General features: G+C 39.3%; 3 protein-coding genes across 5 annotated transcripts; all 3 read right to left on the reverse strand.

Moving 5' to 3' along the window:
• Nucleotides 1-1,643: 1,643 nt before the first annotated feature.
• On the reverse strand, nucleotides 1,644-2,474 carry LOC119246626 (probable ribosome biogenesis protein RLP24). Its single transcript, XM_037512991.2, has one exon. It carries the CDS (start codon nucleotides 2,204-2,206, stop codon nucleotides 1,700-1,702), a length of 507 nt encoding a protein of 168 aa, XP_037368888.1. The 5' UTR covers nucleotides 2,207-2,474; the 3' UTR covers nucleotides 1,644-1,699.
• A 463-nt stretch (nucleotides 2,475-2,937) lies between these two features.
• On the reverse strand, nucleotides 2,938-41,260 carry CENPI (centromere protein I). 3 transcript variants are annotated; one of them, XM_037512205.2, is made up of 21 exons: nucleotides 41,182-41,260; nucleotides 38,745-38,975; nucleotides 37,813-37,950; nucleotides 34,094-34,212; nucleotides 33,712-33,819; nucleotides 29,310-29,358; nucleotides 28,988-29,034; nucleotides 26,316-26,405; nucleotides 25,304-25,396; nucleotides 24,877-25,044; nucleotides 24,583-24,703; nucleotides 23,404-23,495; nucleotides 21,773-21,890; nucleotides 21,624-21,688; nucleotides 17,895-17,989; nucleotides 14,375-14,510; nucleotides 13,458-13,582; nucleotides 12,195-12,243; nucleotides 11,852-12,070; nucleotides 6,772-6,813; nucleotides 2,938-5,580 (listed from the first exon to the last, which is right to left on the reverse strand). In XM_037512205.2, the coding sequence occupies exons 2-21, from the start codon at nucleotides 38,965-38,967 to the stop codon at nucleotides 5,479-5,481; spliced, it is 2,199 nt and encodes a 732-aa protein (XP_037368102.1). In that variant the 5' UTR covers nucleotides 38,968-38,975; nucleotides 41,182-41,260; the 3' UTR covers nucleotides 2,938-5,478. The 3 variants fall into 3 exon arrangements, with proteins under 3 accessions (XP_037368102.1, XP_054551621.1, XP_054551622.1); XM_054695646.1 differs by lacking the exon at nucleotides 41,182-41,260 and adding an exon at nucleotides 41,097-41,175; XM_054695647.1 differs by lacking the exon at nucleotides 41,182-41,260 and adding an exon at nucleotides 39,284-39,380.
• Nucleotides 41,261-42,894: 1,634 nt separating this feature from the next.
• On the reverse strand, nucleotides 42,895-54,329 carry TMEM35A (transmembrane protein 35A). The gene is made up of 2 exons (XM_037512992.2): nucleotides 54,077-54,329; nucleotides 42,895-44,559 (listed from the first exon to the last, which is right to left on the reverse strand). Exons 1-2 carry the CDS (start codon nucleotides 54,194-54,196, stop codon nucleotides 44,158-44,160), a joined length of 522 nt encoding a protein of 173 aa, XP_037368889.1. The 5' UTR covers nucleotides 54,197-54,329; the 3' UTR covers nucleotides 42,895-44,157.
• Between the last annotated feature and the right edge of the window lie 17,760 nt (nucleotides 54,330-72,089).

Below are 72,089 nucleotides of genomic sequence, written 5' to 3' on the forward strand. Positions count from 1 at the left end.
ATCCTTTTCCAAAACAGGATTTGAAATAGTCCTGACAAGTTTTTTTAAACAGCTGTCAAAAGTTCAGAAATAGTCTAAGTAAAACCAATGAATCATTGAAGAAGTAATTAGTAAAAGTTTATTGTGCATACACCAAAAATATAGTTTGCAAACTGGAAGATTCAACCTAAAACATGGAATGAGGTTCAGAGGTGTATTGTTATAAAGCAGTTTATATAGTGAGAAGGCAGTGACTATTTCTTCTTCACTGTGTTTGGTTATAATATTGGAATTTTCTTAAATGACAGGGGATTGGCCAGTGGTTATCCCATATAAACCTTGGGAAACAGTTTGTTTTGCTTATGATTTCCAGAAGCATAAATAAGATGACCCAGGACAAGCTAGCCTCATAAAATAAATTAAGTTTTGTTTGTATGACTAACCAGATTCTGTCTGCTCAGGGAATTTTCAAGCCTGATTGAAATTATTGCCCTACTTTTCCTTTATTTTTTATTTTAAGATAGCTTCTTGATAATTTACATAAAATGCATCTACAGAACACATAACATTCCGTGGTTTTTCTTGTATTTAAAGAGTTAGAGCACTTGTATTTCAAAGAAGAAACCTTACACCCATTAACAATCACTCCCTGCCCTGTCTTTGTTTTTTTGGGGGCTGTTATGATACCATAGACTGGGTGGCTTACAAACAGCAGAAATTTATCTCAGTTTTGGAGGCTGGTAGTGCAAGATTAAGGGGCTGGAAGATTCAGTGCCTGGTGAGAGTCAGTTCCTTGATTCACGGACATCTTGTATAATCTCACCTGATGAAAGAGACAAGAGAGATCTTTGGGATCTTTTATAAGGGCACAAATCCTGTTCATAAGGGCTCCAATCTTATCACTTAATCACCCTCCCTCCTCTGAATACCATCACATTGGTATTTATTTTGAGGGACACAAAATTTCAGTCTCTACTATTCCCCCGTATCTGCCACCCGAGCTCCATTAGCCCTAGACAACCATTTCACTACTTTTTTTTTTTTTTTTACTGCCAAGAAAATTTTATTTTTGCACATCACTAGCCATGAAATTTTTGTCATCAATTATTACACAAATGCTGCTAGTGCTGTTATACAAATGGCATGTCCATCCACAATTCACTTCTGTAATCTCAAAATGAATTTTCATGATTACATGAGAATATTTATCAGAGAAGGATTAACAGTGAGATGAGTATAGAATTCATAACTGATGTTTTCCAGATAGCAATGTAGGTGTATTTTTAATCACCTTTCATTTGAGTGACCATAAAAAATAAATCAATAATTTATAAATTTTAAGTCTCCAAAGGAGGTTTTCAAATGCACTTTTTTTTTTTTTTAATAGAGACATGTTTATTTATTTATTTATTTATTATATTTGTTTGTTTTGTTTATACATGCACTGGGTACAGTCAGAAGCGCGGGAGGGTGAGAGAATTCACTAGAGCCAGAGCGGGGAGCAGAGCAGGCAGAAGGGCTGAAGTACACTGCTGAGGGGAGCAGCGGGTGGCAGGAGGGGTCTGCGCACCATGTGGGATCTTCCTCCGGTGGCCGGGGAGCAGCCGGGGATCGAACCAGCGCCGCAGAGGCCGCGGGCAGCTTCGCAACCCAGCGCTCAACCGCTGCGCCACCGGGGAGGCCCTCAAATGCACTTTTGAAAAATGCTTCAGTAAGGTTTTTAAGAAGCATCTTCCATGTCCACATCTTCTTGTAATTTCTGCACCATTTTTTCTTCCAGCTGCTTTCCTTTACCTGCAAGAGGGGCTCGGATAAGATGGATGTTTTGCTTGACTTCTTTGATGTCCTGAACTTTCTGTAGTTTTTTATTTTTCTTTAACCTGTTCATTATAAATTTAGCTTGGCATTTCTGTTTGATCTCTTCAACTCTCTTCATTGCATCAATAGTTTCATTCCACAGCTCTCGCTGGTATTTGACAGGTTCATTTCTACGTTTTTCAAATTCAAATGAATTATCCACTGTAAGCTCTTTACCAGCTGCTTTCCGGAATACTTTCCTCCACCTAACTTCCCTAGGATTGCTCTTCTTTTTAAAGTTTTTATGACACTTGGGTTTACAGAATCTGAATACCTTGCAGTCGTTGCGGACGAACATCATGCCGTGGCTGGGGTAGATAGGCTCTGACAGAAATATTACTTCTCGGAAATAATACTTCTCGATACGCATGTTGAACCCCGCGTGGGTACCACCAACCCAAACGCCGAGCGAACTTGAGAGCTATTTTCTATCTTTGTATTAATAGAGTTGCCTGTTGTGGATATTTCAAACAAAGAGAACCATACCGTCATATTGGGAGTTAGGACTTCAAACATAGAAATTTGCGATAACACAAACATTCAGTCCGTAGCATCCACCTTTATTAGAAATAGAATTTTTATGTGATAAAATATAGGCCAACAACATTAAAAAATCTAATAATTTAAATGAAGTGAAAAGTAGTATCAATCAAAAGTAGTATCAATTCAAATATACCAATTTCAGGATTTTTTTTTCTTTCCAGTAAAACATTTTGTGACATAAAAAGCATCTGATATAAAGAGAGAAATTTCTACATTAAAAACCATGTGAAACACAATAAACTTACCTATATTTCTTTCCAGATTGCCCTTAAGACCAAAAGGAGCAGTTGAGATTAAAAAAGGAAAAACTGAATGTTAGAAATCTAATAATTCAATTTTACTATTGAACACTAAATCAATATTTAGAAAATCAACAATTTTTCACAAATACTTAGTAAATATTTTTTGTACAAATGGGATAATAAAACAAATTTTCTATTTTTTTCAAACATCTTTTGCACTAAAGCAAAAAAGCTATTCTTATTTAAATACTGTTTTTCTTTTAAAAAGAACCTTTTTTAAAAAAGATATTCCAAATAACTAGATTTGGCTTATTTGCATAGCCATATATCTAATCTTAATTGAATTACAAACTGATTAATAAGAAAATAGGCAAAAAGGTATCCAGGGAATCATTATTGAGCGAAAAGACAAACGTAAGGGGATAATTTGTTTTCTCCTGGAAGCTCAACTTAAATATAGAAAAGCTTCTTCAATGACCTGAAGATTGTTAGGGGTCAAATTTCATGAAAAATTGCATGAGAAACTATCAAATCCCTTCTCACAATTGAAAGTTCCACATGAACTTAAGGATCAAAATATCACATTCTGAAAAATAAGCAGAGTTATCTGGCGTACAAATGTGAAAACAAGAGAGAGCTCTTATGAGAATGGTCACCTACTGAGGAAGCTATTATAATTACTTCAAAACAGCTAAAGCTTCTTTCTCCAGATATATGCAGGCAATATTCCACACCATGAGACACCCTCCTTTTTGAATCACTTTATTCACTTGACTTGCAGCACACCAGTCTCCCAATTTTGCTTCTAGCTCAGTTGGTGGGTTCTTCTGGATCCCTTGCTGGCTCCTCCCCATATCTTCTACTTTTTAACCTTGGCATACCCCCAGGCTGCCTTTTGCCATCTTTCCTTAGCTGCACTAAGTGATCTCATCCAACGTTATAGCTATTCACTAATGACTCCCAAATTAATTTGTCCAGTTCCAATTTGTACCTTGATCCCTAGACTTGAATATCTACCTGCCTGTTCAGCATCTCCATCTAATGTGGCAAAAACACCCCTCCTGATATCACATTCCTCTAAATCTGCTCCTCCTCCACTACACCTCATCTCTGCATCCCAGAATTTACCCAGTTGCTCAAAAACCTGGGAATCATCCTTTACTCCTCTCCTTTACTTCTAACGCAAACTAATGGCAGATCCCACCTTCTCTATCTTTAAAACAGAGCCTGAATGCACCACTATCTAACCACTTCCCTATCATCCATCACACTGTAGTCTAAGACTCTTGGCTAGAACACTGTAATAACCTAACTGGTCCCTCTGCTTTCACTCTCCATCTTCTTCTGTCTAAACTTCACACTGCAGCTCCAAACATGTAAGCCCAATTATGTCATTCCTCTGTTCCCAATGCTTCCTATTACAGAGCCATATCAGGAATAGGATCTTTATGAACTACTCTTTCTTTGACTTTTCCCCCATTTTAATTCTTACCATTCTTCTCCCTTAATCACTATCTTGTAAACTTACTGGCTGTCTATTACTCAAACTTGTCAAATAAGTTAACTTTTTTAAAGCCTTTTCACTTGCTTTACCTCTGCCCAATACATTCTTTCCCTAAATATTCAAATGACTGGTACATTCATTTCAGTAGGGCCTCTGCACATGTCAGTCACATAGCTTTCCTTAACCACTTTATCTAAAGAAGCAACCCTCTCAACATTTTGTCCCTAGTCCTTGCCTTTTCTTTGTAACACCTGATATATATTTGTTTACACTTTTGCTGTCTGTATTCGCTAATGCAGTGTAGTAAATTCCACAAAAGAAGTACACTGTATTGGTCACAGCTATATAACCAGCACATAAAATACCTGGCACATAGTAAGCTCAATAAACATGATTTGAATAAATAGATGGAATTTCTAGTCTGAATACTATCAAACAATTTAGTTTAGGGTCTTGTTTTGTTTCAAAAGAAAAAAGGCTCAAGAATGTGACCTTCAAAATAAAATTAAGCTTGATTTCTCTCAAATGATATGAATTTTATTTAAAAGGGGAAGAGTCATTCAGTAGTGCTGAAGCAAAATTTAGAGGAAATTCTCAGCAAGCTATTCTAGCTATCATAATTTTTTTTTAATCTTCTGAATTACCCCTGAAAGAAAAGTTGTAGTTAATTTGGGCCTGAACACTTAAAAATGGGATACACACACACACAATAGAGCAGTTTCATGAAATTGAAATGAAATAAATATTTTGACTATCCCACAATCCTCTCCCCTTTGTTCTTTCACAAATTGTACTAGCGAAGGTTCCAGGGAGCCACCAACTACTCAGAACCAGCTTTTAGAGTCAGAAGTGCATGCTGTTAACTTGGTGCTGGTGCTGTTATTCAGAAAGAAAAATGGCACTATCCATAGAGATTTCATGGAGGCAGCAGAGCATTTTGAATGAGTATGTCTAAGGCTTAAGTGCTGCTGTATGTTACCTGCCTGCTTGCGTCAATGCAGCTTAGAGACCATACAATGAGAGAAATCCTAGAACAGATGTCTCTTTATATATAATTTGATGGAAAGTAGAGCCTGATGATGAAGTCCACTAGTCGGTTAAAAAATGTCGGTCCTGAAAAATAAAATTAGCCACACCAAAGATCTCTGGAAGCCATAGATAGAAGGCCATCTAAGTACTCCCTGAGGAGAGTAGTCCATTGTATAAAAAAAAAAAAAAAAAAAAAAAACAACGGAAACTGAAGTGGAACCATTTGGCTTCTCCAGCAATGAGGAAGGAATTTAGTCCTGTATGCTCAGTTTGTTTGTCATTTGTCATTCATATACTGTTGGTCACATGGCTGATGCACTCTGATCAGGGGGCAGAAGAACGATGAATACTACTTTTTATGAAAAGTTTTAAGCCTTGAAATCCCTCTGAAAATAAATAGTCCAAATACCAGTTCCATTTCTTTCCCTGTAGGCACAAAAAAGGGGAAATTACTTATTGAATATTTACTATGTTTATTCTCTACTTCCTCTTCTTTATCTAGGAGAAGGGTCCAGTGACCTGGAGACACACATCAAGAGTTAGCTTAGAGGGGCCAGGTGCAAAACTGGGACTCAGTCATTAAGTAACATTTAAACCAGAAAGGAGCCAATATTCAAGGGCTGAACATTCCTTTTATTATATTGGCAAAAATATTAACTCTTCATTGTGTTTTGTACTATTATTATTTTTTACACTGATGTCTTATTTGGTTCCACTATATTCCTGCTATAAGGGAAACCATCCAATATTTTTCTTTATCCTTCTGGCTTATTTCACTGAGCATAATTCCTTCTAGCCCATCCACGTTGCTGCAAATGGCATGAGTTTATCTTTTTTGATTGCTGAATAATATTTCACTGTGTATATATACCAGACAATTATAAATCACAGACATACTGCAGGGGAGGAGGAGGGAGAGGGATCAGAGGGAGGGAGGGAGGGAGGAGAACAGGGGACTGAGGTGATGGTGCACGGGTTCATTGGGGAAGGAAGTTCTATGGGGATTTCACCTGAGGGGGTGGGGGTAAGCAAATATTGTTTAAAAATGAGCAATGATGTAAAAAATAAAAAAAATTTAAAAATTTGGCCTTTAAGTAAAGCTTTGAAAGACAAAAAAAAAAAAAAAATTAACTCTTCACTGAACAAAGCACTATGAGACAGAAGTGGGCCATCATTCCCACACTAGGAATTTAACATCTAAGATAGATAAGAGAACAGCAGACATTGCTATATTACTGCTTATATTAAATATGCACATAGCATGGATTTTTTAATTATAATGGTACAATTGTGCTGAGTTTTGTTAAGTCAGTCTCATTACAGTCACATGTTGTATACAGGCACCTGTACTATAAAACAAGACAATGCAAAACAAATAAAAGGAGATGATGCATGATCAAAACATCAAGAGTGAAACTATGAATAGTATTCCTTAGAGAATACTGTAAAGGATGTGTGCCAATAAATTCACATATCAGTCACTGGAATGAATTCAAAATATAAATACTTCACTTTGAGGTTGGAAAGGCAACAAACTTAAGATATGGGTAAAAGTAAAGGTATCAATTCTTTTGATGAGATACCATCTCTGAACATGGTAAAAGTAAGTTTACTTACCTGAATAGAGCTCATGTTTATTGTCCTTTTATCTGGCCATTCCTTAGGGAAAAGAAAAGGAATTGGGGAGATAGAGGATGGAAATATTTGGTTAGTAGAAATGACCAGAAAATTAAGATGGTTTTATACTGTCTGATTCATCTAATATATTCTATTCCTACCATCATTCTTGGATTCTTTATGAATAAACACTTACTATAGCCTTCCATATTCCTCCCTAGAAGCACTAACAGAAGGAAAATAAAATTACAGTGGCTAAAGTGAGTACCATTTAGCGAATCTATGCCCTATTTTCTTTTATTCTGTACTCAGTCGCTGGAGCGGAGTTGGAGGGTGTTAGAAAAGGCTTTTTCTGAGGAACATGATACCCACATTGACTCTGGAAGGATGAAGAGGAAGTCTGGTGAGGCAGTCTGCATTCATAGCAAATTCCATGAAAATCTTTATTCTTTATAAAAACTCCTACCTAGACCCTATTTATTCCCTAGATTTAAGTAATCACCTAATTGTACTTCATTGGAAAGCCACAAGTTTTAAGAACTAATAATTTTATATATCCTAAGAGAAAACTCTACCCATTAAACTACATATAACACAATGCCTTTTTAACACTTAGAATTTTTATTTTATAATGACTGAGTTTTACCTACATGTATGTATACATGTAATACACGTTTATTATGTATCATTTTTATAAATGTGTAAGTGGTAAATGTAAACAAAACTAATTTGTGATAGCCAAATATCACAAATATGTACACAGAATACTACTCAGTTATAAAGAAAGAAATGAAATCTTGCCATTTGCTACAACATGGATGGGCCTAGAGCATTTTATGTTAAGTGAAGTAAGTCAGAGAATGACAATTACCGTATGATTTTACTCATATGTGGAAGATAAGGAAACAAAGCAAAAAAGCAAAACAAAACAAAACAAACTCTTAGATTCTGAGAACAGAATGGTGGTCACCAGAGGGGCAGGGGGATGGTAGGTGAGCAAAATGAGTAAAGGGGATCATTTGTGTGGTGATAGATGGGAACTAGACTTTCAGTGGTAATCATAATGTACTATATATAGATGTCAAACATAATGCTATACACCTGAAACATAATGTTACAAACAAATGTTATTTCAACAAAATTTTTAAACATTGGTGAAGGGATTTTTAAAACTTCACATGCGGGATCCAGCTCTTCTAAATTGCTTTTCTACTCAAGGGTTGTTATCTATTTTTCACCCAGTATCATCCTCTGTGCCAGAGTGTTGATGATACTGGATTCCTTAAAAGAACTAAAAGCTACTGGTGCTGCGGTCGCACATACATAAAGCACCCTCTCTTTGGTTCCTATTTCATTCAAGGAAAGTTCATAATGTGTGTGGTTCAATGTCCCAACATTGTTTCAAATTCCCCCACCCCTAAGCTGCTGGCATCTATTCTGCAAGGCCTCCGCACACTCAAATGGCAAATGACAGCTCCATCATGACTGCTACCCAGCTGACATTGATCACAGATGGATCTTGATCTATGACAACTTAAGTGAAAAATTTGTGCCTCTGGAGCTGATACAATATAATACATGCTGATGGATTCCACATTTATTTCTCTAGTTTCAACCGCTCTCCTCAGCTGTAAGTACCTATTTCAAACTGCCTAGCTACATTTCTTCTTGGATGTCAACAGGCATCTCAGATTTAAATATTGCTCTCCCAATGCAGCATGAGTTCGATCCCCGGCCAGGGAGGTGACCCACATGTGCACAGCAGACCTCTCCTGACTTGCTTGCTGCTCCCCTCAGCAGTGTATTTCAGTCAATCCACCTGTTCTGTTCCCTGCTCTGTCTCTGGTGAATCCTCTCACCTCCCACACCTCTGGCCTGTACTCCAGTTCTTGTATGCATAAATTAAAAAAAATAAATAAATATTGCTCTCCCAAAATGCCCCAGAAACCTCTCCTATTCTTTTATCAGTACTCCTCTTAAAAATGACTAAGCCACTATCAACCCAGTTGCTCAATTCAAAAAACCCCAGGTGTCCCTATTTTCTATTATTCCTCCTTCTAATCAAGCCATCAAGTCCAGTCTGTTCTACTTCTGCAATGTATCTCAAATCAGTCCACTTCTTCTCCACTATTGCCACTTGTATACAAATCACTTTCAATCTCTCTCTCGTTGAGACTATAACAATAGCTTCCTATTGGTGCTCCTGCCTCCATTCGGGCCTCCACTTTTAACTATATCCTCCACAAAAAAAAACCTAAAATAACTTTATTAAGCATCAACTCAAACCATACTACAACTCGACTTAAAAATCTTTCAATTGTTTATCACTGCACTCCTAAGAGACCTGTAAGCTAGATGGCCATGTTTGTCTAACATTTCATTTCATTCTCTCTTAGGTTTCTTATGTTCTACGCAACTGCTTTTTTTGTTGTTGTTGCTGTTCCTTTGAACCCCTGAGCTGTTACACTATTCCCACACCCTGGAATGTTATTCCAACTGTTCCTAGGCTGGATTATTCTCGTTAGAAAAACATCTCAGATCAAATGTCACTTCCTCAGAAATGCTTTCCTTATCATTCACCCAGACAAGTACCCACTCTCTCCCACCTCACCCTTTTTGTCCTTCATAGTTCTCAAAATTTTAAATTATCATGTCTATTTATTAACTTATTTATTGTTTCCTCTTATTAGAATAAAATCCATTTGGACAGAGATGGTATCTATCTTCTTAAACACTGTTTTATTCCCAGTGCCAAAAGCAGAGTATACACCAAATATTTGTTGAAAGAATAAGCCAAGACATAACTAGTTATTAATTCAAAGGTAATTTATGAAAGAAAACATAGTTTCTGAATTCCCTGAATTGTAGGCTCTAAGAATGTTCAACATATTTCAACTCAGTAAGTTTAGCTCTTTGATACTTGATATGCCTAGTTAAATTTACCAAATTTTCTCTAAAATTTTGGCTAATATGAAATATTGATGTGAATTCAGTTTAATTAAATTAAATCATGCAACCATGGTTTCAAAGTCTATAGCATTTATTTTTACTACCTCAACGGTAAGATTCTTAGAGAGTGAGAAGTTAGTAGGTGACAAGGGTTCAAAAGGCATTCTTTTAAAGCAAAGATTGACATTAACGCCTATGTATTTTCAGAACCATATAGGGACACCATCAATTATAAAAATGCTAGCCTCACAGTTTCCAAATGTGTTCTATGCTCTTAGAATTTAACCTTTCAGAGTCAACTTTCCTCAAACATTTAAAAAACCATTTTCTGATTCAAAAGAATATATCAATGCCTGATCCTCCAAAACAGGTTTGCTTACCTATGTCCAAATTGTAACATTCACTAGACTCTTAAAATATTCTCTTTCTGAGACAAAAAAAAGAATTGACTTATAAAAATCAATTCTATCAGTGAGTCACTGCATACTTTCTAAATAAGAATTGGATGCAGCTGTCTTGACAGAATATGGAAAAATGGACACCTATTTATTGTTAGTGGGAATGTAAATTTGTCTAACTTCTACTGAAAGCAGTATGACAATACCTAACAAAATTAAAAAGCTATACTCCTTGAAAGCAATTCTACTTTGAGCAGTATTATCCAACAGACATACTTGCTTATGTATGAAATTATATAGTTGAGAACATTCATTAGAATATAATTTAATAACATGATTAGAAACAACTTAATGCTCTCAACCTATGTTAAATGCTGAACTTATATTAGATCCATACAATGGAATGCTATAGACATCAAAAAAGAAAAAGGCTATCTTTTAAATACAAGGATGAAATAAAAGCCAAGATGTTAAAGAAATCAAGAGGCTTAAATGTGTGTATAGTGTAAAGCGTTGAAAAAGATTATTTACACAGTATGTCTCTGGAAGGATATTTAAGAAATTCTAAAGTGGTTGCTTTGGGGTAGGGGAAATGAATAACCAGAGAACACAGTTGGGCAGGTTATTTTAAACAGCTTTTTAAAAATGAAAATTACAAACACACACAAAAGAGGGAATAGTATAGCGAACCTCTGAATCTTCGAGAGCCAACAATTATCAACTCCAGCTAACCACGTTTCTCCTACTTGCCATACACTAGTATCTACCACCAGATAATTTTTAAAAATCTTTTTCTATTGAGGTGAAATTAATGTGAAATAAAATTAACCATCTTATGTATTAAAGACTTGGGTATATGACCTGAAATCATAAAGTACATAGAAGAAGACATAGTCAAAACAATCTACGGCATTGGCTTCAGTGATATTTTGGGGAACCAGACTACAATGGTAAGGGAAACAAAAGACTAAACTGGAAGCTCCAGATGTGTCTTGTTCATCACAGTGCCTGGTTTACTGCATACATATATGGAACATTTGCTCAGTGAATATCGCTGCCATTCTGTATGTCTTTTTTCATTTTGTTAGATTTCTTGATGTTCTGGCTTATTAAGGGAACCTGAATGTGGGTTCTACCAGTGTATTTGTAACTCCATTCTGCTGTGTTATTCACACACCTGATAAGCATGCCATTTGAGATCTTTCCCAAGTCGCTGATAAGGTAGAAAATAATAGGGCTGAAGATAAAGCCCTGAGAAGAACATAACCCCACCCTTACTCCTGCGCTTGCTTATTGATATCAATCCATTAAACCAGCAGTCTTCAACTCAAATTATAGTATCATCTACCTTACATTTCCCATCGTGTCAAGATTTTATGAGTGTCCACTCTGCAGCCTTTTTTTTAACCTGGCACCATCTCTACCCAAGCAGAACTGACCTAACAGTTACTCTCCCAACTCTCACAACTGTACCTTTTCTCATTTCTCCACACTGGACTATTTTCATTTGTTCACAAGTGTGTCTCTGCTACAAGTCCAAGTTTGGGGAAGAGTGGAGACTTACTTAACTTTGTATCCCCAGAGTCTAGCACAGTGCCCAAAATTTAGTAGATACTCCAAAAGAAATGACTGCATGCATCACATAATTCTGACATGCTAAATTTATGATATTTTCTGTTTCTGCTGTCACAGTACTCTTATATAAAATCTAAAAATCCTTTAAATACTCTTACCTGTAGCAGAAAGGAAACAGCATAACTCAGTAGAGCAGGATGATAGACTAAATTCAAACTGTTGTTATACTCTGCTACTCCAGCTTTTTCTAAGATTTCGGGGTCGATATATATTCCTTTCTGGAAGGGTCTGGATGTCCATAGGCAACCAACCATAGCTGTCAAATACTGATTAAATTCTTGATAGGTCTTGCTGCTGAAATTGAACTCTGATTTTGTCTATTAGAAAGAAAAAAATTGTAATTATTGCCTATTCTCCCTTTCCTTTCTATTCCCAATAGGTCATCTATATCTATACTCAATTTTTAAACAAGGTGATTTAACACAGTTTTATCATCCGTACCTTTGGCACCAACTCATTTTTCTTTGCAGCGGTCAAATTTTCACGATACCTAATGGGGAGAACAAACAGAATCAAACTTTTAACTTTAAATGCTTTTTTAAATGTAAACATAAACAAAAATGTATATATTTTAAATGTAAATATATGTAGATGTGTACATATACAAATATCCAGCTGTCTAGTTAAGGATTTTATTCTTTCATGGTATATTGCCCTCAAAGAATAAAAATTAATAAAGGCTCAAAACTGAGTTATACATTTAAGATATGCATTTGACTACAAGTAAATTATACTTCAATTAAAAAAAGCAATAAAGGAAATGCTTTTAATGTTTCAATATTAAAAATTTAACAGCATCTCAAAAGCAGTCAGTCACTGATACAGAGCCTATTTTCCTAATGTGGAAAAAAGATGCAGTAGAAAGGAGGAAGAAAAATTTTATAAATATAATTTTTTTCATCTGAGGACTATTAACTAATTTGTTTTGGTGTAGTCTTACGAGTTATGCCTAAAGAGTTTATATTTGGGCCTCTCTGGTGTCACAGAGGTTAAATTATCAGCACTATCAAGCTATGGCCAGCCACTGTGGCATGAGCTGACCCACATGGCACAGCAGACCTCTCCTGTCTCGCCCGCTGCTTCCCTCAGCAGTGTATTACAGTACATTCGCCTGTTCTGCTCCCCACTCTGTGTCCTCTCACACACATACCCACACCTCTGGCCTACACCCCAGTTTTTATATGCATAAATAAAAAGTTTTTATTTTTATGGACTGAAAATAGCAATTCAGTCCATAAGTGAAAAAACTAGAGGGGATCAGAAATGATATTTACAGCTTCTTATAATTGGCAATAGCCTCTATTATCTCCCAGAAAATGTTCTCTTTTTACCAGAGAAGTTACATAGACCTAAGCCAGTTGTTAGCAATGGGTAGTTTTTCCTTAAGACACCGCAATGAGAATTAATAATGCTGAGCTGTGCAGTACCACTGCACAAAATATCCTTAACTGTGAATTTTTTTAAAACTATATTCTCCACAGTGACATATTAAAAATAACTGTGAATTTTTTTAAATCTATATTCTCCACAGTGACATTAAAAATAACAGGTGAAATAGTCCATTACTGGAAGGTCTTCCCCAAAGGAAAGTCTTATTTCCTGTTTCCATAGGCTGTGGCAGAAAATGAAAAATTATTTTATTATAGTTAAAAATGAAGCTAGACTTATGAGGTACTAATTCACAAGACAGTAAAAGAGCTGTACCTGTGCATAATATAACAGAGTTGGTTCAGGATACTAGAATCCAGGCTGAGCAGTGCAGGATAGAAGATCCCAGGAGGAAACAACACCACTAATGGAAGGTTATAATTTACATATATGTCACATACCTTTTGGGAAGAATGATAACATCAGTATATAAATTATACCCAGAGCCCCTCAACCATATTTATCCAAAGAATCATCAGCATAGAATAAGCAATACTATGACATTAGGTATGGACCTGCCTGATTCATAATAGAATAGGCAGCCACACGCCTGCTAAAGTACACTACACCAAATATCAACCTTACCACAGATGATTAGTTTCAGAAGACCACTATTAAAATCTTTTGTTTTTTTCTGGGGAGGGATCTAAGAGTTGGGGAGAAAGGGAGTTTGTAACTCCCCTAAGTATACTGATTTTTTCATAAATGTTAGACTGTCAACCTAGAAAATGACAGAAAACACATCTAAGCAAATATAAGGAAATAGGTACTACTGAAGGGAGGAATCCAGGAAAGCTAAGATTAGTTCATAAAACTATAAAATACTATAAAACAAAAGGGCTAGAATCATAGGTACTGGGAGAAATAAGGCATTTGAAAAGTGGGAGTGGAAAGCTGATGAAATAAGAAGGCATTTCTAGATTTTTTTGCCAGGGATGAGCATTATGCAGGGGAATGTCTATTAAAGTGGAACCTGGACCAAAAAGAGTGTTTGATGAAAGTTAATCCTCTATTTCTGTAAGTCAGTAATTCAGGTGAGAATACAATCATTAACTTCAAAATGTGTAGCTTATTTCAATTATGCTAATAAGGTCACCGCCCAACTTAGTGATTGTAAAAATATTTAAACAATAAGCCAGTAAAATGGACAGTCATCACTAAAAGCCAAGTAGGGAAAATGGAATGTGCACTACCTTCTCATAGAAATCCAAAATAAAGTGTAGCAAGAAAGTACTGTTGCTTTCCAAGCGCATTGCAATCGCGGACAGCCACCCCACATAGTGAATCAGTTCAGACACGGAATTCATTGAGCCACCTAAAGTTGTTTCTCTGCAATAAGAAACCATGATGTTTAGAACCATATTAACAAAAGTCTTCACAATTTCCAAGCTAAAGCTGGATAATATGTTAGGAAAACACTGTTAGGAATTTCAGAAAACTATCAGTGCTCCAACATGTAAGTCACTTTTTCAAACCACAATGTTTAATCATAAAACCACACTTAGCCCTTTAGGGAACCATTAGTTCCATTCACAGAACATCCTCAGCAAACGGACTTTACTAATAAATATCAGAGAAACAAAGGATTAAGTTCCAGACAGGCTAAAGATTTTGCCAATGTCCAGAGACCAAAACAGTCAGCAAGTTAAGTTTCTAGTAATGGATAAATGTTGAACTCTAACACTCCTCAATAATGGGAATCCTTGCGTGAAAGACATTAAAAAAAAAAAAACACTTGGGCCTCCCTGGTGGCGCAGCGGTTGAGCGTGGGATTGCCAAGCTGCCCGCAGCCTTGCACCGCCGGCTCGATCCCCGGCTGCTCCCCGGCCACCGGAGGAGGGTCCCACATGGCGCGCAGACCTCTCCTGCCGCCCGCTGCTCCCCTCAGCAGTGTACTTCGGTCGTTCTGCCTGCTCTGCTCCCCGCTCTGGCTCTGGTGGATTCTCTCACCCTCCCGCGCTTCTGACTGTACCCAGTGCTTGTATAAATAAATAAATAAATCTTTAAAAAAAAAAAAAAAAAAAAAAAAAACACTAGAAAAATGTGTATTCCATTAACAAGTTAACAGGATCAAAGCGTTTGTGGCAAGTGACATGAAAACTTCAGAATAAAATCTGAAAATGGACAAAATGACAACATAAACTAGAAAAATTGAGAATTTAATCCCAAACAATTCACACAGTGGCTTAAAGGATAAATATTAAAATGACTTTGGGAAATGCCTCCTGATCAAAGTAGTCAGTAGTAATGAACAAGGATGAGGAATAGTATGCAGCCTTAAAGCTTGAGGGATGATAGTGACTCTACCATTAGCCACCACCACACTGGTTCAGTGCAAGGTCAGGCAGGGAAGAATTAAACCATTCAAATAGGTGGGCATCTGTAGAGAACACCAGCTATGTGCAAAACTGTATTTTAACTATGAATTTTGGCAGCACTTGGCAAATACATGCAAAATATTTTGAAATAATGTGATTGCTCAGAAGTCTCTTTTGAAGTGTTTCTCCACAGGACACTACTAGCATTGTGGATGAAATAATTTGCTGTTCAGGATTGCCTCTCTCTCACCCCATCCCACCCCACCCCTGAAGCACATGTAGCATCCCTGGCTCCTACCTACTAAATGATGGTAGTACCCCCTGCCTAGTCACCATGCAACTAAAAATGCCCCACTACTAAGAATGGTTTCCTGCCTTTCCCTCTGTGTGATCTACAACACCTACAATTTACTCACTCCTTGACAGTCATAGGGCATATGGTCATATGATGGAGACATGGCATTACACTCACATTTCTAAAACAGGAGTTATTGAGAACTTAAGAACTGTATTATACAATGCCATTATTATATAATGCCAAGTAGTATTGTGACAAGCATTTTCCTACTACTACTACAGCCATTTAAGATTTTAGAAAGAAATGCTCTCCTCAAAACTTATGGCACTAATAAAAAAAAGGAGAAGGATTTGGGAGAAGAAAATATAGAAATTGTAAGATACCTAAATCAGGAGTGTCTTTAAGACATTGTAAGTTGGCTGGCAATTATACTATCATCTGCAAAGATACTATTATTAATAGAATTGAGGTGCATGAGGTTAAGCATTTACATGGACTTTCTTTATAACAGTGGTTCTCAAACTTTAATTTGCACCAAAATTATGGAAGCATTTGTTAAAACATAGATTACTGGGTGCCCCCTCCAGAGCTTACTTCAGTCATTGTAGGGCAGGGCATGAGAATTTGCATCTGTTACAAGTTCCCAGGCTATGCTAATGCTGCTGGTCCAAGGCCCACACTTGGGACTAGCATATAGCTTTACAAGATGTTCCATTTCCTTCTAAACATGATCAGATATACAGGATACATGGAAGCATTGCAATAATGAATATGAAAAATTAATAACAACCTTCTAGGCTACTATTCCCCAAAACCTTCTATATTCCATCCTCCCCTATTAAAGCAGGAGATCACCATAGGGATAAGAACATAGAGAAAAAGAGGTCTGAGCTAATCTTTTAACCAAACTAATCACCAGCTATATGCAATTGAAGCTAAGGGATACTTATACTTACAAAGTAAGGATGTGGTTGATAATAGAGGGAATTTGAATATTGATGAAATATTTGGAGATTTAAGAACTATCCATTTTGTTATGCTGGTATTGTGTTTAACAGATGAAATGATGCCTTGGTTTTACATAAAAATAATCTAGTACAGGGGCCTCCTTGGTGGCGCAGGGGTTAAAGACACAGTGCTATCAAGCTATCACCAGCCACAGCAGCTCCCTCCAGGGAGCTAACACGCATGGCACAGCAGACATCTCCTGTTGCTTCCATTGCTCCCCTCAGCAGTATATTTCAGTAGATCTGCCTGTTCTGCTCCCCACTCTGTCTCTGGTGAATCCTCTCACCCCCTGCACCTCTGGCTTATACCCCAGTTCATGTATGCATAAATAAATCTTAAAAAAATATATAGTACAAAGAAGGAAAGCAAGGAATGTTACATATGGGAAAAAAAGGTAACCATGAGTGGCTAACTGCTGAAGTTGGATGATGAGTTCATGGTAGTAAGGTCCCACTATTTTCTCTACTTTTGATTATTTTTGCAATTTTCTATGCCACAGAGCAAATAACATGATAGATAGAATATAAAAAAGTCAAAGATTTAAGTAGAAAGAGTCAAAACAACCCAATTAGGCAGTTCCTTGAAATTCAGTCTTTCACTTTCACTTGAGAGTAAATCACACATTTAACAATAATCAACATGATGGAAATATAGTTTTTAGTTCAAAGTGAAAATAAATTAATGTATATAACCAAAATATATCAAAGAAACATAAGAAAACTACAGCAAAATTACAAACTTACCTAGTCATCATAAGAATTGGTTTCATATATAAGAATACATTTTATAAAGTGAGCTGAACTAAATAGAAGCCATAGCTGCAAGTTCTAATATCACCTTTCCAATGTTTTGCTATATTTAACACTCGCAAGTCACTTCGAGACTTAAGGGATGTTTTCTGAATTATAAAATAGAACTTTAAGAAATAACCTTCCTCACAAAAATTGTGGGGAAGAAAAGTGAAAAGTAACAAGAAAATCTTTCCAGAAAAGTATACATCTAAGCATTTACAAGAAACTATTAGGTCTCACACCACACTATTAAACTCGACATGCAAACATTTTTGTATAGGATTGGAAGATAACTCACAGGGGACTGCTCATCATGGGCTTCATGTTGGTGTCCATAGAAAGCCACAACAACCAATTCTGCAGTAGCTCCTTCAGACTCTGAAGAACACTACACTAAGGGAGAAAGAACAAAAAATTATTTGTAAAATCATTCAGACATATCATAGTGTTGAAAACTAACAGACTAAGCCAGAGGCTTAGAGGTGGAAGGGGCCTTCGAAATGACCTCGGGTTCCAATCGAAAACTGAAAAGCTGCTGCTCCAACCTCACCAGTCTCCAAGAGACAAATGAATTCAAGTACAAGTTTATTTTGCCATTTTCTCTATAAGAAATACACCTCTACATGACTGGCTGCCCCCAGCTTATCATCCAGGAAAAGACTCTTGTTGCTCCAAATTAGGTTCATTTACAACATATATTACATCATAATACAGCATCACCCTCCCAACTGTCTCCGCTCATGAAATTGCTAGATAAAAGGGTTTCCCATCCTTTTTACTTTGTGTCTACAACTACAATTTATTCCTTTTTTTCGTGGTTATCTTATCTTCTGTGACTGTGGAAAACAACTCTAGTCTTTCTCAGAACTTGAGTTTTCACACACAAAAAAATAGTCTGGACAAAAGTGTGCTCAGGGCATTTATGAGGATAAATCACATCTAATAATTTGAAAGCAACTCATGTGATGCCAAAACCTAATATAAAAAAGCTTTCTTACACATCCTTAATAAATAATGGCCTACATACAATTTGAGTGCCTCCACTGATAAGGTTCTCACTGCTACTTCACAGAACAGTTCAATTAATGTTTTAGAAATTCACACCTTGTGCATTTGGGTTATAAATATGCTTGAGTTGGCAGTAATTCCGGAGTCATCTAAAACAATTTTCCATTTTGATGTCAATTGGGGAATTTAACATTTGAAAAGTTATTCAGTACTAGGTCATATCTTGAAAGCAAAAATCCTTAATCCCTCATCCACCTACTCTACCCCCACCCTATCCTCATATGAAGAGAAGACATGAAATTTTTATGTTTATGAGAAGGGGACATGGGTTTTAAAAAAGGTTGAGAAACACCTATTGTACATATGAACCTTCTATTATACATATGAACCTTCTCCACATAAGTATCCCTGGTAGACAGTTAACTAAACCTACATCTAACTGACTCTGTTGGGAAATGTACTCCCTTTTAAGGTCCTTTATCCCATTTTGAGTTACTCTACCTGTAATTAAGACATTGCCCTATATCTAATCCTGCCTCCTGCAGCCAGAGGTCTGTTCTTTCCATGGGATATAGCAACAGAATACAAGCCTTTTCGTTGAAAAGGTAAATATAAAATCAATAATGAATTCCCTTTAAGAAGGGAATCAGCTTTAAAGATATTATAAAGAAATCAAATAGATCTTCTATTTAATCAGGTGCCAGAGGAAAAAACTGCCTTGTTTTAGAACATTACAAATATTTTGTGAGTCACAAAGTCTCATTAGCTTAATTATTACTAACATTCGATGAATTTGCTTGTAAGATCAAAGAGCCCATTTCAGATTGTACTTTGCTATAGTCAGTTTTTCTCATGAATTTGTCTCTCTTCGTTTTCTGAACACAACACAAAAGCTACCTATCTTCAACCCTATTTCCAAACCATTACTCCTCCTTCCTTGTGTAAAATATCCCTTTCCCCTTTGATGTTTACACTGTGCAACTACCCTCCCCTTATTTTTTATCTTTCCTCATCTCTGCTATTCACCTCCTGAAAACCAATTTCAATGAGGACCTTACCACACTGTCTGTCATCAACCCTCAGTTTTTCGCGTCCAAGTAGATAATCCACCCAACACTTCAACTTCACAGTTCCTTGCTCTCAAATAAAATACCCATCTTCACTCTACCTTAGTTCCCATTCCCCCAGCCACACACTAGACTTTGTCATAACTTGAAATGAGCCACCATTGAAATCTACTATTTTCCTTTCTTTGTTAAGACTTCCCATTCTTCCAATTTTCTCGCGTCTTCAACTACAACTAATTATTTTTGCTCCTCAGCTTGAGAGACATTCAATCCCTTGATTCTTTCATTTTGAACCTCAATTTTCAGGCTTGTAAGCTTTCTCCTGGTCTTACCGTCCAATCTAGACTATTGTCAGCCATGCACAGCTTCCTTGCATTCCATTCAATCAGTAAAACCCTGACTGATTCAATTTCATAGCTCACTTTCTGGTCCCTACATCTGAGCTGAAAACACACACAAATATACCGACTGGGCCTCCTCTGGTGGCGCAGCGGTTGCGTGCTGGGCTGCGAAGCTGCCCGTAGCCTCTACAGTGCCGGTTCGATCCCTGGCCACTGGGTGAGGGTCCCACATTGCGCTCAGACCTCTCCTACCACCCGCTGCTCCCCTCAGCAGTGTACTTCATCAGTCTGCCTGTTCTGTTTCCTGCTCTGGCTCTGGTGAATTCTCTCACCCTCCCGCGCTTCTGACTGTACCCAGTGATTGTATAAATAAATAAATCAATCTTTAAAAAAAAAAAAACAAATATACCGACTGACACCACTCTAAATTTATGGTCTTCCACTTCATCCAGGTCCTTAACAAAAATCGATAATCCTTTTACTTGTTTTCCATCAGCTAGCTGTGCTCCCCTTTCTCCCTCTCTCTCTCCCACAATCCCTCCTTCTCTCCCCTCGCTCCTTCCCATTTTCCTCAGTGGTTGTCAAAGCCCCCTGCCCAATTCTATCCTCTACAGCATGCTTCCTATTTTGAGAAATTTAACATTTTTAGACATGAGGTATTTTAATTTCTTGCCCTTTCTTCCAACTCCACAAATATCTACATATCAACCTATCTATAACCCTTTTCACACAGTCTTAGATGTAAGTGGTGCCTCCCCATCCATTCTTCTGCCTAATCTTAAGCCTTCATGTACCTTCATGTTTCTTCTGAAACCCTGTACCATCAATTATCCCCCATCTTTCCTCCATTTTAACCTCTTCCTCTTCTCAACTGGTTCCTTCCAGTCTACCCCCCCTCCCAAATACAACCTTCCCTTGGTTCAAAGTCCCACTAATCTCTCTACCACTTCTTTTTAGCCAAACTTTTGGAAATGTAAGTCTATATTCATTGTCTTAACTCACTTCTCATTAACGCCTTAATTTCCATAACTGGCTTCTACCTCGACACTCCAATGAAATGGCTCATAAAATAAAGGTAACCAAAACCTCTGTCTTATCAATTCCAAAAGGAACTTTTTGATCCTTATCTTTCTGGACCTTCTTGAGATTTCTGGCAACATCATTCTGTCACTCCTTCTTGATATGCTGTATTCTGTTTCCTTGGCACTATTCTCCTGGTTCTTTCTAGACCTATTAAAAAATTTTTCTTGTAGACTCTCCTGCTTTTCATCTGAGTATTAAATACTGAATATTACACTGAGTTCTGTTCATGGTCTACTTTCTGTTTCCCTTTTTCTCTCCCTTTCCCTTCCAACTCCCCACTCTTAGAAATAAATATATATGTGTACATATAAATGCATATATACATATTATGTTGGACTATGTGAAATTGCCAATTGTCAAACCTCTATGCGTGGACTTTGATTTGAGTACTGCAGTACCTCAAAGTCTAGGTTCAAGAGAATCTGGTTAGAAAACTACCACTGTAACATGACTTTGGAACCCTGTACCACTGATCATAGACTAAAATTTCCTACTGTATCTAAGAAAAACAGTTGTTTTTATATTCACCTTGAAATAAATGGTTGATGTAAAGAACAGCTGTGCTAGGTGGTCAAAGAGAAGTGGTTTCAGTTCTAGGAATTAAGAAAAAAAGATTAGTCAAACTCCATTTAGTTAATACTTCATTGAATTAAATTGCTCCAAATTTTCATACTTACCAGAGAAGCTACTGAAAGGAGTCCAGCTCACAAGTTGAAGTAACTGTGACCGACAACACAAGCCATCCCAGAGAGGAAGGCTCTTATACAGGAAAGCTTCACAGGAATAAAATCCCTCCTGTAAGACAATTCAATAACAAAACTTTACAGGAAACTCTTCAGTCATTATTGCTCTCTAAACAACGAGTCAATTTCATGCTATGATTGTTTTATTCTTAAGCTAATTTTTTACAATCAATATAATTTTTTATCATCAATATAATAAAGCTTTGATGTTAGGTGCCAGGCTTCCTCATAAAAAGTATCAGATGATTTTGGATACAATACCATGTTTATCAATAGAGTTTTCAAATACCATAAAACTTGGAAAGAAGGTAAAAAAAAACTAGGCTATGGAATATTTTTATAAGATAAATGACAATTGTTTTATTTTGGAGTGTGAGCAGTGAACAAAATGTATGGAACATTAAATAACAACTCTGGGATATCATTAGAGGTCAAGACTAAATCCAATCTATGGGCAGCTCCACCTTAAGAGGCCTGAATGTCTAGGGTGTTTATATTTCCATCAAAGTAAGGATCCAGGCCATTCTTTTTTCCCTTTGTTGCCTTGAGCCTTAAATAGTGGAGTGCACCAGGACTCCATTCTAGACCTTTTTATGACATGGATTCTCTGGACAATCTCATCCAGAACCTAGCTAAAACTACCACCCATCATCAAGAGGAACACTAAATGTTCATCTCTACCCAAGATCTCATTGATAAGCTCTGGACTCATTACCTAACTGGATACTAGATATTGCCACTTACATGTCCCACAGGCATCTTTTAAATCAAATTTATCTTTCTTTCATACCTGTTCCTCCTATACTCCCTTTCTTACTGAATGCCATCATTATCCTCTGTAGCAAGAAACCTATAAGTCAACCTAAATTTGTCCCTTTAGCCTAACCACCATCATCCATAACCAATTTCCAATTCAGTGGCTTCACACTAAATCCTTAAGATTTGTCAAAGATTTATTGAACATTCCTTCTACAACAGGTGCCAAGCTGAACACCTGGACATGAACAAAAGTTAGACAAGGCTCCTGCCCAATGGGAGCTCACAATGTATGGAAAACAGATGCTGAAAATGCCATGATATAGGCAAACACAGAATCTTAAAAGAGCACAGATAACAAATATCTAACCAACACTGGGGTGAGGAGCAAAGGCTTCTTAATGGTTCTCATACCCGAGTACAACACAGGGTTACCTAGGCCAAGTCATTAATTGGCTGAAACATATTCTACATTCAAAAACAGGCTTGTTGATTATAAGCACATAAGTAGTGAACCTATGAGCTTTATTTTATTGGCTAATTCAATTAATTAAAGGCATTCAAATACATTGTCAGTTTACTCTCTTAAATTACAGGCCTCTCCCTCTTATTTGCATAATTTAACAAATTATTTCTTCAGTTCCAACAATACAAAGGTAAACATCAGTTTAACTCAGTTTAACTCAACTTACAACGAGCTTCAAAATGAGCAATTATTGTTTACTAAAGATATCAAACACCAAAGAAAAGGATATTGCAATAAACTTTAGAAAGAAGTGATGGAATGTGTAGGAAAAGTGGAATCTTACTTGTAAGAAACATTCTGCCCTGATGATAGTGTCCAGGAAGTCAGCAAATTCTTTTCCATGTTTATAATTATTCACCTTGTACCAAATACATTCTGGAGCAGAAATATTAAACAAAAGCATCTGGTTGTACAATAAAAACTACACAAAACATAATTACCACTTCTTTAAAGTGGCAAATGACAAAAACAAACAAGCCATTAGCTTCATACATCCTAGCCAACTCACACTATGGATTATAACTTATATGTGGAGGTGTCAGTGATATGTTTCTTGAGAACTTGGGAATGTAGGGCAAAGCTTCTGGTGGAAAAAAATAGACAGGTAAAATTCATATATGATGAATAAGATTAGCTTTATGTCACACACAGTAATCCAACAGGCTATATAAATTGTATCATATCCTAAAAGAAAGGCCAAATAAGGAAGAAGAGTTTAGACGGAAGTAACTAAAACTGACTTTAAACACTTGAAGAGTGAGGAGTGACAAATATGGGAAAGAAACAATCTGGTCAACAGAAACATTATCTTTAGAGAAATAAACCCTCTGTGAGTACCAAAATGATCAGGTTTATTGAGGCCTGGATGAAAGACTCCCTCATATTTGCTCTTTCCTTCAATTCTATAATTCAGATGATTTTGATGACTAATTTGGCTCCCATATATACTAATAACAAATAGGGGATATTTTAGTTGACAGACATGAACATTTTGGTCAACAGAAAAAATTACAGTTAACCCTTGAAGAATGAGTGGGTCAAAAATCTGTGTATCATTTTGGTTCCCCCAAAACTTAACTACAACTGTTCCTTATAATCCTCAGGGATTGATTGAAGGACCCTATCCACTTGAATACCAAAATCCAAGGATGTTCAGATCCCTTACAGTTGGTGCTCCATATCCATGGGTTCTACATGTGTAGTTGACTGAATCTGTGAACATGGGCTCCATGGACATGGAGGGTCAACTGTATTAACAGAATAAAGAATCACGTGTAAGAGGTTACTCTTCCTTAAAGCTACAAAGGAAGCATTCAGGGTTTGAAGATATGATGATCAGAGAAATAATTACAGCATAGGACGGATCCTCCTGTCTAAAATTTGGCATCCTTTTAAAAGAAACCCATTTGAAAATTATGTTGCTCCTTCTTCATTCATCCAATACTAAAGTATCAATCTTTACCTTCTTGTAATGTTTGACTCAACCAGTAATACAACCTCAGTAAGACTGACTCATCTCTGACACAGTTAATATAGTGAAGCAGCAGAGAGTTGTTCAGCACTGCACCCATCTGAGAAGGCAGCTGCAAAGACAGAACAATCAGCCAACTGTAAGAATATGAAAAGGTCAGAGCAACAAGGAAATCATCAGATAGGAAATACATAATAATTAAATATGTAATAAATAAAATACATAATAAAAAGACCACGAAGACCAAATGGCAAATGTAAATAAACACATGATCCGGTCACAAACCTCTAAGCAGTGGATGTTCTGTAAGAATTGAGGGAAGCTTTTTAGCTGTTCTGGTGAAAATGATGCATTGTTACTGAGATAATCAGAAAGACTCATCCCTTTTTTCCCACATTCTTTACTGCAGCTACTGGAACTCAGCCTTGGTATAACTGAGTGAGAATTCCATTTCTAAAGAATAAAGACAATACAAAAATTTATCAAAGGATGAAACAAACTATAAATGTACAAGCAGTTGTTAAGGTGGTTTAATGAGTGGAGTCTGAATGTGATTTGCAAAGAAGCCTGGGTGATTACAATGTATTTAAATATCTATAATCTCTTCCAACATTTGAATGATTATTGTTTGAATAACAGAAGGCTTCATAGTCTATCTCAGGTTTTAGATTCTTACTCTTTTTACTGGATGGAAATTAGCTAGACTTAGTACCAGTTGTAGAGGTTCCAGGGAAGGTCTTTGGTTCCTTTGCCTCACACCAAGTAAAGCTGTCTTCCACAGATTCTCTGAATTCTTAAAATAGATCTATAAATTGGATATAAAGTACAGGAGAGAAGGTACCCATGTCAGTAACGTCTGTAAAGTCTAAATCTCTTTATTAATTGAAACATTAATTATGAAATAATTTGTACCCTTTTAAATCCATTTGAGTTTTTTTCTAATCAGGAATCTATTAACAAAATCAAATGGAATCAAACCAAAATGCTAATTCCTAAAAAAAAAAAAAAAAAAAACTTTCCAGGAAAAATTCCATAATACTAAATCTTAAAGCAGTATGCTATAAACATTTTAGTCCAAGAGAGCCTCCCTGGTGGCCTGGGGGTTGGGTCTCAGTGTTATCACTTTTTTTTTTTTGAGATTTATTAATTTATACAAGCACTGGGTATAGTCAGAAGATCGGGAGGGTGAGAAAATTCACCAGAGCCAGAGCGGGGAACAGAACAGGCAGACTGACGAAATATGCTGCTGAGGGAGCAGCGGGCACGGCAGGAGAGGTCTGTGCACCATGTGGGACCCTCGCCCAGTGGCCGGGGATTGAACCGGCACTGCAGAGGCTGCGGGCAGCTTTGTAAGCCCAGCGCTCAACCACTGCGCCACCAGGGGAGGCCCACAGTGCTATCACTTTTTAAGGCCTGAGTTTGATCCCCAGCCAGGAAGCTAACCCACATATGGTGCAGCGGACCTCTCCTGTCTGGCCTCTCCGCTGCTCCCCTCAGCAGTGTATTTCAGTAAATCTACCTGTTGTGTGTCTGTTCCCCACTCTGTTTCTGGTGAGTCCTCTCACCCTTTCCCCCCTTCCCTGCAACTCTGGCCTACACCCCAGTTCTTCCACACAAAACTTAAAAAAAAAGAACACACACACATTTTAGTCGAAGTCTGTAAATTAACTTGATCAAAATAACATTACAATCTTAATATGACTCATCACTCCTTAATTGCTTACCTTCTTCCTTATAGGCAAAGATACAGAAATCAAAGTAGGAGCAAAGAACTTATACAGTGACAACAAAGCCTGGAGATGTGGCTGCATTCCCTGAAATAAAATAAGACTTTTCAATTTCTGATTCTGTGGCCAGTAATAATAAAAAAGGAACAATAAAATACACATTAAACATATACTCAGATCCTAATTTTACTGTGTGATAATTATAGGAAGATGCTATAGAAAACAAAAGAATGAATAACCAGACATGTAAATCAACTATCATAAAACAACCCTCCCCAAACTGTGGTCTTCTCTTTAATGACCTTTTCCCCTATTTCACCTCTTCCTTATATTTTCTCTCTTCTTCTCTTCCTATTTTATCTTCTTTGCCCATGCCTTAGGGTTTATCAGTCATATCTGCTGGCATAGCTTATTCTCACTGGTAGCATAAAAATTTACTCATTCTTGATATAGACAACAAGGTAGGAGGATAAAAAGGGAAGCCGTGGAAACAGAGTAAAGGAAATATTAATACTTTACTGTCATAATTCCTGGGAAATTAACTAGGCAATTTAACAACTGGTAAGCTTGATAAAACTGAAACAATTCTTAATTCATTAATTCATAATCAAAGAAGTCATTGCTGCTGGATACCTGTATTTGACTATCTCAGCAATTCAAAGAAGCATATCACTAAAATGAATTCTAAGGAAATAACCAAGTTGTTTTGTTATGTTATAATTTTGTTGAATCAAACACCATACAAAATGTGGAAGGCAGAAAACAGGACTTAGAAATACAATACTCCTATCTTATAACAGCACCTTGAAATTAAATTCATTATAACAAAACCAAAACGACCCAGTTTATCTGTGTTGAAATATTTTCTGATCTCTGTACTTAATTTCAATAAATATCAGAATGTCTGTTATGGGTTGGGGTTTTCTTTGACAGAGCAAATATTTAGTAGTGGAGAGACCTCTAAAAGGTATTGTCTAGTTAACATCATTCTTCCTTTTTTTTTTTTTTAAAGGGAAGACTTTCAGTTAAACATGGCATATTGAGCATAATGTGCTTAACTCTGGGTATCCCCAGAGCCACACTAAAAAGTAAAGAAATGTAAAAGGCGTAAAACACAAATTCAAAGAGAACAAATAAGAAAGGAGACAACACGAAATGAGAGATCTCAAAATGATTTTGGAACCTAGAATGAAGATAGGCAGATAGTCCCTAACTTAGCAGAACAGAGAAAAGGAAACCTAAGAGAACAGAGGGGAAAAAAATCAGTTAAGTTACACAGGATAATCCTCACCAACCTTTAAGATAAGACTTAATGCCCCCTTCCTTTTTCGAAGTTTGTTCCCAACAGGGCCCAGTACATGTAGCTTAACAACACACTTCCTCTTCCTACCATTAATGCCTGCCACTAGAAAGACAATTTCTGTTTCATTTCCTTCATGGATGGGGAATTACAGGGCATGGTGTATAGAAGGAAAACATGTCTCTGCAGGTATCAGAAATTCATGTATCCAATGTTTTCTTACATGTGAGCCTTTGCTTATTATGATATTTGTTTGTTTACATATGAGCGTGGCTGTATCCTCTTAGTTTGATATTGCTGGACTTGACTAAATTCACCAAAATCCAGCTAATCAAAACAATGTTATGAATGCATCTTTATAACATGGTGTGAACTGATAACGGAATAACTTAGTAATGTACTACATAGGATGTTAAGAATGAAACCATACATTTATTGACTGGGTTTAAAATTTTTAAGCAATCATCATGTATTAAAAATCATTTTTTAAAACTGAACATACACTGTTGTTTCAGCTAGTAGAAATCAGCAAAGTCTTATTTAAGGTTAGAATTTTCTTACTCTGTTGAAATGTTTTGCTGCAAGATGGAAATGTACATTTCCTATTAATGTGAAATAAAATTCAATTTGGACAAAAACATTGTCATTAATATCCTCAGAGAGCTAAGAGAAAATATTATACCCAGAGAACCAAAACAGGAAACTACAAAACAAGAATAACCAATTGTACTAACAGGAAGCCTTGGTGGAGAAGCACAAATGTGCATGTATATTTCTGTTTTTCATTAATTTAAATGCCTTTAGGTAGGTCATGCAGGCTTCAGCAGTTAGGCAGGGGCACTATAACTTGCTATTGCTTTATACCCAAAGCTTCGCAGATTTGTTACCTGGCAGGTATAGTGGCAATAGCAATGCAAGAGTTGGAAGGACAAGAGAAACAGGCCAGGGAATACACTGAAGTTTAAGTATCCAGAAAAGAATGCTTTCCTACATCATATCCATATACAGACAAAAAGAGAAATTCATTTTGACTATTCCCTGACACTTATCCTCCAGCCTTACCTCCCCAGTTCCCTGAACAGCTCCTGCTATTTGATATCTACGCGTCTTTGTTCACGCTGTTCCCTCTGCCGGGAGTGTCCTCTTCTCCTTCCTAGCTTAGTTAAACCCTATTCATCCCTGAAAATTCCTCTCAAGCACCACCATCGCTCCTCCTTGATCCCAAGCCTGATTCTCATTTTTTTATTTTGTTGACTGAGCTCCCCAGAAATAAATTCCTTTAAGATAATGATTCATTCAATTTTATATCCCCAAAGCCTAGCTCAGTACCTAGCACATAATATACTGTTTTAGTCTTTTTAGTACTCACCATTTTGGCTTGAAGATCAAGCAGTTTTCTCACACGAAATGGTTTAACTAAAAATAGTAACAAAAAAAGAAAGAAATACCATGCATCTGGTTCACAATAAAAAGAAACCATGTAATTCATATAGCTTCATCTTACAACACATCAAGAATATAAACACCTTTTCAGTTAAGCCATTAAGCAAAATGTCCTCAGGTAAAAATACTAAAAAGCAATTCCCACAAAATCCTGTCAAGAACTAACGCTAATAGTTAACCTTATAAAAGCCAATACAAATGCTAACTGCAGAGAGTAAGTACAAGACAACCAAAGTGAAAATACTCACCATTATCTTTTTTGGTAAGTAAATACAACAAATGGCAGACATAAGGGCACTGTTAAAACATAAAATTTTGAGAAATGACAATGTATTTTGAACACATCAGATTTCCTCAAATGTCAATCATACTGATTAAGAAAAAGGCATCAGGACATCATTGAAAAAGAGTTTTACAAAGCTTACGCTTTACATACTACATGGTAGTGACTTAAAATGTAGTTTACATTGGCATGCCATTTTGAAGTTATTTCTAGAGTATTAAAACAAGGCAATTTGAAAGACAGGAAAAGAACTGCCAAGCACTCTACTTAACAAAAATCCATGTGTTCCTTCTAGTAGACCATATTCATTAAGATACAAACTTGAAACTTTTATCCAGATTTCTCACTTAAAACAGGCTCAAGGTCACTTGCAATTAGGGAAATGCAAATCAAAACTACAAAGAGATACCACCTCACACCAGTGAGAATGGCACATATTAAAAAAACTAGCAACAACAAATGTTGGCGAGGATGTGGAGAGAAAGGCACTCTCCTGCACTGCTGGTGGGAGTGCAAACTGGTCCAACCACTATGGAAAGCTGTGTGGAGATTCCTCAACCTACTAAAGATAGAGCTTCCATATGATCCAGCAATTCCACTCCAAGGTATTTACCCAAAGGACACAGAAACATTAATTCCAAAGAGCACCAGCACCCCTATGTTTATAGCAGCACAATTTACAACAGCTAAGCTTTGGAAGCAACCCAAATGCCCAAAAATATATGACTGGATCAACAAGATGTGGTACATATACACCATGGAATATTACTCAGCAATCAAAAAAGATAAACACATGCAATTTGCAGCAACATGGATGGAGCTGGAAGGGATCAAGCTCAGCAAAACAAGCCAGAAAGAAAAAGAAAAATACCGGATGGTCTCACTCATAACAGGAATCTAGAAAACCTAAATAAGGGCCCAGGAAAAAGAATAACTATAAGAAAGAAAAAAATCAAAATCAACAAACAACTATGAACCAGAGACACACTTTGGGGGGTTGGGGGGTGGAGGGATTGGAGTCAAAATCCGGGGATTGCAATTGTATGGTGAATATAAAAAAAAAATTAAAAAATAATTTAAAAAAGCAAATAAATGCAACATGTAAGTGTTATTGATATAAGATCCTCAAAAAAAAATCTGCCTGTTCTGTTCCCCACTCTGTCTCTGGCGAATCTCACTACCCCTACACACCTCTGACCTGTACCCTAGTTCTTGTATGCATAAATAAATAAATCTTTTTTTAAAAATAAAGCTTATCCCCAGGTTGTTTGGTCTTCACAATTATCATTTTCCATGATCATAATATTCAGGGGAATGTACATACCAAATTTAACATTTGCATTTCTAGTAGTAGTGCAATAGCTGACATGAAATGGAGTTAGTAAGTATCTTTCTGAGTAAATTTCTTCAGGATACCTTATAACCTCAAACCTTGCACATAAAAATCCAAATATATTCATTCCAAAAGTATCTCCTCACAAGTTTTTTTTACTGTCAAAGGTATCATCATTCTCAGTCATGCAGCCTTAGAAACTCAAATCTTTATCTCCTAACTCTTCCCTAAATTCAGCTGAGACATCTGGTCACACAAAGTCTTCCTTTACAGTTTACCCTAATATTTGCTCTTCCATTTTTCATTCCCACTGCTACCCCCTTAGCCTAGTACAGTGATTCTCAACCTTTTTGGTCTCAGGACCCTTTACACTCTTAAAAATTAGAGGACCACTTTGAGCTTTTGTTTATCTGGATTGTATAAATCATTATCAGAAATTAAAACTAAGAAATTTAAATGTTTAGCTCATTAAAAATAAATTATTACATGCTAATATAACATTTCATGAAAAAAACTGTATTTCCCAAACAAAAATAATCAATTTCACTTTTACAACTCTACATATCTCTTTAATGTTTCTGGCTTAATAGATTCTGTTTCTGCATTAAATTTGTTCGATGTGTTGTTTTTATTGACGTACATGAAGAAAATTCAACCTCACGTGGATATGTAGTTAAAAGTGAAGGAATATTTTAATAACCTTTCAAAAAAAGTGTGTGTATTACTCTTTGATTCTACACCAAAATTTGATAAGTGGTTGTCCATGAAGGGTTAGCAGCAATGTGGAATCTGAAATGTTATTAATGAACTCTTTTGGTATTCTGTTCCATTAAAACTCATTGATATATCTTGTATTTTGAGTGGGTCTTTTAATCATGCATGATTTTGTAACATAATGCTCAGTCATCTGGAAAATATTGTTTCACTAAGTTATACTATGCTTCCAAATATTGACACATTTCATTATATAATTATCTAAAAACAGCATTCAATAATATCACCACCTATCTCATCAGAAAAGTCTTTAAGTATTGGGAAGCCATCGAGTTCACAGTGGCAGACACAAATTTTCTGAACATGTAATTTTTGTTTGAAAGTTCAACTTTTATCACTAGCAACAAATACTGCCACTTTGGAATGACAGACTCACTTTGCTCATTTTCAACAAAACATCTATCAAATAGCCAAATCTGAATAACCATAGTTTATATGTCAATCTTTCAAGTAAAAAAAAAATGGTATTCTATTAAGAAAAACAGAAGCTAGTTTAGCTTGCTATGCAATTGCACAGTGCTTTCCCTTAGGACAACTATTGTATTTGAAAGCCTTCAGAAGGGGGGGAATTTTACAGGGACTATAACCAAGATGAAAATGCATGCATCGTACAAAAATGAAAAATGATGTAAAAAATATATAAAATTAAAAAAAGTTAAAAAAAATATTTAAAAAGAAGGGCTTGTTTTTCTTCCATTTCATCACAGGAAATAGTAAACACATGTCTCAAAGTTCAAAATCTACTAAAATTAATAAATTAGTTTTTACTGCTTCATGTGGGGCATTCTTAAGAAAAACTAGCATTTTTGCTTTTTGCTGCAGTGAAGAAAATGACAACTAGTAAAGTTTGGAGCCACTGACTTGATTTGTACTAAGGTGCCAGCAGTTTTATACACCACTGCTTTAGCACCATCAGTATAAATGTCAATATAATAAAAATAGCAACGAACATCTTGATATTACTGTGAAAATAATTTTGACCTCTCAGACTTCCTAAAGGGTCTCCTGAAGTTCACAATACCATATCTGAGCACTGATAGTTTAGGGCTTCATCAATGTTTTATATGGATTATCACATCAGTATCCTAAGTAGTCTTCCTGACTCTAGCCCTTCTCCTCAATTACCCTGTTTGATAATACTAGATACAACTTCCTACAATGCTACTTGCAACATCTTCTGCCCAAAAATCTTTAGTGATTTCCCCACTGACTAGAGAATAAAATCAAATTTTTTTGTATTATATTCAAAGATCTCTACAATCTCATCCAACTTTTTCGGTGTTACCCCCACCCACCACCTGGCACCACTCTAATGAAGTCAGTCTGATCTACTCAAGATCTCCTGAAACACAATTTATATATCTCATAACATTGCTTGAAAAATTTCTGCCATATCAAACATTTCCTCTCATCAAATTTTAAATTCTATTCAACCTTCAAGGCTCAGCTCAATGTTCATATGATTTAGTAATGCTTTTTCTAGTCACTGGTTCACAGTACTCTCTTCCTTCTTGGAAGTATCATACATAGCATTATCATATACTGTCTTTGCTAATTTAACTCTTGAGTTGTTATTTTAACTTTCTGTGTTTGTCTTAAACCCCCAACTGGATTATAAATCCCTGGAATATGGAAACTCTTCTAAACTTTAAGTCATCTACAACACAACAAACGTAGAAACATTGGTTTTTAAAAATGAAATCAGTGAATGAATTCCTTTCCCAAAAGTAAGAGGAAATACTGATGGTTCCTGAAAGTCTTCCGGATGGACAGTAGGTTGATTTCATAGTTATTAATGTTTTCAATGAGAATAATTACACTATTTAATCCAAATCAGTCCACTGGCATCTCATGAAAAGCAATCCTCTCCTTCTCATTAATTCTGATGAGGTTTTTGCAGTGTTAATCAAGAAAATGTAGAGTAAGTGACCCAAAGGATCCTGCTGAAGTGGTTTAAAAGGGAAAAGATGGCAATCACTGCACTAAATCAGCACAGAGTCCAATGTGGAGACAATTCCATCTGTAATTTTACTTCCTTACAAGAAGATATAAAGCAAAGATAGTATAAATTTTATATTTGTTAATCTGAGAGACAGGTGCAAGGATGTTATATTATTCTTTATACTTCTCTATATGTTTGATATATTTTAAAAGAAATAAGGAGAGACACATTGTGTGGCACTTTAAAGAACATATGTTGCATCAATATACAAGCACATGCCATTTGATCAATGCCTTATGCTGTCCAATTTTTACTTACCAGTGTGTCATCTTGCAATGAAGCAAAAAAGAAGCCATAGAGCAAGTTAAGTTGCTCCTTGTGATCTATGAAGTCAAACATTGCAATCAGCCAACGATAAAAAAGTACCTATCAAGAAACAAAATGCTTATCTTTAGAGAAATATAACTGGCATGTAAGAGCTTAACTCCCCCCCGCCCAGGGCTGTTTCAGCACAAAGTAGGAAAATAGATTCTCTGAGTAAAAATTTCTGTTTGTTCCAGAGTCCTTGCATCAAGCTGTATTGTTCCAAAACTACAGGCTTTACACAAAAGGCCACTGCCATTATTCCATAAGTGGCTCTTCCTTGCCAGCCCTTAAGTGGTTCTGAAGGACTTATCATCAAAATGTTTAAAAAGATTACCTTGGTGCTACCAGAACACTTGCCAACACAAAGCCAGGAGACTGCCTTAACCACAGAGTCTTCTGATATTAGAGTTGCTGGAATCGTGCACTTTAACATTCGAGTGTTTACAGCAGTCCCTGGAAAGAAGATGAACTCTAAATTAAACTACATTTTAGTATCCCAATTGTTCCCTTACTACTACTCACTCTTGGTCCTAAAAATCCCACTTTATGCTGAAGGCAATAAAAACGAACAGTAACATTCAGTATCTCTTATCATCATTACAAAACATAGCTCAAAACAAAATGTACCTCTACCTTCTAATACAGACTATAAAGCAAATTCTTTCCTCTAATATTTCTATATAAAAGGATGGTGAAAATGTTTGGGAGTTAGATAATGATGATGGTTGTACAACTCTGAATATGTTTTAAAAATCTGAATTACATGCTTACTCAGTACGGTGAATTTTACGGTATATGAATTATACCTTTTAGAAAAGTCTTTTACTCAGGAAAATGTCAATGATTTTTTTGTGATTTTTTAATGGCACAATAGATCCTCTTTATTTAATGTTAATGACAGACATCTTGCATGAGCTGCTACATTTAAGAACAAATATATTTGTATACTCCATCCCTCCCACCTCCACCTTCTGTCAAAAAAAAAAAATAGGAGGAAAGCAGAATGAAACAACTGTCCTTGGAATTAGTTGGCAGTGATAGCATTCTAGATTGGTCCAACCTTTCCATCATATTCTCTGATTTCCATGGTGTTCTCTTTATAGCAATAGATGTGATATTGCAAAGGATAACTCTGTATACACTCTGTATTGACTACTTATTGAGGCTTCAGAATTAAATATGGATCTCATCAATTTTAATATTTAACATTGTTTTGTTTGCATTATAACATGGTGATCACAGCCATTCATTGAAACAACAAAGCCACAAAGTAGAATTCTCAGAGCATCTTGATACTCTGCCTTTAACTACTGTTTTACAAGAATTATAGCATGGCAATCACATCCATTCACTATAATCACTATTCTCACTGTCTCTGCAAGTAGTATTCTTAGAAACATTTTATCCCAGTCTTTAAACACTGTTTTATATGCATTAGAGTATGGTGGCCACATCCATTCACTGAATGACACTGTTCTTAACTTCTGCAAGTAGCAGTTTCAGAAACATCTGTGTGCCTTTTTCCTACCTCTGAGAGTAAGGAGGTCTCTTCACTTATTTTTTAAATAAGTGTATATATTTAAGGTACACAATAAGATGGTTTGATAGATATACATAGTGAAATGATTAATCTAGCCAAGCTAATTAACACAGTATCTCCTCATATAGTAACCACTTCCTGTGTGTGGTAAAAACACTTGAAATCGGGCCTCCCCGGTGGCGCAGCGGTTGAGCGCTGGGTTGCGAAGCTGCCCGCAGCCTCTGCAGCGCCGGTTCGATCCCCGGCTGCTCCCCGGCCACCGGAGGAGGGTCCCACATGGCACGCAGAACTCTCCTGCCGCCCGCTGCTCCCCTCAGCAGTGTACTTCGGTCCTTCTGCCTGCTCTGCTCCCCGCTCTGGCTCTGGTGAATTCTCTCACCCTCCCGCCCTTCTGACTGTACCCAGTGCTTGTATAAATAAACAAACAAATAAATAAATCAATCTTTAAAAAAAAACAACACTTGAAATCAACTCTCTCAGCAAACTTCTAGTACATTATCAACAGTCCTCATGCCATACATTAGGTCGCTAGGCTTGTTCATTCTACATAACTGCAATAACAATACTCATCAATGACTACCCTATGACTCTGTGAAGAAAGGAAGCAGTGATGGCAGGTAATGAATCACAAGAACAAAATCTCTGCTTTCCACTCTGTAATTTCTTGTTTTTATTTCTCTCTCCCCTCACCTCACCCCTTAACCCTTTCAAAGTTTAAGAACGTCTCACCACTAACACTTTACACAGGCACCAAACCAAAAGGAGGGATTCAACAGACTCTTCTTACTTCATGGAGTCTTTTAAATTTATTTCTGGTTACATTTCTATCACACTTGTCCCTGAATATACAATTCAATGTAACAGTGAGCGACATGTAAAGTTGTAGTAGTGACGGGGGATACCACAGAAAAACTAAAGCGGAGAACATCAATGAAGAAGACCACATTTGACCTCAGCAAATTCCGGCTTAACAGAAAAGTCAGACCAGAAAGCCAGAGTTTATTTTTAAAATTGTTGCATACAAGTTTCCAAGTCTGAAGCATGCCATTTGAAAGAAATATGCCTTTGCTACAAGCCCTGGGAAATTTTATCAAACCCTTCTAACCACTGGTTTCTGAGACATCAAAAAAGGAAAGAGAAATTCCAAAACAGAAAACAGTTGTACATTGTATACAGTTTTTTAAGAGGAAAGGTGGGTGACAGAACTGTTCTCAATAAACACTGATTAGCGAAACAAAGATTCTGGAAAGATTTCAGAACCAAACAATCTGAAACCACTGACAAGAAGTCAATTTTACTAGGTCAAATTGAGCTTCCTATGAAAACACAGATAACAAATAAACTTAGAAGTCATATACTGAATTCACTAGTACTGTTTGTTTTAAAATGCACAAGCACACTGGCAAACATGAAGCTAGGGTTTACACAAAGGAACCCCTGCAAGGACCAGGAAATAGTATATAAAACATCCAGTTTTGATATCTGTGTTAATTTTTTTTAAAGTAGAAAAGCTAGTAGTTGTGTGGTACAGTATAAACACTAGAAGTGGAGTTAGGAGCTCTCTGAATTCTTCAGTTCCAGCACTAGCATTAAGCAAGTCTCTTTAACTACTCTGAGTCTCAGTTTCCCCATCTTTAAAATGAGGATGCTAGGAGCCTAAAATAACTTCCAAATCCGAATTTAGGTAACAGTAGATTAAAAGGTTCTTCTCAAATAAAAAGAATACTGGCCAGATGTTATTTTTAAAAACCTCTCCTCTCCACTCAGTTCTAAATGAACTTAGAACAAGAAGAGAGCATTTGCACAAAAGGAAAAGCATCTTGACTTTTAAGGTCACTGATACTGGAATGGAAACAGTTTAAATAGTGACTTGTCATAGATAAATGAGCCTAAAGGCACTTTAAAGTGCCTTCCAAAGCCTAATTTAAATCACAACCTATACTGCTTAAGAGAAATACTAAAAATGACTCCCATATACTTGGTGACTAGAGTCTACACATCTTCCTTGTAAAGATATGTGGTAACTAGCCACTTTCAACATATGCACACAAAACTTTTGCCTCACAAAGTAGGTGGAACACAAGATCCATTTTATGATCTCTCCAGAATGGTCTTTTTTTTTTAAAGTTTTATTTATTTTTATACAAGAGCTAGGGTAAAGGCCAGAGGCGAGGGAGGGTGAGAGGATTCACCAGAGACAGAGCGGGGAACAGAACAGGCAGATGACTGAAATACACTGCTGAGGGGAACAGTGGGCATGATGGGAGAGGTCTGCTGTGCCATGTGGGAATCTCCCTGGCGGGCTAGGAATCGAACCTGCGCTGCAGAGGCTGTGGACAGCTTCACAGCGCTGCGCTCAACCCGCTGCACCACTGGGGAGGCCCTCCAGATTGGTCTTAAGATGAGAAAGGAACATATAAAGACTTGTAACTGATTCCAAGGAACAATCTAATTCAAAGTCTGTAAGGCAGAACTAATAGCAAACTGATGACAAATGTATCCCTTTGACATACCAAATTTGCCACTGAGTGCCACATTTAATAGAATGTCAATTCCTTCTGGAGCTAACCCATTCTTCCAAGCCTCATTTTCCACAGTTTTCAAGTGTTTTTCCAAGGTTTTATCTTTAGTCTTTGCAGTTTTAATGGGACCTGGAAAAAGGAACAACATTAAATAATGGGACCTTTAAAATTATTTCAGTCTTCAGTCTCAATAATTACAATCTGGGATGCTCTAAAGGAATAGTTTTAGGTAAAAACTGCCTTCCTAAAAACCATTCAAAGTCGTTAAAATTCTAAAATATTTAACAGTAATAGCACCTCCATTGAGGAAAACTGAATCGTGCCCTTGCATCACTGCTCTAAATAATCAGGGCAATGGAGTTTAGCTTCTGACTTCAGAATGGCAGTTATCAGAGGGGAAGAAGGGCAGGGAGGGACAAAATAGGCAAAGGGAGTCTAACATAGTTGGTAGATAGAAACTAGACTATTGGTGGTGGTTACAGTGTAGCTTGTACAGATGTGGAAGTATAAAGCTGTATAACTGAAAGTGATACAATGTTATAAACCGATATAACCTCAATCAATGGAAGAAAATACTAGGGGTAGTGGCTCCCAAACATTGTTGCAAACTGGAATCACCTAGGGCGTCTTGCATCCCATACCAGTAAAATCAGAATGTCTAAGAATAGATGCCAGGCATCAGTATTTTTAAAAGAATCTCAGGTAATCACAATTTGCATCAGTTTGGAAACCACTCTGCCAGGAACATGCTTTGTTGTTATATTCCCAGTACCTAGGAATAAATAAACAAAAACATAAATAAACAAAATAAAATAAACAAAAGCATGAAGGAGAAAAAATATGCTTTCTTGTGAAAATCCTTACGAAGAAAGTCAAGAATATTTTCATAGCAATCGATTGCATAAGAAATGAATCTGTCTTACCTGCCTCAAAGTACCTCATTGCTGTTTGGAGAGCATCTTCTGTTTCATCATCTGCATGTTCATGAACTTCCACAGGATTGCTCCGTCTCTGTTTCGAACTGCTCTTTGAGTTGCTTAGATGCTCGTTTACTTTCCAGGCTGAGAGATTAGTCTGATAACTATTGTTACCTCGTGAAGTCCTCTTTTGAGCTTGAGAATTCTTAACTCTCCTTTGAGATGACATTACTGCATCTGTTATATACAGAAACAAGTGTCAAGGTACCATTAATCAGTCAAGTCGTCTTTTTTTACTCCACAAAGACAAGGGCCCTATCTACCTGTATTTAGTATTCCCAGCATTTAGTACACACTACTTAGCATAGCCGAGCTCTCATTGAAAGAACTGACAAGCAACCAGGCAACAAAACCTATAGGTTAACTTTCTCAAGAAATCCTTGACCTAAATAGGATAGAGAAACATCTCTTCAAGGTAACATTCCCCAGATGAACTGACCTTTCAGGGTAAAAAAGAAAAGAAAAGAAAAAAACAGAAAGCGTACAGGTAACAACAAGTTCTCTTAAAATGACTCGATCATAGGGCCTCCCTGGTGGCGCAGCGGTTGAGCGCTGGGTTGCGAAGCTGCCCGCGGCCTCTGCGGCGCCGGTTCGATCCCCGGCTGCTTCCCGGCCACCGGCGGAGGATCCCACATGGCGCGCAGACCTCTCCTGCCGCCCGCTGCTCCCCTTAGCAGTGTACTTCGGTCCCTCTGCCTGCTCTGCTCCCCGCTCTGGCTCTGGTGAATTCTCTCACCCTCCCGCGCTTCTGACTGTACCCAGTGCATGTATAAACAAAACAAACAAACAAACAAAATAAATAAATAAAAAAAAAAAAAATGACTCGATCATAAAAGCAAGACCAAAACTAATCCATGAACTCAAGCTTACTTTCTCCATCACTCCTATTTTTCTTCACCCCACCTTGATTTTGCTTTTGATCTTCTACGTTCCCTACCTTGTGTTAAGGTAAAGCTGCATGGTTCAAAATTGAACTATGGTGAACAAGGCAAGGATTCTCAGGACAGAAACATTCCTGTTTCGCTTGTTCAATAAATATTTTTTAAATTTATTTATTATTATTTTTTAATTTTATATATTTTTACATCATTTTTCATTTTTGCACAATGTATGCATTTTCATCTTGGTTATAGTCCCCATACAATTCCCACCCCCCCCCCTTGTTTTGATCCTACTCTCCCTCTGTAGTGTGTCTCTGGTTTATAGATGTTGACCATCATTTATATGCCAAGCACATTTCTAGTTACCAGGGATAAAATAAACAATCAAGGTCTCTACTCTCATGAAACTTATGGGTGGGGGGAATAGGGAAGTGTGGAAATCAGCAAATAAGTTAATAACTATTTGTGAATGTAACACACAGTGACGTGATAGAAATGAGGGTGAGAAGCTACTTTGGCAGAAGTGTTCAAAGAAAGTCTTTCTGATGCTATCTTTAAACTGAGATTTGAATGCCAAGAAGGAATCAGTCATGTAAAGATAAGGTGGAAGAGTATTGCCTGGCTATTGAAGAGCAAGACATGCTAGACCTTAAAGCAAAAGCTTGTGTGTTGGAGCAACAGCAGCAACATCAGTATGGGGGGGGGGAGTGTAAGGGAGTGACATGGAGGAGGTAGAGGGTAGTGGGAGATGAAATCAGAAAGGTAGCCAGGGACTAGATCATTTTGGAACTTGTAGGTCAGAGGAAGGGGTTTGGATTCATGGCTAGTCACCGGTGATGGGTGGAATGTTAGCGATGGGGGTGATACCATCTATGTTTTAAGACCGTTTTAGTTGCAGTGCGGAGGAGAACAGAATGTTAGGGGTGAAGACGTGGTAACTTGCAGAAGTCCACAAAGGAGAGATGACTAGACCTAAGGTACACTGGTGTTAGAGGAGGAAGCTGTATTCTGATAGCTTTGGGGGCAGACTGGGCAAGCCATGATAAAATAATTGGTTACAGGGGGAAAGGAAGAGAAGAACCCACAACAACTTTTAAGTTTTGGGCTTCAAATGGGAAAAATTAAGGTAACGATCGCAATGACTTTCCCAGTCCCACCACTCATAAACAGTCAGAGCAGGAAAGCGACACTGACGTCCTGCCCATTGGGAAGTTCCAGGTTTAGAGCTGAGGTCCTAAGGTTCTACAAACGAAAGGAGGGTTGGCGGGCCAGCAGCTTCTGACCCCATCCATGACGCTTCCCAAGGAACCCCTTTCCTAGCCTGCCAGAGCAAGGAGTAAATTTGTCCCCGACAACTGACCCTCCCCCCCCCCCGGGGCAGATTCCCCGGTTGAGGAAAACCCGGCCTCAGCCACACCTGGCAGAACAGCCCTGCTCAGACGTCAGAAGATGCCCTCCGCACTCCAAGGCCCCATTTCGCGCGGAGTTGAAAAGTACCTCACCTAGAACACTCCTTGGTCCCTGAATCTGCACGGTTGGAACACCGCTTCCCGAATTCAAAAAAGCCGGCCCCACCCCGCGCATGCGCTTCCGCGGAGACCCAGGCGGTGATTGGGCGGAGCTTCTCTCTGTGCCGAAGCCTGATTGGTTGCATTGCAGCTCAATGGCGCGAGGAGGCGGGTGCGCGCGCCGTCGCTGACGCAGATCGAATTCCGGAGAACTGCCAGCCCCTCCCGCCCGAGCCGGGACGCGCGGCCAGTGGGCCGTTGCTGCTGGAGCTGACTGATTGGCTAGCTGGTGCTCCGTTCTAATAATGTTCGCATTCGTCATTTTGCGTAAAACGGGGCAATGAATGGCTCGAGTCTAGAATTTAACAAGGTCAATTATAGTGATCATTTTGTTCAGATTGACCTCAGCTGTCGGGACTTCGTAGGAAAATATAAAACTGCGAACTTCCCAGTAAAGGCTACTTCTCCCATGCTGGGGGAGAGACGAAGATAAAAAGGTTTATGACTTCTGAAGCTGTCACTTTCCCCTTGTTAAGCTAGGGATGGGAGGAAAGTGTAGCTGATCTGCCTCCTTTTACCGAGGAGGGGCGCGCCTACCTACCAGGATTTGCTAGAAACAGGTGTCTTCAGTTTGATGTGGCACCTTGCATGTAGCTGACGAGGAGCATGTTAAGATTCCTAATCTTGAGCAATCAATGGATCTTAAAGAAATTCATTAAAACAGCAAAAAGGGCGTGAGACCTGAGCTTAGTTCCTAGTTTAACCACTTACTAGAGTAGAAATCAGAACAAATTTCTGATAAATTTAACAACTTCCACTGATTTGGGGGGAGGTCAAAAGATATTTTAACAGTATACTATAGAGGAAATTTTGCAATCTTACAGAAAGATGAAGAATCAAAGATTAAGTTGATGGGTTTGGAAAAGACTACAGCAGAAGTGACATTTACCACATCTTATATTTATGTTTTCAAAGTACTTGAGGCAACTCTTAACCACACATGAGAATTGCATATAATACCTGCTCTTCCTATCTAGTAAAACCGACATTTTCTCGAGTCATTTTTCATACTTTTAATCATTTCATAGACTAAAATGTAAATTTGCAGGGGATTTTAAGTTTTCATTTCCTTTCTTCTTTGCAGATGATGAATCTGACGCCCAGAGTGGTGAAATAACTTGCCTAAATGTGACAAGTCTGTGGCAGTGGACTTGTGCCACTTTGTGGGCACATATATAGTGAAAGACTGTGGTTCACCTTTATTTAATATAACTGCAGGTTTTTTTTTTCCAGAAATCATTCTTCCATTTTCCCTCAGCATTACCTAGTGAATAATTAACTTGGAAATTTTTGTATTGAGATCCTAATTCTATGGTTTTCTGGCCTATGTGCTGACATCACAGAAGTATGAGTGAACTTAAATGAGACGGGAAAGTTAGTAACCACAATGGTATATTCAGTGATTGCACTCCCCCTTAGCTTTCTTCTCTCTCATCCAGACTCAAAAAAAAAAACAACATGAATTCCTCGTTATGAGCCTTTCTTTCCAGATTTTCATTATTTGTCCAGTTTCCTCCAAATTTCAAAAATTTTTATTTTGAAAGAATGAGCTAAATAAGACAGAAGTACCAATTAACAAGAACAATGACACTGAAGAAAACACAATAAATTATACTCCCCACACACATAATACCCCCACCCCTTTCCCCATCCCTGGCACAATAATATTAAAACCATCAAAGCACATCTAACAAGGAGAAACAGCAGTATGCAATGAAGAAAGCAAATTCTCATACTGCCCAATCCAACTAACCCATTTCAAGAGTCCTTCCCCCTCCTAAACTAAACTCCACCCAACGGGATGATAAAGAGGTATAGAGGAGAAACCCCTTGGGGGGGCGTGTAACCTGGATCAGCTTACACTAGCAAAGTTCAGTGAAGATTCAATAGGAGTAGTGAATCTGTTTGGCTGAGAAACACTGGATACAGCTCCTCTGTCAAATTTCAGATGACTTAAGAGAACAGCTAGCTTTTGAGATTCACAGACTTTTAACAGGACTAATCCCTGCTCCCTCCAATGGTAACAGTGGAGCAGCTGCCAAATCCTGGTTAGCTGCTGAGAGCGGTGGAAGTGAGGCAGCTTTTGGCTGAAGAAAATCCAAAAGAGATGCCTGGTAACAAATTTATACTTCAGTTTCAAACTGTGAGTAAAAGAGCTTAGTAAATTGGGCCTGGACAGTGGCAAGGTGATACCTTTTAATTTAATCACTTGAATACTTAATTATTGGTTTCATATATCCCTTGCTTCAGTTAAACTCACTGTGGAGTATTTAAAATTGAAACAACGGTCAAAGTAGAGGCTAATTCATTTCCCAGATAAGTCAGTGTCTCAAATTGAAGGAACTTTTTCCTAAAGTGGTTTTCAGCTTAATTTCTTGAAGGATTCCCCCCTACCTCATGGGACTGTATCCCGTATTTATACCAGGAGTAGGATTCTCTTTATAGGAGGTTTATTGTATTCTGCCTTCACTAGCAACCATCTACAAAGGGAAGGGTACCTATGTAGGATTAGTTCAAGATCAGAGCTTTCTCCTCCGCACGTGCATATCTGTGTGCATGTGCGCGAGCACACACACAATAAATACATTTTCTCACACGTACGTAATCTCACAGTCACATGCTTGCTGGAGTCCATCTCACAAAAAAACACTTCAATAGTTAGCCGTATACATGTACATGCAGCAAGATGTGAGAATTGGTCCAGAGTGATTAAAGGTGGTGCACACATGTCTACGTGAGGAGGTCATTTTAGGGTATAGGCGGACACAAGCCAAAGGGCCATGAACTTGCAGCTTACATTTTTCTCTTTCCCTCAAGATAAATAAATCAAATGAAAAACACACACTGACATCTTCCTGGGTATCATGGAGGCAACTGGCTGGAAGGTCCACTTTTTGCACGTCTGCTTTCCTAGGACAACTTCATTTTGCCCTGAGGGGCCTTCTCGTATAAGGAGGGCTGCTCCTCAGCACTTCCTGCTTTCCCCAGATTCCTGGGCGAGGGCTTCTTCTCAGAAGACCGGTCTTCCGGTTTTCGGGCAATCAGCAGGCGGCAGGTGAGCAGGATTCCGAACACCAGGGCATGGGCATAGCGTTTGAGAGGATCACCCACCAGCTGGTGGAAGAAGAGCACGGCCAACACCAGCAAGAGGAGGAAGAAGTTGGCCACATCTTTGGGGCGTCCAGGCACAAGGGTCATGACGATGCCGCAGGCCACCTCCAGAGCACCAATGCTTTTGCGGAGGAGAATGGAATTGATCCCCAACTTCTTCAGCAGCGGGAGCGCGCGAACATAGCTCTTGTAGGCACGTTTCTAGAGTGGAATACCATAGGAAATGGCTGTGTTAATCATGATTTTAACATTGGATTGAAGATAACACAAGGAAGGCCTCCTTCCTTCCCTGCCATTCTTTTCCACACCTGCAAGGATGTCTCATTTTTTTACTGCATTCTGTAAGGTAAAGCTGTGTTAATAGGATAAGAAAAGAGGAAAGCAACTGCTGCCATCCCAGTGATTGAAACCTTAGGAACAGCACAAAAGGTAAGACAATTTGGCTGCATAGTTGAAATTTTTTTCTGATTTTTAATCATAAGCAACGTTAATAATTTAAAAGAAAATTTATTGTATCCATAAAAACTGGTAGGGACTAGCCACATCCACATCCCCCAAGGCCTGCGTTGTCCAAACCCTAATGCATATGAATATCAACAAAATGGAAACAAGTCACAGACCCAGGATGGCTAAGACTAAATTGAATTTCCTCAATTTTTGGAATCTGTGAGACTTCAGAAAAAGAGCTGAACTGGAGTTTATGTTTGTGGAATTTGTACAAATAAAAAAGAAAAGAGCATGCTGGGCAAATAGAGAAATAAAAATGTAGGCAAATGTTAACCCTTATATATCTTTAAAATATAGTGAGACAGGGCCTCCCCGGTGGCGCAGCGGTTTGAGCGCTGGGTTGCGAAGCTACCGCGGCCTCTGCGGCGCCGGTTCGATCCCCGGTTGCTCCCCGGCCACCAGAGGAGGGTCCCACATGGCGCGTAGACCTCTCCTGCCGCCCGCTGCTCCCCTCAGCAGTGTACTTCGGTCCTTCTGCCTGCTCTGCTCCCTGCTCTGGCTCTGGTGAATTCTCTCACCCTCCCGCGCTTCTGACTGTACCCAGTGCATGTATAAACCAAACAAACAAACAAATAATAAATAAATAAATAAGACATGCCTCTAGAAAATTTAAAAAAAAAAAAAAAAAAAAAAAAAATATAGTGAGACAAAAATCAGTCTGATGTTCAGTGAGATAATCAAAGAATACTTGACCAATCAGAAGCTTCTGGCACTTAGAATAGTGCTCACACACTGTAGGTTTGGAACAAATATTAAGTCACTTTTCTGACTTCTGGACTAGTGAATGTACCTTTATTTCATAGAATTATTACCGTGAGTGGCATGAAACAATCCTTTAAGAGGATTGTTATAAGAGTGATAGTTTAGTGAAATGCTGCTCGACCCTGCTCGATAGTTGTGCTGCTTGAGCCTGGACTTGTACCAGGAATTTGTGGGACATGGAAGGAGACACTTGAAAGAGACAGAGACATGGGTGAGAGACCCAAGGGGAGGCTGCCAATGGCAGCCTTGATCTTGACTTGGATCTTGCTTTTGCTCTTTTCCTTCCAGACTACCCTGGCCCCGTATGCCCCTTTCTTATGGGTCTCCACCAGAAGGTCCCTTAGACTTGTGGCAAGCTTTCAGGCCTCAGTGGCCCTGCTTTGGGTCAACCCTGTTTGGCTGAGCATATACCCATGAGGGGACGGGTAACTTTGGGTGTTTCATTGGCAACTATTTTAAACTATCTTCTTTCTCTTCTCTTTATTGCACAGTAATTGTATTAATTATATTAAACTTATTTTCTATTGAAGGCCTTACACATTAAGAGTATGTTTGTCTTTATGCAGTGGATGGCAGAATCCATTTAGAGCATGCAGGTTTAGGGGTCCCAGAGTGCCCCTCATCTTGCTCTGTAACAATTTGACCTCTCTGAGGTTGGTTCATTCTCCTGAGCAGGACTGGAACTAAGGCACCAAAACCACTCATTGATCAAGGTAAATAATATTCCTGACCCACCCTAAGTCACCTCTTTCTAATACAGACCATGTCAGATCCTGTCTTTATTTAAAATTTCCCCTTGAAACTGTCTCTACCATGTTCATGAGCATGTAAGGAAACACAAAGCTAGTCATTCTTTCTTGTCCCATTGTAGGTTAATTCAGGTATCTTCAGAAGAAAATTAGGAGAGGTTGACTAGTAGGCAGAGTAGAACCATGAGCTGGACTGAGCCAGACCTACAGCAGAGCACCTGGTGGTAGGGGAGAAGCCTCTGGGTTTCCTCTCACCATTAACCTAGATGCCACCTGCACTCTCTCCCCGTCTGCACAATGGGAACTAGGGAAAGAAATCTGGACCCAAGAGACTTCCTTGACAGTTTTAAGTAAGGACCATTTCTAATTAGCAATATAAAGCTTCCCAAGAGGGAATTCGTAAATCCTAAGTGTAAGCTTGTGATATGATGCACACAGGAGGCAAAATGAGTTTCTTAGAGTCAGTTGGAGTCAATATGTTTATATAGGTTTGAGCATATAAACCTCGGAGCAGATACAAAGATTTAAACCTACTTGACCTCAATAAACATAATTGGAGGTGGGGGAAGACTTCCAAATGCTGGCTGAATGACTTCTGGAAATGCTCCCTTTTTGGCTAGGGCTAATCACTCATCATTCAAGAATAGATTGTTATCGGGCCTCCCCGGTGGCGCAGCGGTTGAGCACTGGTTTGCGGACCTGCCCGCAGCCTCTGCGGCACCGGTTAGATCCCCGGCTGCTCCCCAGCCACCGGAGGAGGGTCCCACATGGCGCGACAGACCTCTCCTGCCGCCCGCTGCTCCCCTCAGCAGTGTACTTCGCTCCTTCTGCCTGCTCTGCTCCCCGCTCTGGCTCTGGTGAATTCTCTCACCCTCCCGCGCTTCTGACTGTACCCAGTGCATGTATAAACAAAACAAGCAAATAAATAAATACATAAATAAATAAACATGCCTCTATAAAATTAAAAAAAAAAACTTAAAAAAAAAAAAAGAATAGATTGTTATCTATACTATAGTAGAATCTGTAGCCTGGGGCCAAATTCCAGGTCTTAAATCAGGTTCTACTTGATCTTTTTTCTTCCCCATTTGACCTAACTCCCTATTACTTTTTCAATTTATCTAACCTCTTAAACTGCCACTGTGGATATTTTTATGCAGCAGTTAGTTACCTCTTTCCTCCTTTTCTCAAAAGGAAACTGCAGGAGGATAAACCATTTCATAAATCTTTAGTTCAAAACTGAGTAGGTACAGAAAACATCTATGCTGCAGGACTCCAGAAAAGCACTGCTTAGGTTGTTACAGATGGGACTAAACTTGGATGGAGTCTTCACATCATAGGAAGTCCCTTATTGTTTCTCTTCTGGAGGAGGATGGAGATGTCAAAGGAGCCTACTGCCAAACCCATCAAAGCTTGGTTTGGGCCACCTCGATTCTAACAATAGAAGGTCACTGTGTCTTGAGTCTATAGTAAACAGGTCTCTAAAGACTTTAATGGTGCTGATAGTAAGAATAAAGAGAGTTGACTGACTCACTCTCCAAAAAAGTCTCTGGCACTTTATTAGATCTGTTTCCTTACCATTGCAACCATAGTTCGCATGCAGGGAAAAGAAGCAAGAAAGAGGAGGGTTTAGTCAAATATTGCAAAACCATTTAATCAAAGACCCTCATCCAGCAATAACTCTGGGCTGGAACTCCTAAGATAACCTAAATTCCAATTTTAACTTTTTTTAATAAATAAATCTTTAAGATTTATTTATTTATGTATACAAGAACTGGGGTGTAGGCCAGAGGTGGGGGGGGGGGCGTGAGAGGATTCACCAGAGACAGAGTGGGGAACAGAACAGGCAGACTGACTGAAATACACTGCTGAGGGAGCAGCGGGAGAGTCAGGAGAGATCTGCTGCACTGAGTGGGTAGGTAGCTCCCTGGCCGGGGATCTAAGTTGTGCTGCAGTGACTGGGGATAATTTCATAGTGCTGTGCTTAACCCCTTGCGCCACCGGGGAGGCCCTCCAATTTTAACTTTGCCCCCTAAATGACTTGGAGAAAATGGCTAAGTAGTTTAGTACCTCAGTCTCCCCTTTTGTAATCAAATGAATATTTTGGAGATTTAGTCAAAGAATCATGGCATCAGATAAAACAGGTAACATCAGCCAAGGGCCACACACTTCTGCATTTTATCATTAATGAATCACACAATTAGAAATCCATGCATTTGCAAGCCACAGTAATTATTTTAATGACAACAGCGATGAATCAAGTAGGTTCATTCTTGAGGTAAGAGATGCGATTGAGAGTCAAAAGCACCCCTCTTTCTTTAGTCTTTTTCTTTAGTCACACCTCTTTATTTTTTTTATTTTTTTAAAGACTTATTTATTTGTTTATTTATTTATACAAGCACTGGGTACAGTCAGAAGGGCTGGAGGGTGAGAGAATTCACCAGAGCCAGAGCAGGGAGCAGCAGGCAGAAGGACCGAAGTACACTGCTGAAGGGAGCAGCGGGCGGCAGGAGAGGTCTGTGTGCCATGTGGGACCCTCCTCCGGTGGCTGGGGAGCAGCTGGGGATCGAACCGGCGCTGCAGAGGCTGCAGGCAGCTTTGCAACCCAGCGCTCAACCGCTGCGCCACCAGGGAGGCCCCTCTTTATTTTTCATCATTTATTCTTCACAAAACTCCAGGCTCCATGATTTCATATTAATGACATTAAATTAGAACAGCTCAAAACTGTCTAATAATATTCATCTTCGATTACAATTAATAACGAATCCAAGTCAGCTAATAGGACAAAATGGGAACAGAGGTAAATGGTTTGGTTCACTTTAGTTCACTTATGCCAATTAGGTAAAAGAAAAAATAATTTGGCTAAGGTACTGTATAATTCCACTTATTTAAAATTCAAAAACAGGTACAATTAACTGATGTTGTGAGAAGTCGGGATAGTAATTACCCGTGAGGAGGTAGTAGCTGGGAGGGGCCATGAGGGGAGTTTTCAGGGTGCTAGTCCCGTTCCATTTCTTGATATGCCTGCTGATTCCATGGCAGTATTTCGAAAATTCCTTGAGCTGTACACTAGGTGCCTGTTGTCTCAGAATATATGTTGTACTTCAATAAAATGTGTAGGGAAAAAGCAATATGAAAGCAGAAGAGGGCACTGACAAAAATATATTTTGGCTAAAAATCTCATCCTGGTTACTATCTTAGACCATAAAGCCTACGTAAGTGCTCCAAAATTTACTGACTCAAATATGATTTTACTGAATCTCTGTAGGGAAAAAAGCCACATGTGAATCATAGATCACTTCTTAAATGCAATACAAAGCCATCACGTGTTAACTGACAGATATCCATGTGAATGATAAAAACCTTTTAAGCAGTTCTAATTTGCACTGTCCTAATGCCCTCCTAAAGAGGACACTGACAAACCTGGTCCTACTAACCAAAGTCTGCCCCTCCCCTATCACATCTTAGAGCACAAGAGTCTGACTTCTGTCAATCATCCGAAACTAGCAAAGCTGATGGCCACCGAGAAGCTACAAGCTCCCTGCCATAAACTGCAATGTAGGTTAGGTTGTGTGAGCTGAGCAGAGGTACCTCACATCTCTGGGTCAGTTTCTTCTGAGGGAATAGATGTGTTTTACCACCTCAGAGGGTATGAAGCATCAATGAATTACTATCCTATTACCTATTGGAAAGCAATTAATGGCAATGATTAGAAGCATAAAAGATGGACATTAAATAAACTGCCCAAACATCTGGAGTGTTTTCCTAGGGTTACACAGACAGGCGGGCATTTAACTATCGGTGAGCAAATCAATCAAATTGACATTCCCTATGAGGGAATGCAAAGAGGGGAACTCCTGCCTTCTTTTCCCCAGGGCCAAAATCTCTGACTTCATTGTGACAGGATTCTGGTGTTTTCTAACCATTTCATATCTGACCTCTTGTGCTTACTGGACACAGTCACTGTTACAGAAGAGCTGAATACCAAATTTAGAGCAAGTCAACCATTCACATGTTGCCTGTCACCTCACAGGAAATTGCTTAGCAGCATTTGTAAGCACTGTCTCCCAATTTCAAGTGAATTAATGAAGGCATTTAGTCAAGGCAGTGGTTTGGCCGGGTGAATTCCTGTGGGCTTTCGAGTCTTCTATAGTGACACTTGTTCAATCTGGAGGAGGTATGGGGTGACGCACACCAAATGGGCTTATTCTGGAAGTTCTGTATGAGATCCACTGGGCATTACCCAGCAGCAAGTGTGGCACTTTCATATTAGCTGATTGTATAAAAGGAATATGAAAATAGCATCTTCCTCTTTTAAATGCCTGATTTCAACTCCTTAAACTGGCCACTTAAATTAGCTGGGAGACCACTGCATAATACATATTTCACCGTCACCTCATTGAGTGTATTTTAATATCACTACCTGCAAACACTGTACCATACTCTTCCATATATCATCTCAATCAATATTTACAACAACCTCTGAAGTAGGTATTATTATACTCATTTTGCAGGTGAGGAAACTGAGGCACCAAAAATGGCAGGACTCAAACCCAAGCCTATACAATTATAGTCTTTCCACTTAGCTTTCCTGGCTTCCTCAGTAGAGCCAGGAAAGAAGTTCACAGTCATGTGTTTGGATTTTAGCAGTGGATCCCATGGAGGGGATAACACCTAGGCATACCACTAATGGTTTTAGAATAAGAAAACATAATTGACAGTAAAAGCAAAAATTAATAACAAAAAAATTCAAATTTGAAAAATTTACTTTGGTTTCAAAGTAAAATAACACCCCAAAATATGGACAAGGGCAATTGAAATGGTATAAAAAGGGAGCAAGAATGTGCCAGATATTTTCAAGAATCAAGTTCTGACATTCCCCAAAAAGCAGTTGTAACCATTAATGACTCCTCTACCAAGAGTACTGAGTCACAGGCTTGGTTTATAATCTCTGCTCCAACAGCAGCTTACTCTACATTCTTGGAAAAGTCATTAAACTTACTCTGCTTCAATTTATTCATTAATAAAATAAGAATAACTAATAAAATGAATTGAGCCCACAGAGATGTTTTCAATAACAAGTTATCTTACAGCAGCAACAGCAACACTTTGAGATCATCTAAGAAAAACCACTGCAGTGAATACATGCCTATACTCCTAAATGGAATACAGAAAATCCCAGATAATCATCCAAGCAGGTCTAGGGTTAGGGTCCTGAGGGGCTATAGCCCCCATCTAAGAAGCAAGAAATGGTTCTTGAACTGTAAAATGCAAGAGTCCACCAGAGAAATCTGAAGGGTGGTGACCAGCCAAGATAAGGCTACAATGACTAACCTGTACATTCAACAAACATAAATTGAGCACCTGATTTGGACTAGACCTTGATTCCTACAGGTTGAATAATAAAACTGGGCCAGCCCAGGTCCTGTGCAGTGAGCCCTATGTTGGACTGTCATCTCCAGCCTCTGTAAAATGCTCCATGTAGGAGAGGATCCTGGAAAAGAGTGGTCTGAAAATCCTTCTCAAGCTTCATACTACTGTGAAGTCTGCCTCCCATGCAGATATAGTTCTTCAGTTCCCTCCAGCTGCCTCTGAGCACAGAAGCACAGAATTGTGCGTACACATACACACACACACACACACACACACACACTGGTTCTGTACTACTGTATTAGGTTATCTCTATTTAAGATTGCTCATTTGTAGGATATGAAATCTTCATATTTGTTTCTTCTACCTTTCATTAGACTGCAACAGACAGCTCACTCCCTAGGAGAAGCCTACTGTAAACCCATTTGGCTGGTCCTCCTCGTGAGCTCCTGCCAAGCTGGTAGGAAGCTTCCCGGTGACTCCATCTTAGTTGGATTGCCTGCAGAGCCTAACACTGTACTTAGGGTGCATCTTGGGGGGGCCTCTAAAGCAGCTTAGCAGGGTGTGGGGAGCAGAGAATATACTGAAGAAGGGTGTTATGTCCCTAAGGAAAGGCAAAGCTTAAAAATATCTCATGCGCTCACACACAAATCTATAAACATATGCATATATGAAAAGTGAAGAAAAGCGAAGAAAAGCAGGAGCATATTCATTTATCTATATCTAACACAAAACTGCTACCACCAAGACATAATTGTAGTAGTATTCCCCCTCCACCCTGCCCCTCTGTCCTACCTCTTCAAGCCCTTTGGTGGCTTTCGCTCCCCCACCTCTTCTCCCCTCCCCATTGCAGGCTGTCTCCTATACACATTTTGACCTGATTTTAATTCCATCTGGTCAAACATGCTGGGAGGAGGGGAAAGAAGCAGGAGAAGCACATTATGATTTGCCACTGAGGCTAGACCTAGGCCCTTGAGTCCCAGCTACCCTCCCCCACCCCAGGGTGATCCTGTGGTGAGAGAGACATGGAAAGCACTAGCTCAAACCCTGAGAGCTCCCGAAGCCAGAGCTGCCTACAAACATTTCTGAGCATCTACAATTTGCAGTCTCCATCCATTTGCAGCTCATGTTGAGGTGCCCTGGAAAGCTCTGCAGTGCCTCCAGGAGAGCCATTTATTCCTGTCAACGTGTGGGGTTATTCTTCCTAGCCTCAGCCCTACGGAGTCTCTCTTGCCTCTTTTCTCTTTCTCTTCCAGGTCCTCCCCTTAACTCTATTCCTTCTTGACCTTGACAGCCCAGTAATAGGCTCCCTCCCATTCCTGGCAGTCTGGCAAAGGCAGTGAGAAGCAGGTTCCCTTCATCTGGGGCGGGGAAATGAAGAGCAAAGTGACAGGGGAAGAGACAAGCGACAGAAAGTGCTGGAAACATCCACTGCTATCTCCTAGTACTTCACAGCATAAGAGCAAGTCCTCTTCACGCCCAACTGGGGAGAGCAGCCCAGCCCCCAGGTTGCAGAGATGTTTTGGCCAGTCACCTTCGGTGATTCCAACTCTGCAGAGGGGAAAACCTGCAGAGGGCCAGGCCCTGGGCATCCACAGGAGTCAGGGTGGGGGGTTATGGACTGTTTGGCAGGAGAGAAAAGACAGACTTTGCAGATTTTGCAGATTAGCCTACAAACAGAATAAAATAAAACAAAACATCCAGCTCTCCTTTGGGGGGGGGTGCCAGGGAGCAAGCGCTCAGTGACCTTTATTTGGGCTAAGAGTGCTTTGTCTCAAGGATACCGAAGCACAACCAGGCTGCTGGGGAATACCATCGGCTCTCCGCCTGGGTTGTGGGATACCTTTCCCGCCCCTAAAAATTGCTCTTTTTAGTAACCCCTTCTCCCTTAGCTCGTTCCCCTTTGTTCTTCTCAAAGATAAATAAACTCTCCAGTTTGGTAAACTCTCAGCTCCAAGGAAGCCACCCGACTTGCAGACTGGAGCCCGCACTTTGGGTGTGCTGGAAGGAGGGGAGGGCTCCTGACACTGACAGGTGTTACGCAGGTCTCAGCCTTCTGGTTTACTTGGGGGTATGGGGGGGCACTCACTGAGCAACCCCTCCCCCAACTGGCATTCAGCGGCCCCTGAACAGTTGCTCCGGGCATAGCCCACAAACGAAATCTTTCTTGCCCAGCTGCTCCTACCGAACTGCAAAGTTGTTGGGGAGAAGGGACGGTCCAGGGTGGGGGTCGGGTTTAAGGGGCTGGGACCCAGGACGGAGAAGGAAAGAAGGGGAGAGGTCCTCGCAATCCCTTGGGGGTGCGCTCCTCATCACCCGACAGCTTCACTTACCATCTCAGTGTAGGCATCCTTGCTGAGCCTGGGGGTCAACTTGATAGTCCCCATGAAAACAAAGAAGAGTCCCAGGGCCACCGAAAGGGCCACGACAGTTATGGTTCTGGGGGATGCCATGGGTCACCAAGGCAGGTCCCAACTAATCCTTCTGTTTTGCGCACTCTGTCTGTCTACGGCGCAAGCAGTTAACACAGAGGGAGCAAGAGGGACGCCGCGGAGGCAGCAGGCAGCTAGAATGACAAAGGAGAGGAGGGAGCTCGAGAGAAAAATTGAGAGATCGAGATTCAACCTCTCTCACTACAACAATCGCTGGGTCCTAATGCCCTACCCTTGCTCCTCACTGGCCCAGAGCATAGTATCGAAGTTAAGCGGAGCCCTGAACTGAGGTGGGAACTGCCTCTTCGTTGGGGGCATGGGTAGGTTAAGTTCAAGGAGATGCTCCGGAATGTGGAATTAGGGGAGACTTTCCTCCCACTTCTCATCTCCATCACCTTCCACTTATTCATTCTCTCCCTCCCCCACCTCTCTCTTCTCTTCCTTCCCTCCATCAAAACATTTGTCCTCAGAGTTGCTGGTTTCTGCAGTTGGTAAAGTTCAAAGATAAAACTGCAAATTTGTCTCACTTTGTTAGGGGGAAAGGACGATTGCTGTCAAAGAAGGTTTTAATTTGGTCTTCCTCAAAAACTTTTACTAATGCCAGAGTTTGAAATTTGGCTTTCAAGACCTTCCATGCATTGACCTCTGTCTCTCTTGGAAAGTTTATCTTCCAATAACTCTGTGGCCTTGTTGTAGGGCAGCCCCGATATTGAACGGGTTCCTGGCTGTGGGTCCTCACCCGCGCGCTTACAAGGGACTTATGAATACTCCACTACAGGCACACACAAAAGGTTAATAAAAGGTTTATTTACAAGGGAAAGGGAACTGAGGAAATGTACAACTCAGGGAGAAAATAGGGAAATAAAGTCTTTAATGCGTCCTACCCGATCCGCCGACCTGGAAACCCAAAGGAACTCTCAGAGCTGGCCGGACACTGCGAGCTGGCAGAGAGCCAAAATGGGGGGAACCCCCCCCCCTCCAAAGCCTACTTGTCTGGCTTTATACCAACCTGGTTGCTTAACCCCACCCTCAGGTCCCAGCCACCTTCCCTTTGGTGGTGATGGGATTTGGAGTTCCCAGTGTCTTTGGCTTTGGCCTGGGGTGGGGGTGGAGTCCACAAAGCCCCTATGGAATTAGCTTTAGGACATCCTTTTCCCCCTAACAGCCTCAAGGCCTATTACTCAGTCCACACACCTGAGCTTCCCCACCTCCCCTGCCCTTGGTCATTCCCTTCCGGACTCTGGACTCTGCTGCTCTTCATTTACACCCAATCTTCTCTTCAATGTCACCTGCATAAAGCCGGCCCTGATCCATTACCAGGTGGAGATAATTTCTCTCTCCTCTGATTTCCTAGAACAATACCCAACATTTATCAGCCATCTATCATGGAGTGATGGACTCTGCCCTCTAGTTTTCTTAGCTCATTTAATCTTTATAATAACATTGTGAGCTAAGCCTGAGCTCCCATTTTATGGATGGGACAATGAGGCACAGGGAAATTAAGTAAGCTGCCCAAGAGGAGATAGCTAGTAAATGGAGAGCCAGAATTCAAACTGAGGGAGTAATTTCCAAAGCCCAGGTTCTTAACCATTCTTTACAGATTTTCTTTTTAACATTTTTACATCCTTAGTATGGCACTTACCATGATATGGTTTAGTTCAGTAATTAAACACACGTACATGGGGGCACATACTTATTGAGAGGTAGTATTCATTAAGGAGATAAAAACAGTCCTACAGTCAGACCCAAAAGGCCCAGGGTTTAAACCCCAGCCCTGACACTAAATCTGTGAACTTAGATTAGACACTTAATTGGAGCCTCTATTATTTCATTTATAAAATGTGGATGAAGATTCTGCCACAAAGATTTGTTTTAAAAATTCCATGTAAGTAATTGTCTAATGTAGTGTCTATATATAATAATACCTCAAATGATGTAATTCTCTTCTTGCTTCTTCTGCCTTCCAATCCCCTACACAATTGGCTTTGGTTATAAGCATGTAAAAGGTAGGTGTTGGATGTGGGGTGTTAACATACGTCTGGAGAGGTGTGATTCTATCCATCTGAATCATATACAGTGTTATAAACCAATATTACCTCAATTAAAAAACATAGCTTAAGCAGAAGAAACTATCTATATCAATATCTATATATCTATATCTATATCTATATCTATATCTATATCTCTCTATATATATCTTCAAGTAAACTATTTTGGTTAAATGCAAAAATAAAATAAATGGTAGGGAACAATATCTACTTATGCCCCATAGTACCTACAGTGCCTTGTGTAAAACACAAATACTGATAAAATCCTGATAATCTTTGTTGGGGAAAATTGATGAGTGTAAATGTAAATACTCCTGGGAGTAACATAAGATTTAGTTATCTTTTTAATGGCTGAGTGGTATTCCATTATGTATTGTTCCATGTCTTCTTGATCTATTCATCTGTTTAGGTGCATTTAGGTTGTTTCCATATCTTGGCTACTGTAAATAGTGCTGCAACAAACATAGGAGTGCAGGTTTCCTTTTGAATTAATGTTTTTGTGCCCTTCGGGTAGACTCATGCCATTTGCAGAAAGGTGGATGGAGCTAGAAGGGATTACACTAAGTGAAAAAAGTCAGAAGGAAAAGGAAATATTGGATGGTTTCACTTATATGTGGAATATGGAGAAACCGAAGGGTCAGGAAAAAGATAAAACTTGCAAGCTCACCATAGGTGTGAGGCATACCACAGGGGAGAAGGAGGGAAAGGGGTGAGAACAGGAAGGGAGCTGCACAAGAACGGTGGACATGGAGCAGAGTGCTATTGTGGCGGGAGAACAACAGGGACTCCACTTGAGGGGAGAAATCAAATACTGTCCGAAAATTAACAACCATGTAAGAAAGTAAATTTATTTATTTATTTTTTTAAAAATAATAAATTTTATTTTTATATTCCCCATACAATTGCAACCCACCCATTCTGACCCAACTCCCTCCCCTCCTGCCCCCCACCCCCCAAAAAGTGTCTCTGTTTCATAGTTTTTTGTTGATTTTGATTTTCACTCTCTTATAGTTATTCATTTTCCTGGTCCCTTATTTAAGTTTTCTAGATTCCTGCTATGAGTGAGACCATCCGGTATTTTTCTTTTTCTTTCTGGCTTATTTCGCTGAGCATGATCCCTTCCAGCGCCATCCATGTTGCTGCAAATTGCGTGTTTATCTTTTTTGAATGCTGAGTAATATTCCATGGTGTATATGTACCACATCTTCTTGATCCAGTCATCTATTTTTGGGCATTTGGGCTGTTTCCAAAGCTTAGCTATTGTAAATAGTGCTGCTATAAACATAGGGGTGCAGGTGTTCTTTGGAATTGATGTTTCTGTGTCCTTTGGGTAAATACCTAGGAGTGGAATTGCTGGATCCTATGGAAGCTCTATGTTTAGTAGGTCAAGAAATCTCCACACAGCTCTCCATAGTGGTTGGACCAGTTTGCACTCCCACCAACAGTGCAGAAGAGCTCCTTTTTCTCCACACCCTCGCCAACATTTGTTGTTGCTAGTTTTTTTAATATGTGCCATTCTCACTGGTGTGAGATGGTATCTCATGGTAGTTTTGATTTGCATTTCCCTGATTACAAGTGATGTTGAACATTTTTTCATATGCCTGTTGGCCATTTGCATTTTCTCTTCAGTAAGTTCAGAGAAGTTTCTTTTTAGCTCTTCTGCCCATTTTTCCACTGGATTATTTTCTTTGTTGTTGGTGAGTCTCATCAGCTCTTTGCAGATTTTTGTGATCAGTTATTTATCATTAGTGTTGTTTGCAAAAATGTTCTCCCAGTCGGTGGGGTTTCTCTTTGTTTTGGTTATTGTCTCTTTTGCTGTGCAGAAACTCTTTAATTTGATGTAGTCCCAGCTGTTTATCTTTGCCTTCACTATCACTGCTTTGGGTGATGTGTCTGTAAAGATGTCTTTGATGTGCAAATCACGTAGTGTTTTGCCTATATTTCCTTCTATATATTTTATGGTTTCAGGTCTTATGTCTAGTTCTTTAATCCATTTTGAGTTGATTTTTGTGTATGGTGTGAGGTAGTGGTCAAGCTTCATTCTTTTGCATGTAGTGACCCAGTTTTCCCAGCACCATTTATTGAACAAACTAAGAAAGTAAATTTAATATAAAGCATTTTTTAAAAGATTTAGCTATCATTTGACTTTTCTGGTGGAAGAATGTAGACTCTTCTGATTTTGATTCATCCTGCAAATTACTGAGTGTCTCCAATGTGCATACAAGTGAAGGAGGCATGAAGGAATATACGGACCAATGAGGCAGGGGCCCTGCTCCCAAAGGGCTTCTTGTATAATGGAGATACAATTTGTTAGAAAATAAAGAATTTCTTTATACATAAAGACTGGGAAGAATAAGCCAAAATGAAATGTTTATCCAAATGTCTAGGTTGAATATGGCAGTAAAATGAGCACTTAGGGAAGTCCATTCACAAAATTAAACAACTGATCCATATATATACATACGTATATATATTTAATGACATACATATAGACTTTTTCCTTTCAAATTACATGAAAAGAATAATAAATAGTCCTCACAAAATATATAAGATACTGAATAATACAAGGAATAAATATACAAGGAAAAAATATCTCATGATCCCAATTTGGAGAAATAAACCTTGTTAATATTTTGATCAATTGATATTTTTAATAGACCCTTCTCTTGAATACCTCTCTGTTTACAAAATGTATATAAATGAATTTTTCAAAAATTGATCCTGCCATAGAATCAATTTTATACCCTGCTTCTTTTTACTTGTAATATTTTCCCATGTCATTAGGCTATCCAGAAATATAATCTCTCTTAAATAACTGTAAAATACTTCAGCATTATTTGAATGTATTATAATTCATTTAACTACTCTCCTGTTGATATTGATGTTGCTTTCATGGTTTTGTTTCTGTAAATAAATATGTGATGCATATTGTTGTATTGATATACATATATATGTATTTGAATTCCTGCATTTTTCCTTAGGATAAATTCCTTTAATGGTTCAGAATTACAAATTTTTTGCATATATATTTAATAATAGCTAGCATTTACTTATCATTTAGAGGATACTAGAACATATGCTAAGTAACTTGCAAGCATGCATCCCCAGATTAGTGCTATTACTTCTCTCCATTTTATGAATGAGGAATCCAGGCAAGGAGTGAAGCAGTTCTCCAAGTCTAGAGTAGGGCCATTACCTGTTGGGGCATTCAACTTAAGCCATTGTTGTTGCACAGTTTGTTGCTGCTGCTGCTTTAATTCATTTAAAAGATATGAATATTTAAAAGATTCTTGATACATATTACTAATGTGTTTTCCAGAGGAAATTTACTGTTCCATCAGCAATATAGGCGAATGTAGACATCACCATATCAGATTTACATTGAGAATTTCAGTGGTTTTCATCTAGCAATTTTATGCATTTCAAATTTTGTATTTCATTCATTAGTGTGTTAGAAAATTTTTTATATGTATTAGTTATATGTATATCTTACTGTTTATGTTTTTTGCATTTTATTTTGTGTATTGGTGGTTTTGATTGATTCATAAGAGGTCTTTCTTTATATCATGCTGACATGAGTCATGTTTTACTTTTCCCAGTTTGTGTTTGTCAATAAGTTTAATGGAGTCAAATCTCGTGATATGTTTATGACTTTTCCCATTACTTATATGCTCAGAAAGTTCCTTACAATCTCAAGATCAAGCATTTGTCTATAGTTTCTTTTTTTTTTTTAATTGAGGTAACATTTATTTATTTATTTATTTATACAAGCACTGGGTACAGTCAGAAGTGTGGGAGGGTGAGAGAATTCACCAGAGCCAGAGCAGTGCGGGGAGCAGAGCAGGCAGAAGGACCGAAGTACACTGCTGAGGGGAGCAGCGGGCGGCAGGAGAGGTCTGCGCGCCATGTGGGACCCTCCTCCGGTGGCTGGGGGACCAAACCGGTGCTGCAGAGGCTGCGGGCAGCTTCGCAACCCCGCTCTCAACCACTGCGCCACCGGGGAGGACCGAGGTAACATTGATTTAATACACTGTATATGTTTGGGAGTACAGGTTTGCTCCTCCTCAAATGTATGTTACCACACCATGCCCACTACCAAAGTACTAATGACCCTCCATCTTAGTCCATTGGCCTCCCTCCATCCTTTACTCCCCCTCCCGCCTCTGGTGAATCCAAAAGTTGGTTTGGTTTTGGTTTTGTCGGTTCCTTTCTTTTGTTCTTTATAGTCCCATGAGCAAAACCATTCTATTTTTGCCTTCTCTTCTGACTTATTTCATTTAGCACAGTCCCCTCCAGTTCCATCCACGCAAACGACAAGATTTCATCTAGTTTTATAGGTGAATGGTATTCCATTATGTGGATCCGCCACATCTTTTTTACCCAGTCATCCATTGTTGGGCACTGCCTGCAGTTTCTTTATTTTTTTAAAAAGATTTATTTTATTTATTTATGCACACAAGAGCTGGGGTGCAGGCCAGAGGTACGGGGGTGAGAGGATTCACCAGAGACAGAGTGGGGAACAGAACAGGCAGACTGACTGAAGGTAGCAGCAGGTGAGACAGGAAAGGTCCCCTTCGCCTCACCTCCCTGGCCAGGGATGGACTCCTGCTGCAGTGGCTGCGGATAGCTTCATAGTGCTGCATCTTAACCTCTTGGGCCACCAGGGAGGCCCACTGCCTGCAGTTTCTTAAAATGGTTGTGCTTTCACTTTTTTCTTTCACAGTTTGACTAATTCTGTCCCTTGTTGGTTTGTGATGCTTCCTTATTATATATAAGGTTCTTATGTTTTAGTAAGTCAGTTGAAAGGTTTTCTATTCTGTCCCACTGATTTGTTTATTCTTGTGACAGTATGTTTTAAATATTATAATTTCTGTATATATTATAATATCTTATAAGCCTAGTCTCCCATCATTACTCACTTTCAAAAATTTCTTCACTAGTCTCCCCTATTTATTCTTTTTGGCGAGCTTTAGAATCACTTTATCAAAGGGAAAGTATCATTGAGTTTTGACTGGATTGAATTTAACATCTAATTAATTTTTAAGAATTGGTATCCTGAAAAACTTAGCTCCCCCATCCAGATATATGGCATTGATTTCCATTTATTTAAATCCTGGTTGCTAAGAGATAAACTGATATCCTGTGTGTGTGTGTGTGTATGTGTGTGTGTATGTGTGTGTATGTGTGTGTGTGTGTAGAGCTTATTCATATGCATTTTTTAAAAGCTATTACTGGAGATTTTTTGCTATTTTTGTCATTGTGAATGGATTTCTTCCCTTCCATTATATCTTCTAACTGGTTGTTGTTGGCCTACAGGAAAACTATTGATTGGTATTCAGCCACTTTGCTAAACTCTTTTCTGAACTCTCTTGCTAAATCTAAGAGTGTTTCAATGAATTCCCTTGGGTGTTCTCTGGATAGACAACAGAATCAGCTGCAAATAATGATGACTTTTTTTTTGTCTCCCAAATTATACTTCATTTCTTTTTCACAACTCACTGTGGTAGCCACAGGTCAGCTTCTAACATTTGCCTGGTCTGGGGCAAGAGTACAAATGGAGGTCCACTTACCACATGTCAAGAAACCATGAATTGGAACACAAAAAGAAACAAGAAAGCCAATGCTTGTTACTACTGGACAGCAATCATTGCTATGGAAGAATCTATTGCTATTGAGGAAAGAAGGACTTGACAAGTTCATTTGTCTTTTCTTTTACTAAGAACTCCAGCTGCTCAAATTCTCCCTGCACTCCAAAGCAGTGTCTGATATCAGCACCAGCATATCCTCCTTCGGGTCTGGGTACATTTGCCTTTCATTTCAGGTACGTAGGGCAAGAGAGATGAAGTATTCCCCTTACGGTTGAATCGATGTTAAGAATAGATGTTTAGGGTTATGTGTTGTGCTGGCACTGAGCACTGGATCCCAAGTCACACCAGTACCCATATCTTCTTTAATATTTTTTTACTTATCTGTAATATGAGGGGTCCCAGTGCAGAAGGTCCGCCTGCCCAGATCTCAGGCTCGTACTGACAACACTACTACACACTTTTCAATGTCACAGCTTACCTCCCTGGTGGCACAGGGGTTAAAGACAGTGCTATCAAGCTATCTCCAGGCACTGCAGGTGGCTGGGTTACTAAGGCACAGCCAACCTCTCCTGTAGCTCCCTCCCGCTGCTTCCTTCAGCAGTGCATTTCAGGCATTCTGCCTATTCTGCTTCCCACCCTGTCTCTGGTGAATCCTCTCACCCTCTTACACCTCTCCACTATACCCCAGCTCTTGTATGCGAAAATAAATAAATCTTTAAAAAAATAAACGGCACAGCTTAGCTTTGTCTTCAATTGAAGAATACTCTCAGTTAGAAGACTCAAATACCCTGTGTCAAATGACATTCTAACTGCTTCACATAGGTCACCTCATTTATTCCTTATAGCAACCCCTCCAAAGTAGGAACTATTGTTAGGCTTCCATTGGTTAAGTAACTTGCTCAGAGTCACATGCTTGTATGTTCCTGAAACCCAGTTTGGTCTGAAACCAAAAGCCCATTTTATTAACTATAACATTTTACTAACGTCTATTTTATATCACTTTTCATAAGGTTAGCCTTGATCTGAAATGGATGCTCTTTATCCTTACTTGGTTCTGGAGGTAAAATGGAATACTGGATTTTTAAACTTTAACTTGTAACTGATCTGAGATTCCATAGCTAGTTCCAACAAAGACGTGGCGCTCTTTTTGTTGCCTGGTAGGACCTGAGAAATCATGTTCTTAATCCATCTCATTATTTATACCTACCCCTTGGATACTTATTGGTTTTTGTTTAATTTTGGACCGGTTACTGTGTTAGGGGTCACAGACTCACATACTTACAGAGGGTGAAGAGTTAATATAGATGTATAAATCTAGTGAGACACAAGGCAACAGATATAAAGTTTTCTTGTCGTGTGACCTCTGAATGCTCCAGAAATTCTGGGGTAACTGCTAATGAGGTCACCAATTAGAGTGTATTCTTTTGGTGGTTCTTAAAATAGGTCTGAGAACCCCAATTGTCTGTTATTTCCTTGAATTATTTTGTGGGTTGTTCTCTTAGAGTGTTAATGTTATTACTTTGATTCTGGTTTGCTTTTACTTGATGTCTTATCCAAAGGAGCATCGTTTCCCCTATTTGTTATCTCACCAGACAAGGGAGGACATCTGGGGTCCCTCAGTCCCATCCCAACCTCCAACTCAGCCAGGTAAGCTGGGCGCAAACCAGCGGCTGGAAAATCAAAGGAATGGACCAGAAGGCCCTGCTCCAGGCTGGGAAGGGTATCTTGAGACCCTTTAAGTCAAGATTAAAAAGAGGATTCCAGAAACACTGGTGAGGGCAGACAAGAAGCCAACATTTACCGATTAGCAAAAGAGCAAGGAAAGCGCTCTGGGGTGATGTCCCTGGGTCTGAGAAAGATTCTCTGAGGGGCTGGGCATGGGGTCTACATAGGTTTTAGGGCTGAGATTTGAGAACAAAGAAATTCAACTTGATTGAGAAAGCAAGGCAAGTGGACTTGCCAAACTCCGTTTATTATTGCTGAGTGACCATCTCATGGAGGGTGCATGCCTGCAGCTCCTGGTCGAACTGGTCTAGTCTCAAGGTCTGTGACTCTCTTTTTCTCTGGGTTTGCAACTCCATTTTATTCCCCCATAACAGACAACTTGATAGGCTGTGAAAAAAAAAACTCAGAAACACCCAAGCTGGGGAGAAATGAGTGAAAACAATGAGCCAAGGAAATTTATACTAGCAGGTGTCCAGACCCAAAGTCATAGGTTTTTAACCAACTGTTTACCAACTCGTGGGAAAAGCAAATTTAAATGGCAAAATCTGGAAAGTTTTTACTTGAGTACTGTCCTGTCCTTGTCGCAGGAACCTTCCTGTCTCGGTTATGGGAGAGGCTAACTATGACATGTATGAGAAAAATACATGCAGAGTATTCTGCCTTGTCAAAGTGATCCTAATACAAAGATTGTGAGATCCACAGCTGATGAGGTACAATACTCATACTGTTATAGGACAGGGAGTGGGGCAGCCCAAACCCCGCAAACCTGCCTATTCTAAATGGGTTCTGCCATCCGCCGCATCAACACAAAACATAGGAGACTTTAATGGGAAGGAACTTTAATTAAACTAGGAAACAATACAGGTAAGGCAAAGAGTCTAGTTTCTAAATGAAGCACCCAAAGTTACCCATCCCCTCGTGGGTAAAAGTCCATCCATATGGGATCGGCCCAGAACAAGGCCCCAAAGCCTGCTACAAGTATAAAGCATCTTCCAGTGGGGACCCACAGCAAAGGGTCACAAACAACCGGACAAGCCCGGAAGGAAAAGAGCAAAATCAACATCAAGATAAAAGCTGCCATTGTCACCTCCCCACGGGTCTCACCCACATCTGTGTCACCCAGTCCACGACCAAAAGACAAGCGCAGTTTCTTTACGTGTCTCTAGGCTCCATGCGCCTCCTCCAGGTCTCCTTGCTCCATCCTGCTTCCTTCCTCAGTCTCTTCTGCAGCTTCTCCTCTTCCTGCTCAGCTCCACCCTCCCTTGGGTGGGGCAGGGAACCTGGAACTTCCCCCTTTCCTGGGGACCACCCTGTTACAATCCCCCCTTTTAATTTTTATTCCACCATATCTATGGTGGCACAATCTCAGGGTGTAGTCTTAGGAGACAGTCTTTTTTAGGGTTACAATGTGTATAAGAGAAGCAACAATTAGTCAGCAGCATTGTCCATGAATGTCCAGTATGACAGTTTTCCATTCTGAAAAATAGTCCATTATACCAGCCAAAAGAAAAAAAAAATTGGAGCGTTAGCTAAAACAAGACAGCAAATATATCAAAATCACAGTTAAAAAAATGTTAAAATGGTTCAACTGATGTAAAACACAAATTTTCTCAACCTTGATCCCAAACTTTTAACAGCAAAGCAAAAGTTTGCAAACTAAATCTACTTTTTAATCATTTTTCTTATTTTTGCATAAAATCACAGAGTAGAAATAACTAACAGCAATTTTAGCTGGCTTTGTTGAAATATTCCATACAGGATCAGAGCGAACCGGTGGCATGCAGTCGATGTAGGCTTCAGGTATAAAGTTGGTCTCATCAGACTCCACCTGGGCTTTCCTCTTCTCGAGGGTACCAGGGCATTTTCGTTGGCCGGGTTGTCCAGTCCTGCCAATGGAGGCAAGCTTCCTCACCTTCTTTGGAGGTCTCTGGAACCCTACAAACAAGGCAAACAGGTTCTCCTCTCTTGGTTCAGCTCTTTTTCAACTTTTTGGAAGAACTCCACACAAAGCCACACAATCAAACTCGCGTCCAATTTTTTTTTTTTAAAACAGACAAAATCCCTATGGAAGTTATGCAAAAACAGACTCTAAGATAAGTAGCAAAAATTACTACCACTATTTGTATGCTGTGTTGATATCAAGGGGAGAGAAAATGTGACAAGTTAGTTTTGCTGGAAAAAAAAAATTACAACCTTTCTGCAGATCCTGGTTACTCAAAACAAAACAAAACAAAACAAAAACTTCGTGGATTCAGGACAAAATGTATAAAAAAATTACCAGTATTATGTCAGAGAAAACTTAGTAAATGTCAGGTGTATTTCCAGGTCTATTGAGTCCTTTGTAAGAAAGTTTTACTCTCAACAGTTCCATCAATAGAATCTGTTGAGACCTTTTCTCCCTATATTTCCAGAAACAATTTCTGTAGATGTGAAACAATTGAATTATACAATATTACAAGGTGACAATCACCATTGACAATTACATACATACCAGATACTGAGAGGTTTTTCATACACATTTTAGAAAACTACTGTTAACATTTTGTACATACCAAAGTTTTACCATTTTCCCAAGTGACAATGCTTCCCTTCCAGTTTTACTTCATTAGGTAAAAGCCAAATAGAACAAATTCATGTAATGCTTTCCCAGGAGGAAAAGGAGAAACTTCGTGGAGTGTCTCAGGAGCTCTACTGAGGTTCCACAAAATTTCCTGCATCAGTCAAATGACAGGCCACCAAATTTGTACTTGAATTTAGATTTCTGGGAAGCTTTGCCATAAATATCAGAAAGTAACAGAAACAACAATATTCAATCTCTATGAAGGCACCGGCTTAGTTCAGTAGCACAATGTTGACAATCAAACCATAACTTTTTGTTTTTCTCATAACTGGAGACTTTTTTTTTTTCAACGTCTATGGGCACCATGTATACCAATTTGTCGATCACTGGAGGTCAAGACAGTTAGACACAAGGACATACAGACATACAACGTATAGACAAAGACAGTTTTTTTTAGTTATGCCACGTGGAATGTTATGTAACTGCAGTTTTACTCCATAGGCTCAGAAAAAAAATGTCAAAGTCCAAAAAAAATGTGGAGTGTTGCTGGCAGAAAAATTTGCGGTTGTCATCCTACAAACCTAAGACTTTGGAAATAGGAAGGAAAAGTTTTATTAATCACAAGAGTTACACGACCTTGTTTATCACATTAGGGTTTTCAGTGTTGAAGACTTTTTGTTAGAAGTCAATCCTGGGGTATTCTGTACAGCAACTGAAAGAATAAAAATAACAGTTAACTTTTAAGCAAAAGGAGTCATCTCTTGTTAGCCACCAAGCAGGCACTCCTTGGGTTTCCTGGAATAGAACCTGAAAAAGCAAAATCAAATTATCAGTAATTAACTTTCAATTAAAAGGAGTCATCTCCTTACTTCTGTTAGCCACTCTGGGACAGAAGCTGAAAGAGCAGATTAAACATCTAAGCACAGATTACACCTCCCCCACACTAGGGAGGGGCAACAACAACACAGGTATGAAAACCTGGTACAGTTACATGATGCACCCTAAAGAGTGCTTTCCATAACAGACCTTCCTCAGTAGGTAGCAGAAACTTAGAATCTTGTCTTACACCAGCAATTGAACAAATTCAGGATTCAAAATGGCAAACATGCCCAAAACAAATTGTGTAGACAAAATTCACAGCAGCAAATCCTTTCAGACTCAGACAAAATCTTGTTAATTTTTCTGATCCAGACTTTGCAAAAATTCAAGTTATCTCCAAGAATCCATCAAGGATACCAGCAATTACCAGTTACTGCTTAAGGCTACTGTTTCCTTAACACCCAGGCATACATTTGCTAATTTAATCACCACTACTCCACAATTGGCTTGCAAAATCCATCAGGCCCAGAGCAGGAAGTAGCAAAAGACAAAGCTACATACCACTGAAGAAACATTATTGCCTTTAGAAATGCTAATGAGACAGCAGAGATTACAAAAAGAAAGAAAAAAAAGTTCCAAAGTCCTAGCAACAAGAACCTCTGAATTTTACAAGAGCACACCAAGTGGCCTCAGACGCCATCTTTGATCTGGCCACATGGTCCTACGTACTGCATAATCTTTTGAGTAAAACTGGCACAGAACAATTTCCACAAAATCAAATGTCTTAGCAAGTCACTACAAACAAATTACATACAGACACACAGAATCTTCACAAAGCCCAAGCCAGTTTTTCAACAGCAAATCGACATATGAAACAAACACACTGGAGAAACCAAAAATCACATTTGCGCTTATGGTAGCCAGTGCCATAGGGAAGCCCAATTTCCCCATGGGGCTGACTAACCACGGATGGCTCTATCCTAAATCACGTTGGACGCCAAATCTGTTATAGGACAGGGAGTGGGGCAGCCCAAACCCCGCAAACCTGCCTATTCTAAATGGGTTCTGCCATCCGCCGCATCAACACAAAACATAGGAGACTTTAATGGGAAGGAACTTTAATTAAACTAGGAAACAATACAGGTAAGGCAAAGAGTCTAGTTTCTAAATGAAGCACCCAAAGTTACCCATCCCCTCGTGGGTAAAAGTCCATCCATATGGGATCGGCCCAGAACAAGGCCCCAAAGCCTGCTACAAGTATAAAGCATCTTCCAGTGGGGACCCACAGCAAAGGGTCACAAACAACCGGACAAGCCCGGAAGGAAAAGAGCAAAATCAACATCAAGATAAAAGCTGCCATTGTCACCTCCCCACGGGTCTCACCCACATCTGTGTCACCCAGTCCACGACCAAAAGACAAGCGCAGTTTCTTTACGTGTCTCTAGGCTCCATGCGCCTCCTCCAGGTCTCCTTGCTCCATCCTGCTTCCTTCCTCAGTCTCTTCTGCAGCTTCTCCTCTTCCTGCTCAGCTCCACCCTCCCTTGGGTGGGGCAGGGAACCTGGAACTTCCCCCTTTCCTGGGGACCACCCTGTTACAATACCTCCCATTGGGTCACAGTCTCATGACTTCCTCTGTAGGCTGAAATGGCATTCAAGACCAAGACCATCATCTCGTAAGTGGCAGAGCTAGAAATAGAGTCTGCCAAGCAGCAGAGACTATTTTGGGGACACTTATTTATTTATTATTTTTAGTTGAAGTCTATTTATTTTCTTATATCATTGTTTATTTTTGTACAGTATTTGATTTTTCCCCTCAGGTGTAGTCCCCATAGTTCTTCCACCACCATAGCACCCTTGTGCTCTTCCAGCTCCACCCCCAATCCCATTGTATGCCTGCTGCACCTCCCCCTGCAGTGACCTTTAGGGTTAACCGGCCCTAGGTCCGGCTGGGCAACCAGCGCACAGCGGGAGAACAGCATAACACCCAGAAGCAGAGGAAGTACAGCGGAAGTTCCCTGAAAAGGCAGAAGCTTATCAAAAGATAACGACCACCAGGAACCACTACAAGAATGCTAAAAATCTTATCCTGTCTTTCTAGAACTACAAACTTTAATCCCTTATTTGTCTTTCTAAACTTCCTTCTCTCTTCTATAAAAGTCATTGCTTGTTATGTAGATCACCTCCCTGATGGTGATAGACTGAGCCCATGAGCAAGCTGATTTCATTGATATTCATTGTCCCTGTGCCTTTGGAAAACATATATATATTGGTCACAAACTCAAAGAAAATTACACTCAGATTTTCATTCTTGAAGTGTGTCTGTTTGTCATTTCTTTCACCGACGCCCTGACCACCCTGCACGCTTCTCTCAACCCTGAGGTGGCCTCATCGTCTACTGCTGTGCTGGTCCGCGGCAATGCCTCAGACCTATGGTCAGCTTGCAAGCTTTGTCTTTTCCCTGACCCTTTGTTCGGTTTCCTTATATTCCTCCTGTAAGTGAAACCATCTGATATTTTTTTTTCCTTCTGACTTATTTCACTGAGCATAATCCTTTCCAGCTCCATCCAGTTGCCGCAAATGGCATGAGTTTATCTTTTTTGATCACTGAGTAGTATTCCATTGTGTGTATATAACACATCTTTGTGATCCATTCATCTGTTTTGGGGCATTTGGATTGTTTCCATATCTTAGCTATTGTAAATAGTGCTGCAGTAAATTCAGGAGCGCAAGTTTTCTTTCGAATTACTGTTTCTGTGTCCTTTCAGTAGATTCCTGGTAGTGAAATAGAAGACACAAAGAAATAGAAAGACATTCTCTGCTGATGGATCAGAAGAATTAACATTATCAAAATGACCAACTCCAATAAAATTCTTAACATTGCCTGGCATTAGAATCACCCAGAAATTTGTTTTTAATGCAGGTAAGTGGGACCTATCTGCAGATATTCTGATTTAGTTGGTCTGAGGGAGTCAGGGGCCTGGCACTGGTATTTAAAAAACCTTCCAAGTGATTCTTGGAAATCACCAATAAAAAGGATACTCGGCTTTGTTGCCTCAAAACTCAGCCACCTCAGCAATATCTCAGAGAAATACAGGGCACATGTTGGGAAAAGAATGAAAAGTGAAAGGAGAAACAAAGTAATAGTGGGGTGACTATTATGTTCAACCTGTGCCTCTCTCTGTCTACTGTAGGAGAGAGATGCTCCTTCCAAGGTAGGTGTGAACAGTATGCCCCGAGGGGCGCTTACGCTGTAATGACTCTTTCCTCAGCTTCACAGGTGGTGCTAATGGAGACCCTCCACAGCATCACTGGATGTGTCACTTACATCAAAATTCCAACTGGCAGGTAGCGCTATAGGGCAAGTACTGCCCTCCCATTTTAACTCTTTCAGTTACTTCCAAGAGAACCAAGATTACACTGTACAGGCAGCAGCCCTTTGTGGCTGTCAGGACTAAGTTAGAAAGCAAACCTAACCCCAGATATGTGCAGTTCTTTCCAGAAATTGTATTTGTTGAGCATTGCCCATTGGTCTTGGAGAGGCAGAGGAAGTAACTGAAATCTGCAGATTAGAACAACCCCAGGATCTGAGAGCTCTGAGCCATAAGGAGACCGAAAACCCTCCACACTGCATCCATCACACGGTGAGCCTCTCTGCCCTTGACTACAGGCTGAGCTATGGAGTGTGGGCCCTTTCACTCCCGCAATATCAGCATCAGCATCGTCCAGGAACTTGTTAGATATACAAAATCTGGGGTCTGCCATAGACCTTCTGAGTCAAAAGCTCCAGAGGGCCTCCCTGGTGGCGCAGGGGTTAAAGACACAGCGCTATCAAGTGATCACCAACCACTGCAGCATGAGTTGGATCCCCCAGTAGGCCAGGGAGCAACCCACATGGCGCAGCAGACCTTTCTTGCCTCACCTACTGCTCCCCTCAGCAGTGTATTTCAGTAGGTCTGCCTGTTCTGCTCCCCACTCTCTCTGGTGAATCCTCTTACCCTCCCTACACCTCTGGTCTACACCCCAGTTCTTGTATGCATAAATAAATAAATCTTTAAAAAAGGAAAACCTCTGGAGATGGGATCCAGCAATCTGTGTTTTATCGACCCCCACCACCAGGGTTTATTGAACATAAACCCTAAACTTTGAGAACTGCTGGTTAAAGGTAAAGTGATTAGGGCCTCCCTGGTGGCTCAAGGGGTTAAGAAGCAACCTACGAAGCTGTCTGGAGCTGCAGCAGCACAAGTTCGATCCCAGGCTAGGGAGCTTCCAACAAGCAGACCTCTCCTGACTTGCCCGCTGCTCCCCACAGCAGTGTATTTCAGTCAATCTGCCTGTTCTGTTCCCCACTCTGTCTCTGGTGAATCCTCTCACCTACACCCCCCATGCCTTAGGCCTGTAGCCCAGTTCTTGTATGCATAAATAAATACATCTTTAAAAAAAAGTAAAGTGATTAAAAGTGGCGAAGCAGGCATCATCCAACTGATTTCAAGTTCTGGTTCTACTGCTTACTGTGTGGCCTTGGCAAAGTAGTTGATCCCTCCCTAAGGCTCAGCTACCTCATTTGTAAACTACAACTGCTGGTTTTCTCTCTGTGAAATAAGTACCCCTGTGGGTTAATGCACATAGAGCCCCGAGCACAGTGTGAGTCACAAAGTAGGACTGAATCAATGTTGGGGATACTTATAATAAAAATAATAATAATGATAGTAACTATTATTATTATAGAGGAGCTACAGCTGTAATGCAATATAGAGGGTTTGTGTTGTCCTCATGGCTCAGAGCTCTGAGATCCTGGGGTTGTTCCAATCTGCAGATTCCAGTTACCACCTTATTACTATTAACTATTATTATTATAAGGAGCCTTCTGGATAATCATTTTCATTTCCAACATGACTGGATCCCTTTGTGAAAAGTCCTAATTATAAGATCAAAAACCAGATAGTATATGTTAACTCAAAGGGGATAGGGTAGAAAGTGTTTCACTGATCAGTTTCTTCACAGAACCATGGAACATGAAAGTGTGTCTGTGAGTGTAGGGGTACCTTAAAAGCAATCTAGTCCTCCGATTCCACTCCACCCAATGATGGCCCTTAAAAGAAATACAGGCCCATAACATCAGGAAGGAAAGTAGAGACAAGTGTCTTTATTATTAAGGGTTTGCTACAACTGGTTAT

Source organism: Talpa occidentalis, unplaced genomic scaffold, assembly GCF_014898055.3.
Source record: "Talpa occidentalis isolate TD23 unplaced genomic scaffold, MPIMG_talOcc4v2.1 talOcc4.15, whole genome shotgun sequence".
NCBI lineage: Eukaryota > Metazoa > Chordata > Mammalia > Eulipotyphla > Talpidae > Talpa > Talpa occidentalis.

Bases quoted from the DNA above. Each gene is read 5' to 3' on its own strand.
- LOC119246626 (XM_037512991.2), bottom strand. From the start codon at position 2,206: ATGCGTATCGAGAAGTATTATTTCCGAGAAGTAATATTTCTGTCAGAG.
- CENPI (XM_037512205.2), bottom strand. From the start codon at position 38,967: ATGTCATCTCAAAGGAGAGTTAAGAATTCTCAAGCTCAAAAGAGGACT. The intron at 37,951-38,744 runs GTAAGACAGATT...TCCTTTTTCCAG, and splicing joins AATGAGGTACTTTGAGGCAG to GTCCCATTAAAACTGCAAAG. The intron at 14,511-17,894 runs GTGAGTTATCTT...TTCTTATTGCAG, and splicing joins CCCATGATGAGCAGTCCCCT to AGAAACAACTTTAGGTGGCT.
- TMEM35A (XM_037512992.2), bottom strand. From the start codon at position 54,196: ATGGCATCCCCCAGAACCATAACTGTCGTGGCCCTTTCGGTGGCCCTG. The intron at 44,560-54,076 runs GTAAGTGAAGCT...ATTCCACTCTAG, and splicing joins AGGATGCCTACACTGAGATG to AAACGTGCCTACAAGAGCTA.